Below are 72,089 nucleotides of genomic sequence, written 5' to 3' on the forward strand. Positions count from 1 at the left end.
TTAATTGTTAAATTAGATATCATCACTAATACACAGGTGATAATATTCCAGTTAATTTGTAAATTAGATATCATCACTAATACACAGGGTATAATATTCCATTTAATTGTTAAATTAGATGTCATCACTAATACACAGGTGATAATATTCCAGTTAATTGTTAAATTAGATATCATCACTCATGCACAGGGGATAATATTCCAGTTAATTGTTAAATTAGATATCATCACTACTACACAGGTGACACTATTCCAGTTAATTGTTAAATTAGATGTCATCACTAATGCACTGGGGATAATATTCCAGTTAATTGTTAAATTAGATGTCATCACTAATACACAGGGGATAATATTCCAGTTAATTGTTAAATTAGATTTCATCACTAATACACAGGGGATAATATTCCAGTTAATTGTTAAATTAGATGTCATCACTAATACACAGGTGATAATATTCCAGTTAATTGTTAAATTACATATCATCACTAATACACAGGTGATAATATTCCAGTTAATTGTTAAATTAGATATCATCACTAATACACAGGTGATAATATTCCAGTTAATTGTTAAATTAGATATCATCACTAATACACAGGTGATAATATTCCAGTTAATTGTTAAATTAGATGTCATCACTAATACATAGGTGATAATATTCCAGTTAATTGTTAAATTAGATGTCATCACTAATACACAGGTGATAATATTCCAGTTAATTGTTAAATTAGATATCATCACTAATACACAGGTGATAATATTCCAGTTAATTGTTAAATTAGATATCATCACTAATATACAGGTGATAATATTCCAGCTAATTGTTAAATTAGATATCATCACTAATACAAAGGGGATAATATTCCAGTTAATTGTTAAATTAGATATCATGACTAATACACAGGTGATAATATTCCAGTTAATTGTTAAATTAGATGTCATCACTAATACACAGGTGATAATATTCCAGTTGATTGTTAAATTAGATATCATCACTAATACAAAGGTGATAATATTACAGTTATTTGTTAAATTAGATGTCATCACTAATACACAGGTGATAATATTCCGGTTAATGGTTAAATTAGATGTCATCACTAATACACAGGTGATAATATTCCAGTTAATTGTTAAATTAGATATCATCACTAATACACAGGTGATAATATTCCAGTTAATTTGTAAATTAGATATCATCACTAATACACAGGGTATAATATTCCATTTAATTGTTAAATTAGATGTCATCACTAATACACAGGTGATAATATTCCAGTTAATTGTTAAATTAGATATCATCACTCATGCACAGGGGATAATATTCCAGTTAATTGTTAAATTAGATATCATCACTACTACACAGGTGACACTATTCCAGTTAATTGTTAAATTAGATGTCATCACTAATGCACTGGGGATAATATTCCAGTTAATTGTTAAATTAGATGTCATCACTAATACACAGGGGATAATATTCCAGTTAATTGTTAAATTAGATTTCATCACTAATACACAGGGGATAATATTCCAGTTAATTGTTAAATTAGATGTAATCACTAAGACACAGGTGATAATATTTGCTTTATTTGTTAAATTAGATGTCATCACTAATACACAGGTGATAATATTCCAGTTAATTGTTAAATTAGATGTCATCACTGATATACAGGGGATAATATTCCAGTTAATTGTTAAATTAGATGTCGTCACTGATAGACAGGGGATAATATTCCAGTTAATTGTTAAATTAGATGTCATCACTAATACACAGGTGATAATATTCCAGTTAATTGTTAAATTACATATCATCACTAGTACACAGGGGATAATATTCCAGTTAATTGTAAAATTAGATGTCGTCACTGATAGACAGGGGATAATATTCCAGTTAATTGTTAAATTAGATGTCATCACTAATACACAGGTGATAATATTCCAGTTAATTGTTAAATTACATATCATCACTAGTACACAGGTGATAATATTCCAGTTAATTGTTAAATTAGATATCATCACTAATACACAGGTGATAATATTCCAGTTAATTGTTAAATTAGATATCATCACTAATACACAGGTGATAATATTCCAGTTAATTGTTAAATTAGATGTCATCACTAATACATAGGTGATAATATTCCAGTTAATTGTTAAATTAGATGTCATCACTAATACACAGGTGATAATATTCCAGTTAATTGTTAAATTAGATATCATCACTAATACACAGGTGATAATATTCCAGTTAATTGTTAAATTAGATATCATCACTAATATACAGGTGATAATATTCCAGCTAATTGTTAAATTAGATATCATCACTAATACAAAGGGGATAATATTCCAGTTAATTGTTAAATTAGATATCATGACTAATACACAGGTGATAATATTCCAGTTAATTGTTAAATTAGATGTCATCACTAATACACAGGTGATAATATTCCAGTTGATTGTTAAATTAGATATCATCACTAATACAAAGGTGATAATATTACAGTTATTTGTTAAATTAGATGTCATCACTAATACACAGGTGATAATATTCCGGTTAATGGTTAAATTAGATGTCATCACTAATACACAGGTGATAATATTCCAGTTAATTGTTAAATTAGATATCATCACTAATACACAGGTGATAATATTCCAGTTAATTTGTAAATTAGATATCATCACTAATACACAGGGTATAATATTCCATTTAATTGTTAAATTAGATGTCATCACTAATACACAGGTGATAATATTCCAGTTAATTGTTAAATTAGATATCATCACTCATGCACAGGGGATAATATTCCAGTTAATTGTTAAATTAGATATCATCACTACTACACAGGTGACACTATTCCAGTTAATTGTTAAATTAGATGTCATCACTAATGCACTGGGGATAATATTCCAGTTAATTGTTAAATTAGATGTCATCACTAATACACAGGGGATAATATTCCAGTTAATTGTTAAATTAGATTTCATCACTAATACACAGGGGATAATATTCCAGTTAATTGTTAAATTAGATGTAATCACTAAGACACAGGTGATAATATTTGCTTTATTTGTTAAATTAGATGTCATCACTAATACACAGGTGATAATATTCCAGTTAATTGTTAAATTAGATGTCATCACTGATATACAGGGGATAATATTCCAGTTAATTGTTAAATTAGATGTCGTCACTGATAGACAGGGGATAATATTCCAGTTAATTGTTAAATTAGATGTCATCACTAATACACAGGTGATAATATTCCAGTTAATTGTTAAATTACATATCATCACTAGTACACAGGGGATAATATTCCAGTTAATTGTAAAATTAGATGTCGTCACTGATAGACAGGGGATAATATTCCAGTTAATTGTTAAATTAGATGTCATCACTAATACACAGGTGATAATATTCCAGTTAATTGTTAAATTACATATCATCACTAGTACACAGGTGATAATATTCCAGTTAATTGTTAAATTAGATATCATCACTAATACACAGGTGATAATATTCCAGTTAATTGTTAAATTAGATATCATCACTAATACACAGGTGATAATATTCCAGTTAATTGTTAAATTAGATGTCATCACTAATACATAGGTGATAATATTCCAGTTAATTGTTAAATTAGATGTCATCACTAATACACAGGTGATAATATTCCAGTTAATTGTTAAATTAGATATCATCACTAATACACAGGTGATAATATTCCAGTTAATTGTTAAATTAGATATCATCACTAATATACAGGTGATAATATTCCAGCTAATTGTTAAATTAGATATCATCACTAATACAAAGGGGATAATATTCCAGTTAATTGTTAAATTAGATATCATGACTAATACACAGGTGATAATATTCCAGTTAATTGTTAAATTAGATGTCATCACTAATACACAGGTGATAATATTCCAGTTGATTGTTAAATTAGATATCATCACTAATACAAAGGTGATAATATTACAGTTATTTGTTAAATTAGATGTCATCACTAATACACAGGTGATAATATTCCGGTTAATGGTTAAATTAGATGTCATCACTAATACACAGGTGATAATATTCCAGTTAATTGTTAAATTAGATATCATCACTAATACACAGGTGATAATATTCCAGTTAATTTGTAAATTAGATATCATCACTAATACACAGGGTATAATATTCCATTTAATTGTTAAATTAGATGTCATCACTAATACACAGGTGATAATATTCCAGTTAATTGTTAAATTAGATATCATCACTCATGCACAGGGGATAATATTCCAGTTAATTGTTAAATTAGATATCATCACTACTACACAGGTGACACTATTCCAGTTAATTGTTAAATTAGATGTCATCACTAATGCACTGGGGATAATATTCCAGTTAATTGTTAAATTAGATGTCATCACTAATACACAGGGGATAATATTCCAGTTAATTGTTAAATTAGATTTCATCACTAATACACAGGGGATAATATTCCAGTTAATTGTTAAATTAGATGTAATCACTAAGACACAGGTGATAATATTTGCTTTATTTGTTAAATTAGATGTCATCACTAATACACAGGTGATAATATTCCAGTTAATTGTTAAATTAGATGTCATCTCTAATACACAGGGGATAATATTCCAGTTAATTGTTAAATTAGATGTCATCAATGATACACAGGGAATAATATTGCAGTTAATTGTTGAATTAGATGTCATCACGAAGACACAGGTGATAATATTCCAGTTAATTGTTAAATTAGATGTCATCACTAATACACATGGGATAATATTCCAGTTAATTGTTAAATTAGATATCATCACTAATACACAGGGGATAATATTCCAGTTAATTGTTAAATTAGATGTCACCACAAATACACAGGTGATAATATTCCAGTTAATTGTTAAATTAGATGTCGTCACTGATAGACAGGGGATAATATTCCAGTTAATTGTTAAATTAGATGTCGTCACTGATAGACAGGGGATAATATTCCAGTTAATTGTTAAATTAGATGTCATCACTAATACACAGGTGATAATATTCCAGTTAATTGTTAAATTACATATCATCACTAGTACACAGGGGATAATATTCCAGTTAATTGTAAAATTAGATGTCGTCACTGATAGACAGGGGATAATATTCCAGTTAATTGTTAAATTAGATGTCATCACTAATACACAGGTGATAATATTCCAGTTAATTGTTAAATTACATATCATCACTAGTACACAGGTGATAATATTCCAGTTAATTGTTAAATTAAATATCATCACTAATACACAGGTGATAATATTCCAGTTAATTGTTAAATTAGATATCATCACTAATACACAGGTGATAATATTCCAGTTAATTGTTAAATTAGATGTCATCACTAATACATAGGTGATAATATTCCAGTTAATTGTTAAATTAGATGTCATCACTAATACACAGGTGATAATATTCCAGTTAATTGTTAAATTAGATATCATCACTAATACACAGGTGATAATATTCCAGTTAATTGTTAAATTAGATATCATCACTAATACACAGGTGATAATATTCCAGCTAATTGTTAAATTAGATATCATCACTAATACAAAGGGGTTAATATTCCAGTTAATTGTTAAATTAGATATCATGACTAATACACAGGTGATAATATTCCGGTTAATGGTTAAATTAGATGTCATCACTAATACACAGGTGATAATATTCCAGTTAATTGTTAAATTAGATATCATCACTAATACACAGGTGATAATATTCCAGTTAATTTGTAAATTAGATATCATCACTAATACACAGGGGATAATATTCCATTTAATTGTTAAATTAGATGTCATCACTAATACACAGGTGATAATATTCCAGTTAATTGTTAAATTAGATATCATCACTCATGCACAGGGGATAATATTCCAGTTAATTGTTAAATTAGATATCATCACTACTACACAGGTGACACTATTCCAGTTAATTGTTAAATTAGATGTCATCACTAATGCACTGGGGATAATATTCCAGTTAATTGTTAAATTAGATGTCATCACTAATACACAGGGGATAATATTCCAGTTAATTGTTAAATTAGATTTCATCACTAATACACAGGGGATAATATTCCAGTTAATTGTTAAATTAGATGTAATCACTAATACACAGGTGATAATATTTGCTTTAATTGTTAAATTAGATGTCATCACTAATACACAGGTGATAATATTCCAGTTAATTGTTAAATTAGATGTCATCTCTAATACACAGGGGATAATATTCCAGTTAATTGTTAAATTAGATGTCATCAATGATACACAGGGAATAATATTGCAGTTAATTGTTGAATTAGATGTCATCACGAAGACACAGGTGATAATATTCCAGTTAATTGTTAAATTAGATGTCATCACTAATACACATGGGATAATATTCCAGTTAATTGTTAAATTAGATATCATCACTAATACACAGGGGATAATATTCCAGTTAATTGTTAAATTAGATGTCACCACAAATACACAGGTGATAATATTCCAGTTAATTGTTAAATTAGATGTCGTCACTGTTAGACAGGGGATAATATTCCAGTTAATTGTTAAATTAGATGTCGTCACTGATAGACAGGGGATAATATTCCAGTTAATTGTTAAATTAGATGTCATCACTAATACACAGGTGATAATATTCCAGTTAATTGTTAAATTACATATCATCACTAGTACACTGGGGATAATATTCCAGTTAATTGTAAAATTAGATGTCGTCACTGATAGACAGGGGATAATATTCCAGTTAATTGTTAAATTAGATGTCATCACTAATACACAGGTGATAATATTCCAGTTAATTGTTAAATTACATATCATCACTAGTACACAGGTGATAATATTCCAGTTAATTGTTAAATTAGATATCATCACTAATACACAGGTGATAATATTCCAGTTAATTGTTAAATTAGATATCATCAATAATACACAGGTGATAATATTCCAGTTAATTGTTAAATTAGATGTCATCACTAATACATAGGTGATAATATTCCAGTTAATTGTTAAATTAGATGTCATCACTAGTACACAGGTGATAATATTCCAGTTAATTGTTAAATTAGATGTCATCACTAATGCACAGGGGATATTATTCCAGTTAATTGTTAAATTAGATATCATCACTAATACACAGGTGATAATATTCCAGTTAATTGTTAAATTAGATGTCATCACTAATGCACAGGGGATAATATTCCAGTTAATTGTTAAATTAGATATCATCACTAATACACAGGTGATAATATTCCAGTTAATTGTTAAATTAGATGTCATCACTAATACACAGGTGATAATATTCCAGTTAATTGTTAAATTAGATATCATCACGAATACACAGGTGATAATATTCCAGTTAATTGTTAAATTAGATATCATCACTAATACACAGGTGATAATATTCCAGTTAATTGTTAAATTAGATGTCATCACTAATGCACAGGGGATAATATTCCAGTTAATTGTTAAATTAGATATCATCACTAATACACAGGTGATAATATTCCAGTTAATTGTTAAGTTAGATGTCATCACTAATACACAGGTGATAATATTCCAGTTAATTGTTAAATTAGATGTCATCACTAATACACAGGTGATAATATTCCAGTTAATTGTTAAATTACATATCATCACTAGTACACAGGTGATAATATTCCAGTTAATTGTTAAATTAGATATCATCACTAATACACAGGTGATAATATTCCAGTTAATTGTTAAATTAGATATCATCACTAATACAAAGGTGATAATATTCCAGTTAATTGTTAAATTAGATGTCATCACTAATACACAGGTGATAATATTCCAGTTAATTGTTAAATTAGATGTCATCACTAATACACAGGTGATAATATTCCAGTTAATTGTTAAATTAGATGTCATCACTAATGCACAGGGGATATTATTCCAGTTAATTGTTAAATTAGATGTCATCACTAATACACAGGGGATAATATTCCAGTTAATTGTTAAATTAGATGTCATCACTAATACACAGGTGATAATATTCCAGTTAATTGTTAAATTAGATATCATCACTAATACACAGGGGATAATATTCCAGTTAATTGTTAAATTAGATGTCATCAATGATACACAGGGAATAATATTGCAGTTAATTGTTGAATTAGATGTCATCACGAAGACACAGGTGATAATATTCCAGTTAATTGTTAAATTAGATGTCATCACTAATACACATGGGATAATATTCCAGTTAATTGTTAAATTAGATATCATCACTAATACACAGGGGATAATATTCCAGTTAATTGTTAAATTAGATGTCACCACAAATACACAGGTGATAATATTCCAGTTAATTGTTAAATTAGATGTCGTCACTGATAGACAGGGGATAATATTCCAGTTAATTGTTAAATTAGATGTCGTCACTGATAGACAGGGGATAATATTCCAGTTAATTGTTAAATTAGATGTCATCACTAATACACAGGTGATAATATTCCAGTTAATTGTTAAATTACATATCATCACTAGTACACTGGGGATAATATTCCAGTTAATTGTAAAATTAGATGTCGTCACTGATAGACAGGTGATAATATTCCAGTTAATTGTTAAATTAGATGTCATCACTAATACACAGGTGATAATATTCCAGTTAATTGTTAAATTACATATCATCACTAGTACACAGGTGATAATATTCCAGTTAATTGTTAAATTAGATATCATCACTAATACACAGGTGATAATATTCCAGTTAATTGTTAAATTAGATATCATCAATAATACACAGGTGATAATATTCCAGTTAATTGTTAAATTAGATGTCATCACTAATACATAGGTGATAATATTCCAGTTAATTGTTAAATTAGATGTCATCACTAATACACAGGTGATAATATTCCAGTTAATTGTTAAATTAGATGTCATCACTAATGCACAGGGGATATTATTCCAGTTAATTGTTAAATTAGATATCATCACTAATACACAGGTGATAATATTCCAGTTAATTGTTAAATTAGATGTCATCACTAATGCACAGGGGATAATATTCCAGTTAATTGTTAAATTAGATATCATCACTAATACACAGGTGATAATATTCCAGTTAATTGTTAAATTAGATGTCATCACTAATACACAGGTGATAATATTCCAGTTAATTGTTAAATTAGATATCATCACGAATACACAGGTGATAATATTCCAGTTAATTGTTAAATTAGATATCATCACTAATACACAGGTGATAATATTCCAGTTAATTGTTAAATTAGATGTCATCACTAATGCACAGGGGATAATATTCCAGTTAATTGTTAAATTAGATATCATCACTAATACACAGGTGATAATATTCCAGTTAATTGTTAAATTAGATGTCATCACTAATACACAGGTGATAATATTCCAGTTAATTGTTAAATTAGATGTCATCACTAATACACAGGTGATAATATTCCAGTTAATTGTTAAATTACATATCATCACTAGTACACAGGTGATAATATTCCAGTTAATTGTTAAATTAGATATCATCACTAATACACAGGTGATAATATTCCAGTTAATTGTTAAATTAGATATCATCACTAATACAAAGGTGATAATATTCCAGTTAATTGTTAAATTAGATGTCATCACTAATACACAGGTGATAATATTCCAGTTAATTGTTAAATTAGATGTCATCACTAATACACAGGTGATAATATTCCAGTTAGTTGTTAAATTAGATGTCATCACTAATGCACAGGGGATATTATTCCAGTTAATTGTTAAATTAGATGTCATCACTAATACACAGGGGATAATATTCCAGTTAATTGTTAAATTAGATGTCATCACTAATACACAGGTGATAATATTCCAGTTAATTGATAAATTAGATATCATCACTAATACACAGGTGATAATATTCCAGTTAATTGTTAAATTAGATTTCATCACTAATACACAGGGGATAATATTCCAGTTAATTGTTAAATTAGATATCATCACTAATACACAGGTGATAATATTCCAGTTAATTGTTAAATTAGATGTCATCACTAATGCACAGGTGATAATATTCCAGTTAATTGTTAAATTAGATGTCATCACGAATACACAGGGGATAATATTCCGGTTAATTGTTAAATTAGATGTCATCACGAATGCACAGGTGATAATATTCCAGTTAATTGTTAAATTAGATATCATCACTAATACACAGGTGATAATATTCCAGTTAATTGTTAAATTAGATGTCATCACTAATACACACGTGGTAATATTCCAGTTAATTGTTAAATTAGATGTCATCACTAATACACAGGTGATAATATTCCAGTTAATTGTTAAATTAGATGTCATCACGAATGCACAGGGGATATTATTCCAGTTAATTGTTAAATTAGATGTCATCACTAAAACACAGGTGATAATATTCCAGTTAATTGTTAAATTAGATGTCATCACTAATACACAGGGGATAATATTCCGGTTAATTGATAAATTAGATGTCATCACTAATACACAGGGGATAATATTCCAGTTAATTGTTAAATTAGATGTCATCACTAATACACAGGGGATAATATTCCGGTTAATTGTTAAATTAGATGTCATCACTAAGACACAGGTGATAATATTCCGGTTAATTGTTAAATTAGATGTCATCATTAATACACAGGGGATAATATTCCGGATAATTGTTAAATTAGATATCATCACTAATACACAGGTGATAATATTCCAGTTAATTGTTAAATTAGATGTCATCACTAATACACAGGGGATAATATTCCAGTTAATTGTTAAATTAGATGTCTTCACTAATACACAGGGGATAATATTCCGGTTAATTGTTAAATTAGATGTCATCACTAATACACAGGTGATAATATTCCAGTTAATTGTTAAATTAGATGTCATCACTAATACACAGGGGATAATATTCCGGTTAATTGTTAAATTAGATGTCATCACTAATACACAGGGGATAATATTCCGGTTAATTGTTAAATTAGATATCATCACTAATACACAGTGATAATATTCCAGTTAATTGTTAAATTAGATGTCATCACTAATACACATGGGATAATATTCCGGTTAATTGTTAAATTAGATGTCATCACTAATACACAGGGGATAATATTCCGGTTAATTGTTAAATTAGATGTCATCACTAATACACAGGGGATAATATCCCGGTTAATTGTTAAATTAGATATCATCACTAATACACAGGTGATAATATTCCAGTTAATTGTTAAATTAGATGTCATCACTAATACACAGGTGATAATATTCCAGTTAATTGTTAAATTAGATATCATCACTAATACACAGGTGATAATATTCCAGTTAATTGTTAAATTAGATATCATCACTAATACACCGGGGATATTATTCCAGTTAATTGTTAAATTAGATGTCATCACTGATACACAGCGGATAATATTCCAGTTAATTGTTAAATTAGATGTCATCACTAATACACAGGTGATAATATTCCAGTTAATTGTTAAATTAGATGTCATCACAAATACACAGATGATAATATTCCAGTTAATTGTTAAATTAGATGTCATCACTGATACACAGCTTATAATATTCCTGTTAATTGTTAAATTAGATGTCATCACTAATACACAGGTGATAATATTCCCTTTAATTGTTAAATTAGTTGTCGTCACTAATACACAGGTGATAATATTCCAGTTAATTGTTAAAGTAGATGTCATCACTCATGCACAGGGGATAATATTCCAGATAATTGTTAAATTAGATGTCATCACTAATACACAGGGGATAATATTCCGGTTAATTGTTAAATTAGATATCATCACTAATACACAGGTGATAATATTCCAGTTAATTGTTAAATTAGATGTCATCACTAATACACAGGGGATAATATTCCAGTTAATTGTTAAATTAGATGTCATCACTAATACACAGGGGATAATATTCCGGTTAATTGTTAAATTAGATGTCATCACTAATACACAGGTGATAATATTCCAGTTAATTGTTAAATTAGATGTCATCACTAATACACAGGGGATAATATTCCGGTTAATTGTTAAATTAGATGTCATCACGAATACACAGGGGATAATATTCCGGTTAATTGTTAAATTAGATATCATCACTAATACACAGTGATAATATTCCAGTTAATTGTTAAATTAGATGTCATCACTAATACACATGGGATAATATTCCGGTTAATTGTTAAATTAGATGTCATCACTAATACACAGGGGATAATATTCCGGTTAATTGTTAAATTAGATGTCATCACTAATACACAGGGGATAATATTCCGGTTAATTGTTAAATTAGATATCATCACTAATACACAGGTGATAATATTCCAGTTAATTGTTAAATTAGATATCATCACTAATACACAGGTGGTAATATTCCAGTTAATTGTTAAATTAGATGTCATCACTAATACACAGGTGATAATATTCCAGTTAATTGTTAAATTAGATATCATCACTAATACACAGGTGATAATATTCCAGTTAATTGTTAAATTAGATATCATCACTAATACACAGGGGATATTATTCCAGTTAATTGTTAAATTAGATGTCATCACTGATACACTGCGGATAATATTCCAGTTAATTGTTAAATTAGATGTCATCACTAATACACAGGTGATAATATTCCAGTTAATTGTTAAATTAGATGTCATCACAAATACACAGATGATAATATTCCAGTTAATTGTTAAATTAGATGTCATCACTGATACACAGCGGATAATATTCCAGTTAATTGTTAAATTAGATGTCATCACTAATACACAGGTGATAATATTCCCTTTAATTGTTAAATTAGTTGTCGTCACTAATACACAGGTGATAATATTCCAGTTAATTGTTAAAGTAGATGTCAATACTCATGCACAGGGGATAATATTCCAGTTAATTGTTAAATTAGATGTCATCACTCATGCACAGGGGATAATATTCCAGATAATTGTTAAATTAGATATCATCACTAATACACAGGGGATAATATTCCAGTTAATTGTTAAATTAGATATCATCACTAATACACAGGTGATAAAATTCCAGTTAATTGTTAAATTAGATGTCATCACTAATACACAGGTGATAATATTCCAGTTAATTGTGAAATTAGATGTCATCACTAATACACAGGGGATAATATTGAAGTTAATTGTTAAATTAGATGTCATCACTAATACACAGGGGATAATATTCCAGTTAATTGTTAAATTAGATATCATCACTAATACACAGGGGATAATATTCCAGTTAATTGTTAAATTAGATATCATCACTAATACATCGGTGATAATATTCCAGTTAATTGTTAAATTAGTTAACATCACTAATACACAGGTGATAATATTCCAGTTAATTGTTAAATTAGATATCATCACTAATACAAAGGGGATAATATTCCAGTTAATATTTAAATTAGATATCATCACTAATACACAGGTGATAATATTCCAGTTAATTGTTAAATTAGATGTCATCACTAATACACAGGTGATAATATTCCGGTTAATTGTTAAATTAGATATCATCACTAATACACAGGTGATAATATTCCAGTTAATTTTTAAATTAGATATCATCACTAATACACAGGTGATAATATTCCAGTTAATTTTTAAATTAGATATCATCACTAATACACAGGTGACACTATTCCTGTTAATTGTTAAATTAGATGTCATCACTAATACACTGGGGATAATATTCCAGTTCATTGTTAAATTAGATGTCATCACTAATACACAGGGGATAATATTCCAGTTAATTGTTAAATTAGATTTCATCACTAATACACAGGTGATAACATTCCAGTTAATTGTTAAATTAGATATCATCACTAATACACAGGTGATAATATTCCAGTTAATTGTTAAATTAGATATCATCACTAATACACAGGTGATAATATTCCAGTTAATTGTTAAATTGGATGTCATCACTAATGCACAGGGGATATTATTCCAGTTAATTGTTAAATTAGATGTCATCACAAATACACAGGTGATAATATTCCAGTTAATTGTTAAATTAGATGTCATCACTGATACACAGGGGATAATATTCCAGTTAATTGTTAAATTAGATGTCATCACTAATGCACAGTGGATATTATTCCAGTTAATTGTTAAATTAGATGTCATCACAAATACACAGTGGATAATATTCCAGTTAATTGTTAAATTAGATGTCATCACTAATACACAGGTGATAATATTCCCTTGATTGTTAAGTTAGATGTCGTCACTAATACACAGGTGATAATATTCCAGTTAATTGTTAAATTAGATGTCATCACTCATACACAGGGGATAATATTCCAGTTAATTGTTAAATTAGATGTCATCGCTAATACACAGGTGATAATATTCCAATTAATTGTTAAATTAGATGTCATCACTAATACACTGGGGACAATATTCCAGTTAATTGTTAAATTAGATGTCATCACTGATATACAGGGGATAATATTCCAGTTAATTGTTAAATTAGATGTCATCACTAATGCACAGGGGATAATATTCCAGTTAATTGTTAAATTAGATGTCATCACTAATACACAGGGGATAATATTCCAGTTATTTGTTCAGTTAGATGTCGTCACTGATACACAGGTGATAATATTCCAGTTAATAGTTAAATTAGATATCATCACTAATACACAGGTGAAAATATTCCAGTTAATTGTTAAATTAGATATCATCAGTAATACACAGGTGATAATATTCCAGTTAATTGTTAAATTAGATATCATCACTAATACACAGCTGATAATATTCCAGTTAATAGTTAAATTAGATATCATCACTAACGCACAGGTGATAATATTCCAGTTAATTGTTAAATTAGATATCATCACTAATACGCAGGTGATAATATTCCAGTTGATTGTTAAATTAGATATCATCACTAATACACAGGTGATAATATTCCAGTTAATAGTTAAATTAGATATCATCACTAATACACAGGTGATAATATTCCAGTTAATTGTTAAATTAGATATCATCACTAATACACAGGTGATAATATTCCAGTTAATTGTTAAATTAGATATCATCACTAATACAAAGGGGATAATATTCCAGTTAATTGTTAAATTAGATGTCATGACTAATACACAGGTGATAATATTCCAGTTAATTGTTAAATTAGATGTCATCACTAATACACAGGTGATAATATTCCAGTTGATTTTTAAATTAGATATCATCACTAATACAAAGGTGATAATATTCCAATTATTTGTTAAATTAGATGTCATCACTAATACACAGGTGATAATATTCCGGTTAATGGTTAAATTAGATGTCATCACTAATACACAGGTGATAATATTCCAGTTAATTGTTAAATTAGATATCATCACTAATACACAGGTGATAATATTCCAGTTAATTTGTAAATTAGATATCATCACTAATACACAGGGGATAATATTCCATTTAATTGTTAAATTAGATGTCATCACTAATACACAGGTGATAATATTCCAGTTAATTGTTAAATTAGATATCATCACTGATACACAGGGGATAATATTCCAGTTAATTGTTAAATTAGATATCATCACTACTACACAGGTGACACTATTCCAGTTAATTGTTAAATTAGATGTCATCACTAATGCACTGGGGATAATATTCCAGTTAATTGTTAAATTAGATGTCATCACTAATACACAGGGGATAATATTCCAGTTAATTGTGAAATTAGATGTCATCACTAATACACAGGGGATAATATTCCAGTTAATTGTTAAATTAGATGTCATCACTGATACACAGGGGATAATATTCCAGTTAATTGTTAAATTAGATGTCATCACTAATGCACAGTGGATATTATTCCAGTTAATTGTTAAATTAGATGTCATCACAAATACACAGTGGATAATATTCCAGTTAATTGTTAAATTAGATGTCATCACTAATACACAGGTGATAATATTCCCTTGATTATTATATTAGATGTCGTCACTAATACACAGGTGATAATATTCCAGTTAATTGTTAAATTAGATGTCATCACTCATACACAGGGGATAATATTCCTGTTAATTGTTAAATTAGATGTCATCACTAATACACAGGTGATAATATTCCAATTAATTGTTAAATTAGATGTCATCACTAATACACTGGGGACAATATTCCAGTTAATTGTTAAATTAGATGTCATCACTGATATACAGGGGATAATATTCCAGTTAATTGTTAAGTTAGATGTCATCACTAATGCACAGGGGATAATATTCCAGTTAATTGTTAAATTAGATGTCATCACTAATACACAGGGGATAATATTCCAGTTATTTGTTCAGTTAGATGTCGTCACTGATACACAGGTGATAATATTCCAGTTAATAGTTAAATTAGATATCATCACTAATACACAGGTGAAAATATTCCAGTTAATTGTTAAATTAGATATCATCAGTAATACACAGGTGATAATATTCCAGTTAGTTGTTAAATTAGATATCATCACTAATACACAGCTGATAATATTCCAGTTAATAGTTAAATTAGATATCATCACTAACACACAGGTGATAATATTCCAGTTAATTGTTAAATTAGATATCATCACTAATACGCAGGTGATAATATTCCAGTTGATTGTTAAATTAGATATCATCACTAATACACAGGTGATAATATTCCAGTTAATAGTTAAATTAGATATCATCACTAATACACAGGTGATAATATTCCAGTTAATTGTTAAATTAGATATCATCACTAATACACAGGTGATAATATTCCATTTAATTGTTAAATTAGATATCATCACTAATACAAAGGGGATAATATTCCAGTTAATTGTTAAATTAGATGTCATGACTAATACACAGGTGATAATATTCCAGTTAATTGTTAAATTAGATGTCATCACTAATACACAGGTGATAATATTCCAGTTGATTTTTAAATTAGATATCATCACTAATACAAAGGTGATAATATTCCAATTATTTGTTAAATTAGATGTCATCACTAATACACAGGTGATAATATTCCGGTTAATGGTTAAATTAGATGTCATCACTAATACACAGGTGATAATATTCCAGTTAATTGTTAAATTAGATATCATCACTAATACACAGGTGATAATATTCCAGTTAATTTGTAAAATAGATATCATCACTAATACACAGGTGATAATATTCCAGTTAATTGTTAAATTAGATATCATCACTGATACACAGGGGATAATATTCCAGTTAATTGTTAAATTAGATATCATCACTACTACACAGGTGACACTATTCCAGTTAATTGTTAAATTAGATGTCATCACTAATGCACTGGGGATAATATTCCAGTTAATTGTTAAATTAGATGTCATCACTAATACACAGGGGATAATATTCCAGTTAATTGTTAAATTAGATGTAATCACTAATACACAGGTGATAATATTTGCTTTAATTGTTAAATTAGATGTCATCACTAATACACAGGTGATAATATTCCAGTTAATTGTTAAATTAGATGTCATCTCCAATACACAGGGGATAATATTCCAGTTGATTGTTAAATTAGATGTCATCACGAAGACACAGGTGATAATATTCCAGTTAATTGTTAAATTAGATATCATCACTAATACACAGGGGATAATATTCCAGTGAATTGTTAAATTAGATGTCACCACAAATACACAGGGGATAATATTCCAGTTAATTGTTAAATTAGATGTCGTCACTGATAGACAGGGGATAATATTCCAGTTAATTGTTAAATTAGATGTCATCACTAATACACAGGGGATAATATTCCAGTTAATTGTTAAATTAGACGTCATCACTAGTACACAGGTGATAATATTCCAGTTAATTGTTAAATTAGATATCATCACTAATACACAGGTGATAATATTCCAGTTAATTGTTATATTAGATGTCATCACTAATGCACAGGGGATATTATTCCAGTTAATTGTTAAATTAGATATCATCACTAATACACAGGTGATAATATTCCAGTTAATTGTTAAATTAGATATCATCACGAATGCACAGTGGATATTATTCCAGTTAATTGTTAAATTAGATGTCATCACATATACACAGGTGCTAATATTCCAGTTAATTGTTAAATTAGATATCATCACTGATACACAGCGGATAATATTCCAGTTAATTGTTAAATTAGATGTCATCACTAATACACAGGTGATAATATTCCCTTTAATTGTTAAATTAGATGTCGTCACTAATACACAGGTGATAATATTCCAGTTAATTGTTAAAGTAGATGTCATCACTCATGCACAGGGGATAATATTCCAGATAATTGTTAAATTAGATATCATCACTAATACACAGGGGATAATATTCCAGTTAATTGTTAAATTAGATGTCATCACTAATACACAGGGAATAATATTCCAGTTAATTGTTAAATTAGATATCATCACTAATACACAGGTGATAAAATTCCAGTTAATTGTTAAATTAGATGTCATCACTAATACACAGGTGATAATATTCCAGTTAATTGTGAAATTAGATGTCATCACTAATACACAGGGGATAATATTCCAGTTAATTGTTAAATTAGATGTCATCACTAATACACAGGGGATAATATTCCAGTTAATTGTTAAATTAGATATCATCACTAATACACAGGGGATAATATTCCAGTTAATTGTTAAATTAGATATCATCACTAATACACAGGTGATAATATTCCAGTTAATTGTTTAATTAGATAACATCACTAATACACAGGTGATAATATTCCAGTTAATTGTTAAATTAGATATCATCACTAATACAAAGGGGATAATATTCCAGTTAATATTTAAATTAGATATCATCACTAATACACAGGTGATAATATTCCAGTTAATTGTTAAATTAGATGTCATCACTAATACACAGGTGATAATATTCCGGTTAATTGTTAAAATAGATATCATCACTAATACACAGGTGATAATATTCCAGTTAATTTTTAAATTAGATATCATCACTAATACACAGGTGATAATATTACAGTTAATTTTTAAATTAGATATCATCACTAATACACAGGTGACACTATTCCTGTTAATTGTTAAATTAGATGTCATCACTAATACACTGGGGATAATATTCCAGTTAATTGTTAAATTAGATGTCATCACTAATACACAGGGGATAATATTCCAGTTAATTGTTAAATTAGATTTCATCACTAATACTCAGGTGATAACATTCCAGTTAATTGTTAAATTAGATATCATCACTAATACACAGGTGATAATATTCCAGTTAATTGTTAAATTAGATATCATCACTAATACACAGGTGATAATATTCCAGTTAATTGTTAAATTAGATGTCATCACTAATGCACAGGTGATAATATTCCAGTTAATTGTTAAATTAGATGTCATCACTAATACACAGGTGATAATATTCCAGTTAATGGTTAAATTAGATATCATCACTAATACGCAGGTGATAATATTCCAGTTAATTGTTAAATTAGATGTCATCACTAATACACAGGTGATAATATTCCAGTTAATTGTTAAATTAGATATCATCACTAATACGCAGGTGATAATATTCCAGTTAATTGTTAAATTAGATATCATCACTAATACACAGGTGATAATATTCCAGTTAATTGTTAAATTAGATATCATCACTAATACACAGGTGATAATATTCCAGTTAATTGTTAAATTAGATATCATCACTAATACGCAGGTGATAATATTCCAGTTAATTGTTAAATTAGATGTCATCACTAATACGCAGGTGATAATATTCCAGTTAATTGTTAAATTAGATATCATCACTAATACGCAGGTGATAATATTCCAGTTAATTGTTAAATTAGATATCATCACTAATACGCAGGTGATAATATTCCAGTTAATTGTTAAATTAGATATCATCACTAATACACAGGTGATAATATTCCAGTTAATTGTTAAATTAGATATCATCACTAATACACAGGTGATAATATTCCAGTTAATTGTTAAATTAGATATCATCACTAATACACAGGTGATAATATTCCAGTTAATTGTTAAATTAGATATCATCACTAATACACAGGTGATAATATTCCAGTTAATTGTTAAATTAGATGTCATCACTAATACGCAGGTGATAATATTCCAGTTAATTGTTAAATTAGATATCATCACTAATACGCAGGTGATAATATTCCAGTTAATTGTTAAATTAGATATCATCACTAATACACAGGTGATAATATTCCAGTTAATTGTTAAATTAGATATCATCACTAATACACAGGTGATAATATTCCAGTTAATTGTTAAATTAGATATCATCACTAATACACAGGTGATAATATTCCAGTTAATTGTTAAATTAGATATCATCACTAATACACAGGGGTTAATATTCCAGTTAATTGTTAAATTAGATGTCATCACTAATACACAGGGGATAATATTCCATTTAATTGTTAAATTAGATATCATCAATAATACACAGATGATAATATTCCAGTTAATTGTTAAATTAGATGTCATCACTAATACACAGGGGATAATATTCCAGTTAATTGTTAAATTAGATTTCATCACTAATACTCAGGTGATAACATTCCAGTTAATTGTTAAATTAGATATCATCACTAATACACAGGTGATAATATTCCAGTTAATTGTTAAATTAGATATCATCACTAATACACAGGGGATATTATCCAGTTAATTGTTAAATTAGATGTCATCACTAATACACAGGGGATAATATTCCAGTTAATTGTTAAATTAGACGTCATCACTAATACACAGGTGATAATATTCCAGTTAATTGTTAAATTACATATCATCACTAGTACACAGGTGATAATATTCCAGTTAATTGTTAAATTAGATATCATCACTAATACACAGGTGATAATATTCCAGTTAATTGTTATATTAGATGTCATCACTAATGCACAGGGGATATTATTCCAGTTAATTGTTAAATTAGATATCATCACTAATACACAGGTGATAATATTCCAGTTAATTGTTAAATTAGATATCATCACGAATGCACAGTGGATATTATTCCAGTTAATTGTTAAATTAGATGTCATCACATATACACAGGTGCTAATATTCCAGTTAATTGTTAAATTAGATATCATCACTGATACACAGCGGATAATATTCCAGTTAATTGTTAAATTAGATGTCATCACTAATACACAGGTGATAATATTCCCTTTAATTGTTAAATTAGATGTCGTCACTAATACACAGGTGATAATATTCCAGTTAATTGTTAAAGTAGATGTCATCACTCATGCACAGGGGATAATATTCCAGTTAATTGTTAAATTAGATGTCATCACTAATACACAGGGAATAATATTCCAGTTAATTGTTAAATTAGATATCATCACTAATACACAGGTGATAAAATTCCAGTTAATTGTTAAATTAGATGTCATCACTAATACACAGGTGATAATATTCCAGTTAATTGTGAAATTAGATGTCATCACTAATACACAGGGGATAATATTCCAGTTAATTGTTAAATTAGATGTCATCACTAATACACAGGGGATAATATTCCAGTTAATTGTTAAATTAGATATCATCACTAATACACAGGGGATAATATTCCAGTTAATTGTTAAATTAGATATCATCACTAATACACAGGTGATAATATTCCAGTTAATTGTTTAATTAGATAACATCACTAATACACAGGTGATAATATTCCAGTTAATTGTTAAATTAGATATCATCACTAATACAAAGGGGATAATATTCCAGTTAATATTTAAATTAGATATCATCACTAATACACAGGTGATAATATTCCAGTTAATTGTTAAATTAGATGTCATCACTAATACACAGGTGATAATATTCCGGTTAATTGTTAAATTAGATATCATCACTAATACACAGGTGATAATATTCCAGTTAATTTTTAAATTAGATATCATCACTAATACACAGGTGATAATATTCCAGTTAATTTTTAAATTAGATATCATCACTAATACACAGGTGACACTATTCCTGTTAATTGTTAAATTAGATGTCATCACTAATACACTGGGGATAATATTCCAGTTAATTGTTAAATTAGATGTCATCACTAATACACAGGGGATAATATTCCAGTTAATTGTTAAATTAGATTTCATCACTAATACTCAGGTGATAACATTCCAGTTAATTGTTAAATTAGATATCATCACTAATACACAGGTGATAATATTCCAGTTAATTGTTAAATTAGATATCATCTCTAATACACAGGTGATAATATTCCAGTTAATTGTTAAATTAGATGTCATCACTAATGCACAGGTGATAATATTCCAGTTAATTGTTAAATTAGATGTCATCACTAATACACAGGTGATAATATTCCAGTTAATTGTTAAATTAGATATCATCACTAATACACAGGTGATAATATTCCAGTTAATTGTTAAATTAGATGTCATCACTAATACACAGGTGATAATATTCCAGTTAATTTTTAAATTAGATATCATCACTAATACGCAGGTGATAATATTCCAGTTAATTGTTAAATTAGATATCATCACTAATACACAGGTGATAATATTCCAGTTAATTGTTAAATTAGATATCATCACTAATGCACAGGTGATAATATTCCAGTTAATTGTTAAATTAGATGTCATCACTAATACACAGGTGATAATATTCCAGTTAATTGTTAAATTAGATATCATCACTAATACACAGGTGATAATATTCCAGTTAATTGTTAAATTAGATGTCATCACTAATACACAGGTGATAATATTCCAGTTAATTGTTGAATTAGATATCATCACTAATACGCAGGTGATAATATTCCAGTTAATTGTTAAATTAGATATCATCACTAATACACAGGTGATAATATTCCAGTTAATTGTTAAATTAGATATCATCACTAATACACAGGTGATAATATTCCAGTTAATTGTTAAATTAGATATCATCACTAATACACAGGTGATAATATTCCAGTTAATTGTTAAATTAGATGTCATCACTAATACACAGGTGATAATATTCCAGTTAATTGTTAAATTAGATATCATCACTAATACGCAGGTGATAATATTCCAGTTAATTGTTAAATTAGATATCATCACTAATACACAGGTGATAATATTCCAGTTAATTGTTAAATTAGATATCATCACTAATACACAGGTGATAATATTCCAGTTAATTGTTAAATTAGATATCATCACTAATACACAGGTGATAATATTCCAGTTAATTGTTAAATTAGATATCATCACTAATACACAGGTGATAATATTCCAGTTAATTGTTAAATTAGATGTCATCACTAATACACAGGTGATAATATTCCAGTTAATTGTTAAATTAGATATCATCACTAATACGCAGGTGATAATATTCCAGTTAATTGTTAAATTAGATATCATCACTAATACACAGGTGATAATATTCCAGTTAATTGTTAAATTAGATATCATCACTAATACACAGGTGATAATATTCCAGTTAATTGTTAAATTAGATATCATCACTAATACACAGGTGATAATATTCCAGTTAATTGTTAAATTAGATATCATCACTAATACACAGGGGTTAATATTCCAGTTAATTGTTAAATTAGATGTCATCACTAATACACAGGGGATAATATTCCAGTTAATTGTTAAATTAGATATCATCAATAATACACAGATGATAATATTCCAGTTAATTGTTAAATTAGATGTCATCACTAATACACAGGGGATAATATTCCAGTTAATTGTTAAATTAGATTTCATCACTAATACTCAGGTGATAACATGCCAGTTAATTGTTAAATTAGATATCATCACTAATACACAGGTGATAATATTCCAGTTAATTGTTAAATTAGATATCATCACTAATACACAGGGGATATTATTCCAGTTAATTGTTAAATTAGATGTCATCACTAATACACAGGGGATAATATTCCAGTTAATTGTTAAATTAGACGTCATCACTAATACACAGGTGATAATATTCCAGTTAATTGTTAAATTAGATGTCATCACTAATACACAGGTGATAATATTCCAGTTAATTGTTAAATTAGATATCATCACTAATACGCAGGTGATAATATTCCAGTTAATTGTTAAATTAGATATCATCACTAATACGCAGGTGATAATATTCCAGTTAATTGTTAAATTAGATATCATCACTAATACACAGGTGATAATATTCCAGTTAATTGTTAAATTAGATATCACTAATACACAGGTGATAATATTCCAGTTAATTGTTAAATTAGATATCATCACTAATACACAGGTGATAATATTCCAGTTAATTGTTAAATTAGATATCATCACTAATACACAGGGGTTAATATTCCAGTTAATTGTTAAATTAGATGTCATCACTAATACACAGGGGATGATATTCCAGTTAATTGTTAAATTAGATATCATCAATAATACACAGGTGATAATATTCCAGTTAATTGTTAAATTAGATGTCATCACTAATACACAGGGGATAATATTCCAGTTAATTGTTAAATTAGATTTCATCACTAATACTCAGGTGATAACATTCCAGTTAATTGTTAAATTAGATATCATCACTAATACACAGGTGATAATATTCCAGTTAATTGTTAAATTAGATATCATCACTAATACACAGGGGATATTATTCCAGTTAATTGTTAAATTAGATGTCATCACTAATACACAGGGGATAATATTCCAGTTAATTGTTAAATTAGACGTCATCACTAATACACAGGTGATAATATTCCAGTTAATTGTTAAATTACATATCATCACTAGTACACAGGTGATAATATTCCAGTTAATTGTTAAATTAGATATCATCACTAATACACAGGTGATAATATTCCAGTTAATTGTTATATTAGATGTCATCACTAATGCACAGGGGATATTATTCCAGTTAATTGTTAAATTAGATATCATCACTAATACACAGGTGATAATATTCCAGTTAATTGTTAAATTAGATATCATCACGAATGCACAGTGGATATTATTCCAGTTAATTGTTAAATTAGATGTCATCACATATACACAGGTGCTAATATTCCAGTTAATCGTTAAATTAGATATCATCACTGATACACAGCGGATAATATTCCAGTTAATTGTTAAATTAGATGTCATCACTAATACACAGGTGATAATATTCCCTTTAATTGTTAAATTAGATGTCGTCACTAATACACAGGTGATAATATTCCAGTTAATTGTTAAAGTAGATGTCATCACTCATGCACAGGGGATAATATTCCAGATAATTGTTAAATTAGATATCATCACTAATACACAGGGGATAATATTCCAGTTAATTGTTAAATTAGATGTCATCACTAATACACAGGGAATAATATTCCAGTTAATTGTTAAATTAGATATCATCACTAATACACAGGTGATAAAATTCCAGTTAATTGTTAAATTAGATGTCATCACTAATACACAGGTGATAATATTCCAGTTAATTGTGAAATTAGATGTCATCACTAATACACAGGGGATAATATTCCAGTTAATTGTTAAATTAGATGTCATCACTAATACACAGGGGATAATATTCCAGTTAATTGTTAAATTAGATATCATCACTAATACACAGGGGATAATATTCCAGTTAATTGTTAAATTAGATATCATCACTAATACACAGGTGATAATATTCCAGTTAATTGTTTAATTAGATAACATCACTAATACACAGGTGATAATATTCCAGTTAATTGTTAAATTAGATATCATCACTAATACACAGGGGATAATATTCCAGTTAATATTTAAATTAGATATCATCACTAATGCACAGGTGATAATATTCCAGTTAATTGTTAAATTAGATGTCATCACTAATACACAGGTGATAATATTCCAGTTAATTGTTAAATTAGATATCATCACTAATACGCAGGTGATAATATTCCAGTTAATTGTTAAATTAGATATCATCACTAATACACAGGTGATAATATTCCAGTTAATTGTTAAATTAGATATCATCACTAATACACAGGTGATAATATTCCAGTTAATTGTTAAATTAGATATCATCACTAATACACAGGTGATAATATTCCAGTTAATTGTTAAATTAGATATCATCACTAATACGCAGGTGATAATATTCCAGTTAATTGTTAAATTAGATATCATCACTAATACGCAGGTGATAATATTCCAGTTAATTGTTAAATTAGATATCATCACTAATACACAGGTGATAATATTCCAGTTAATTGTTAAATTAGATATCATCACTAATACACAGGTGATAATATTCCAGTTAATTGTTAAATTAGATATCATCACTAATACACAGGTGATAATATTCCAGTTAATTGTTAAATTAGATATCATCACTAATACACAGGGGTTAATATTCCAGTTAATTGTTAAATTAGATGTCATCACTAATACACAGGGGATAATATTCCAGTTAATTGTTAAATTAGATATCATCAATAATACACAGATGATAATATTCCAGTTAATTGTTAAATTAGATGTCATCACTAATACACAGGGGATAATATTCCAGTTAATTGTTAAATTAGATTTCATCACTAATACTCAGGTGATAACATTCCAGTTAATTGTTCAATTAGATATCATCACTAATACACAGGTGATAATATTCCAGTTAATTGTTAAATTAGATATCATCACTAATACACAGGGGATATTATTCCAGTTAATTGTTAAATTAGATGTCATCACTAATACACAGGGGATAATATTCCAGTTAATTGTTAAATTAGACGTCATCACTAATACACAGGTGATAATATTCCAGTTAATTGTTAAATTACATATCATCACTAGTACACAGGTGATAATATTCCAGTTAATTGTTAAATTAGATATCATCACTAATACACAGGTGATAATATTCCAGTTAATTGTTATATTAGATGTCATCACTAATGCACAGGGGATATTATTCCAGTTAATTGTTAAATTAGATATCATCACTAATACACAGGTGATAATATTCCAGTTAATTGTTAAATTAGATATCATCACGAATGCACAGTGGATATTATTCCAGTTAATTGTTAAAATAGATGTCATCACATATACACAGGTGCTAATATTCCAGTTAATTGTTAAATTAGATATCATCACTGATACACAGCGGATAATATTCCAGTTAATTGTTAAATTAGATGTCATCACTAATACACAGGTGATAATATTCCCTTTAATTGTTAAATTAGATGTCGTCACTAATACACAGGTGATAATATTCCAGTTAATTGTTAAAGTAGATGTCATCACTCATGCACAGGGGATAATATTCCAGATAATTGTTAAATTAGATATCATCACTAATACACAGGGGATAATATTCCAGTTAATTGTTAAATTAGATGTCATCACTAATACACAGGGAATAATATTCCAGTTAATTGTTAAATTAGATATCATCACTAATACACAGGTGATAAAATTCCAGTTAATTGTTAAATTAGATGTCATCACTAATACACAGGTGATAATATTCCAGTTAATTGTGAAATTAGATGTCATCACTAATACGCAGGGGATAATATTCCAGTTAATTGTTAAATTAGATGTCATCACTAATACACAGGGGATAATATTCCAGTTAATTGTTAAATTAGATATCATCACTAATACACAGGGGATAATATTCCAGTTAATTGTTAAATTAGATATCATCACTAATACACAGGTGATAATATTCCAGTTAATTGTTTAATTAGATAACATCACTAACACACAGGTGATAATATTCCAGTTAATTGTTAAATTAGATATCATCACTAATACACAGGGGATAATATTCCAGTTAATATTTAAATTAGATATCATCACTAATGCACAGGTGATAATATTCCAGTTAATTGTTAAATTAGATGTCATCACTAATACACAGGTGATAATATTCCAGTTAATTGTTAAATTAGATATCATCACTAATACACAGGTGATAATATTCCAGTTAATTGTTAAATTAGATGTCATCACTAATACACAGGTGATAATATTCCAGTTAATTGTTAAATTAGATATCATCACTAATACGCAGGTGATAATATTCCAGTTAATTGTTAATTTAGATATCATCACTAATACACAGGTGATAATATTCCAGTTAATTGTTAAATTAGATATCATCACTAATACACAGGTGATAATATTCCAGTTAATTGTTAAATTAGATATCATCACTAATACACAGGTGATAATATTCCAGTTAATTGTTAAATTAGATATCATCACTAATACGCAGGTGATAATATTCCAGTTAATTGTTAAATTAGATATCATCACTAATACGCAGGTGATAATATTCCAGTTAATTGTTAAATTAGATATCATCACTAATACACAGGTGATAATATTCCAGTTAATTGTTAAATTAGATATCATCACTAATACACAGGTGATAATATTCCAGTTAATTGTTAAATTAGATATCATCACTAATGCACAGGTGATAATATTCCAGTTAATTGTTAAATTAGATATCATCACTAATACACAGGGGTTAATATTCCAGTTAATTGTTAAATTAGATGTCATCACTCATACACAGGGGATAATATTCCAGTTAATTGTTAAATTAGATATCATCAATAATACACAGATGATAATATTCCAGTTAATTGTTAAATTAGATGTCATCACTAATACACAGGGGATAATATTCCAGTTAATTGTTAAATTAGATTTCATCACTAATACTCAGGTGATAACATTCCAGTTAATTGTTAAATTAGATATCATCACTAATACACAGGTGATAATATTCCAGTTAATTGTTAAATTAGATATCATCACTAATACACAGGGGATATTATTCCAGTTAATTGTTAAATTAGATGTCATCACTAATACACAGGGGATAATATTCCAGTTAATTGTTAAATTAGACGTCATCACTAATACACAGGTGATAATATTCCAGTTAATTGTTAAATTACATATCATCACTAGTACACAGGTGATAATATTCCAGTTAATTGTTAAATTAGATATCATCACTAATACACAGGTGATAATATTCCAGTTAATTGTTATATTAGATGTCATCACTAATGCACAGGGGATATTATTCCAGTTAATTGTTAAATTAGATATCATCACGAATACACAGGTGATAATATTCCAGTTAATTGTTAAATTAGATATCATCACGAATGCACAGTGGATATTATTCCAGTTAATTGTTAAATTAGATGTCATCACATATACACAGGTGCTAATATTCCAGTTAATTGTTAAATTAGATATCATCACTGATACACAGCGGATAATATTCCAGTTAATTGTTAAATTAGATGTCATCACTAATACACAGGTGATAATATTCCCTTTAATTGTTAAATTAGATGTCGTCACTAATACACAGGTGATAATATTCCAGTTAATTGTTAAAGTAGATGTCATCACTCATGCACAGGGGATAATATTCCAGATAATTGTTAAATTAGATATCATCACTAATACACAGGGGATAATATTCCAGTTAATTGTTAAATTAGATGTCATCACTAATACACAGGGAATAATATTCCAGTTAATTGTTAAATTAGATATCATCACTAATACACAGGTGATAAAATTCCAGTTAATTGTTAAATTAGATGTCATCACTAATACACAGGTGATAATATTCCAGTTAATTGTGAAATTAGATGTCATCACTAATACACAGGGGATAATATTCCAGTTAATTGATAAATTAGATGTCATCACTAATACACAGGGGATAATATTCCAGTTAATTGTTAAATTAGATATCATCACTAATACACAGGGGATAATATTCCAGTTAATTGTTAAATTAGATATCATCACTAATACACAGGTGATAATATTCCAGTTAATTGTTTAATTAGATAACATCACTAATACACAGGTGATAATATTCCAGTTAATTGTTAAATTAGATATCATCACTAATACAAAGGGGATAATATTCCAGTTAATATTTAAATTAGATATCATCACTAATACACAGGTGATAATATTCCAGTTAATTGTTAAATTAGATGTCATCACTAATACACAGGTGATAATATTCCGGTTAATTGTTAAATTAGATATCATCACTAATACACAGGTGATAATATTCCAGTTAATTTTTAAATTAGATATCATCACTAATACACAGGTGATAATATTCCAGTTAATTTTTAAATTAGATATCATCACTAATACACAGGTGACACTATTCCTGTTAATTGTTAAATTAGATGTCATCACTAATACACTGGGGGTAATATTCCAGTTAATTGTTAAATTAGATGTCATCACTAATACACAGGGGATAATATTCCAGTTAATTGTTAAATTAGATTTCATCACTAATACTCAGGTGATAACATTCCAGTTAATTGTTAAATTAGATATCATCACTAATACACAGGTGATAATATTCTAGTTAATTGTTAAATTAGATATCATCACTAATACACAGGTGATAATATTCCAGTTAATTGTTAAATTAGATGTCATCACATATACACAGGTGCTAATATTCCAGTTAATTGTGAAATTAGATGTCATCACTAATACACAGGTGATAATATTCCAGTTAATTGTTAAATTAGATGTCATCACTAATACACAGGGGATAATATTCCAGTTAATTGTTAAATTAGATGTCATCACTAATACACAGGGGATAATATTCCAGTTAATTGTTAAATTAGATATCATCACTAATACACAGGGGATAATATTCCAGTTAATTGTTAAATTAGATATCATCACTAATACACAGGTGATAATATTCCAGTTAATTGTTTAATTAGATAACATCACTAATACACAGGGGATAATATTCCAGTTAATATTTAAATTAGATATCATCACTAATACACAGGTGATAATATTCCAGTTAATTGTTAAATTAGATGTCATCACTAATACACAGGTGATAATATTCCGGTTAATTGTTAAATTAGATATCATCACTAATACACAGGTGATAATATTCCAGTTAATTTTTAAATTAGATATCATCACTAATACACAGGTGATAATATTCCAGTTAATTTTTAAATTAGATATCATCACTAATACATAGGTGACACTATTCCTGTTAATTGTTAAATTAGATGTCATCACTAATACACTGGGGATAATATTCCAGTTAATTGTTAAATTAGATGTCATCACTAATACACAGGGGATAATATTTCAGTTAATTGTTCAATTAGATTTCATCACTAATACTCAGGTGATAACATTCCAGTTAATTGTTTAATTAGATATCATCACTAATACACAGGTGATAATATTCCAGTTAATTGTTAAATTAGATATCATCACTAATACACAGGTGATAATATTCCAGTTAATTGTTAAATTAGATGTCATCACTAATGCACAGGTGATAATATTCCAGTTAATTGTTAAATTAGATGTCATCACTAATACACAGGTGATAATATTCCAGTTATTTGTTAAATTAGATATCATCACTAATACACAGGTGATAATATTCCAGTTAATTGTTAAATTAGATGTCATCACTAATACACAGGTGATAATATTCCAGTTAATTGTTAAATTAGATATCATCACTAATACGCAGGTGATAATATTCCAGTTAATTGTTAAATTAGATATCATCACTAATACACAGGTGATAATATTCCAGTTAATTGTTAAATTAGATATCATCACTAATACACAGGTGATAATATTCCAGTTAATTGTTAAATTAGATATCATCACTAATACACAGGTGATAATATTCCAGTTAATTGTTAAATTAGATGTCATCACTAATACACAGGTGATAATATTCCAGTTAATTGTTAAATTAGATATCATCACTAATACGCAGGTGATAATATTCCAGTTAATTGTTAAATTAGATATCATCACTAATACACAGGTGATAATATTCCAGTTAATTGTTAAATTAGATATCATCACTAATACACAGGTGATAATATTCCAGTTAATTGTTAAATTAGATATCATCACTAATACACAGGTGATAATATTCCAGTTAATTGTTAAATTAGATATCATCACTAATACACAGGGGTTAATATTCCAGTTAATTGTTAAATTAGATATCATCACTAATACACAGGGGATAATATTCCAGTTAATTGTTAAATTAGATATCATCAATAATACACAGATGATAATATTCCAGTTAATTGTTAAATTAGATGTCATCACTAAGACACAGGGGATAATATTCCAGTTAATTGTTAAATTAGATATCATCACTAATACACAGGTGATAATATTCCAGTTAATTGTTAAATTAGATATCATCACTAATACACAGGTGATAATATTCCAGTTAATTGTTAAATTAGATATCATCACTAATACACAGGTGATAATATTCCAGTTAATTGTTAAATTAGATATCATCACTAATACACAGGTGATAATATTCCAGTTAATTGTTAAATTAGATATCATCACTAATACACAGGTGATAATATTCCAGTTAATTGTTAAATTAGATGTCATCACTAATACACAGGTGATAATATTCCAGTTAATTGTTAAATTAGATATCATCACTAATACGCAGGTGATAATATTCCAGTTAATTGTTAAATTAGATATCATCACTAATACACAGGGGATAATATTCCAGTTAATTGTTAAATTAGATGTCATCACTAATACACAGGTGATAATATTCCAGTTAATTGTTAAATTAGATATCATCACTAATACACAGGTGATAATATTCCAGTTAATTGTTAAATTAGATGTCATCACTAATACACAGGTGATAATATTCCAGTTAATTGTTAAATTAGATATCATCACTAATACGCAGGTGATAATATTCCAGTTAATTGTTAAATTAGATATCATCACTAATACACAGGTGATAATATTCCAGTTAATTGTTAAATTAGATATCATCACTAATACACAGGTGATAATATTCCAGTTAATTGTTAAATTAGATATCATCACTAATACACAGGTGATAATATTCCAGTTAATTGTTAAATTAGATGTCATCACTAATACACAGGTGATAATATTCCAATTAATTGTTAAATTAGATATCATCACTAATACGCAGGTGATAATATTCCAGTTAATTGTTAAATTAGATATCATCACTAATACACAGGTGATAATATTCCAGTTAATTGTTAAATTAGATATCATCACTAATACACAGGTGATAATATTCCAGTTAATTGTTAAATTAGATATCATCACTAATACACAGGTGATAATATTGCAGTTAATTGTTAAATTAGATATCATCACTAATACACAGGTGATAATATTCCAGTTAATTGTTAAATTAGATATCATCACTAATACACAGGTGATAATATTCCAGTTAATTGTTAGATATCATCACTAATACGCAGGTGATAATATTCCAGTTAATTGTTAAATTAGATATCATCACTAATACACAGGTGATAATATTTCAGTTAATTGTTAAATTAGATATCATCACTAATACACAGGTGATAATATTCCAGTTAATTGTTAAATTAGATATCATCACTAATACACAGGTGATAATATTCCAGTTAATTGTTAAATTAGATATCATCACTAATACACAGGGGTTAATATTCCAGTTAATTGTTAAATTAGATGTCATCACTAATACACAGGGGATAATATTCCAGTTAATTGTTAAATTAGATATCATCAATAATACACAGATGATAATATTCCAGTTAATTGTTAAATTAGATGTCATCACTAATACACAGGGGATAATATTCCAGTTAATTGTTAAATTAGATTTCATCACTAATACTCAGGTGATAACATTCCAGTTAATTGTTAAATTAGATATCATCACTAATACACAGGTGATAATATTCCAGTTAATTGTTAAATTAGATATCATCACTAATACACAGGGGATAATATTCCAGTTAATTGTTAAATTAGACGTCATCACTAATACACAGGTGATAATATTCCAGTTAATTGTTAAATTACATATCATCACTAGTACACAGGTGATAATATTCCAGTTAATTGTTAAATTAGATATCATCACTAATACACAGGTGATAATATTCCAGTTAATTGTTATATTAGATGTCATCACTAATGCACAGGGGATATTATTCCAGCTAATTGTTAAATTAGATATCATCACTAATACACAGGTGATAATATTCCAGTTAATTGTTAAATTAGATATCATCACGAATGCACAGTGGATATTATTCCAGTTAATTGTTAAATTAGATGTCATCACATATACACAGGTGCTAATATTCCAGTTAATTGTTAAATTAGATATCATCACTGATACACAGCGGATAATATTCCAGTTAATTGTTAAATTAGATGTCATCACTAATACACAGGTGATAATATTCCCTTTAATTGTTAAATTAGATGTCGTCACTAATACACAGGTGATAATATTCCAGTTAATTGTTAAAGTAGATGTCATCACTCATGCACAGGGGATAATATTCCAGATAATTGTTAAATTAGATATCATCACTAATACACAGGGGATAATATTCCAGTTAATTGTTAAATTAGATGTCATCACTAATACACAGGGAATAATATTCCAGTTAATTGTTAAATTAGATATCATCACTAATACACAGGTGATAAAATTCCAGTTAATTGTTAAATTAGATGTCATCACTAATACACAGGTGATAATATTCCAGTTAATTGTGAAATTAGATGTCATCACTAATACACAGGTGATAATATTCCAGTTAATTGTTAAATTAAATATAATCACTAATACACAGGGGATAATATTCCAGTTAATTGTTAAATTAGATGTCATCACTAATACACAGGGGATAATATTCCAGTTAATTGTTAAATTAGATATCATCACTAATACACAGGTGATAATATTCCAGTTAATTGTTAAATTAGATGTCATCACTAATACACAGGTGATAATATTCCGGTTAATTGTTAAATTAGATATCATCACTAATACACAGGTGATAATATTCCAGTTAATTTTTAAATTAGATATCATCACTAATACACAGGTGATAATATTCCAGTTAATTTTTAAATTAGATATCATCACTAATACATAGGTGACGCTATTCCTGTTAATTGTTTAATTAGATGTCATCACTAATACACTGGGGATAATATTCCAGTTAATTGTTAAATTAGATGTCATCACTAATACACAGGGGATAATATTCCAGTTAATTGTTAAATTAGATTTCATCACTAATACTCAGGTGATAACATTCCAGTTAATTGTTAAATTAGATATCATCACTAATACACAGGTGATAATATTCCAGTTAATTGTTAAATTAGATATCATCACTAATACACAGGTGATAATATTCCAGTTAATTGTTAAATTAGATATCATCACTAATACACAGGTGATAATATTCCAGTTAATTGTTAAATTAGATATCATCACTAATACACAGGTGATAATATTCCAGTTAATTGTTAAATTAGATATCATCACTAATACACAGGTGATAATATTCCAGTTAATTGTTAAATTAGATGTCATCACTAATACACAGGTGATAATATTCCAGTTAATTGTTAAATTAGATATCATCACTAATACGCAGGTGATAATATTCCAGTTAATTGTTAAATTAGATATCATCACTAATACACAGGGGATAATATTCCAGTTAATTGTTAAATTAGATGTCATCACTAATACACAGGTGATAATATTCCAGTTAATTGTTAAATTAGATATCATCACTAATACACAGGTGATAATATTCCAGTTAATTGTTAAATTAGATGTCATCACTAATACACAGGTGATAATATTCCAGTTAATTGTTAAATTAGATATCATCACTAATACGCAGGTGATAATATTCCAGTTAATTGTTAAATTAGATATCATCACTAATACACAGGTGATAATATTCCAGTTAATTGTTAAATTAGATATCATCACTAATACACAGGTGATAATATTCCAGTTAATTGTTAAATTAGATATCATCACTAATACACAGGTGATAATATTCCAGTTAATTGTTAAATTAGATGTCATCACTAATACACAGGTGATAATATTCCAATTAATTGTTAAATTAGATATCATCACTAATACGCAGGTGATAATATTCCAGTTAATTGTTAAATTAGATATCATCACTAATACACAGGTGATAATATTCCAGTTAATTGTTAAATTAGATATCATCACTAATACACAGGTGATAATATTCCAGTTAATTGTTAAATTAGATATCATCACTAATACACAGGTGATAATATTGCAGTTAATTGTTAAATTAGATATCATCACTAATACACAGGTGATAATATTCCAGTTAATTGTTAAATTAGATATCATCACTAATACACAGGTGATAATATTCCAGTTAATTGTTAGATATCATCACTAATACGCAGGTGATAATATTCCAGTTAATTGTTAAATTAGATATCATCACTAATACACAGGTGATAATATTTCAGTTAATTGTTAAATTAGATATCATCACTAATACACAGGTGATAATATTCCAGTTAATTGTTAAATTAGATATCATCACTAATACACAGGTGATAATATTCCAGTTAATTGTTAAATTAGATATCATCACTAATACACAGGGGTTAATATTCCAGTTAATTGTTAAATTAGATGTCATCACTAATACACAGGGGATAATATTCCAGTTAATTGTTAAATTAGATATCATCAATAATACACAGATGATAATATTCCAGTTAATTGTTAAATTAGATGTCATCACTAATACACAGGGGATAATATTCCAGTTAATTGTTAAATTAGATTTCATCACTAATACTCAGGTGATAACATTCCAGTTAATTGTTAAATTAGATATCATCACTAATACACAGGTGATAATATTCCAGTTAATTGTTAAATTAGATATCATCACTAATACACAGGGGATAATATTCCAGTTAATTGTTAAATTAGACGTCATCACTAATACACAGGTGATAATATTCCAGTTAATTGTTAAATTACATATCATCACTAGTACACAGGTGATAATATTCCAGTTAATTGTTAAATTAGATATCATCACTAATACACAGGTGATAATATTCCAGTTAATTGTTATATTAGATGTCATCACTAATGCACAGGGGATATTATTCCAGCTAATTGTTAAATTAGATATCATCACTAATACACAGGTGATAATATTCCAGTTAATTGTTAAATTAGATATCATCACGAATGCACAGTGGATATTATTCCAGTTAATTGTTAAATTAGATGTCATCACATATACACAGGTGCTAATATTCCAGTTAATTGTTAAATTAGATATCATCACTGATACACAGCGGATAATATTCCAGTTAATTGTTAAATTAGATGTCATCACTAATACACAGGTGATAATATTCCCTTTAATTGTTAAATTAGATGTCGTCACTAATACACAGGTGATAATATTCCAGTTAATTGTTAAAGTAGATGTCATCACTCATGCACAGGGGATAATATTCCAGATAATTGTTAAATTAGATATCATCACTAATACACAGGGGATAATATTCCAGTTAATTGTTAAATTAGATGTCATCACTAATACACAGGGAATAATATTCCAGTTAATTGTTAAATTAGATATCATCACTAATACACAGGTGATAAAATTCCAGTTAATTGTTAAATTAGATGTCATCACTAATACACAGGTGATAATATTCCAGTTAATTGTGAAATTAGATGTCATCACTAATACACAGGTGATAATATTCCAGTTAATTGTTAAATTAAATATAATCACTAATACACAGGGGATAATATTCCAGTTAATTGTTAAATTAGATGTCATCACTAATACACAGGGGATAATATTCCAGTTAATTGTTAAATTAGATATCATCACTAATACACAGGTGATAATATTCCAGTTAATTGTTAAATTAGATGTCATCACTAATACACAGGTGATAATATTCCGGTTAATTGTTAAATTAGATATCATCACTAATACACAGGTGATAATATTCCAGTTAATTTTTAAATTAGATATCATCACTAATACACAGGTGATAATATTCCAGTTAATTTTTAAATTAGATATCATCACTAATACATAGGTGACGCTATTCCTGTTAATTGTTTAATTAGATGTCATCACTAATACACTGGGGATAATATTCCAGTTAATTGTTAAATTAGATGTCATCACTAATACACAGGGGATAATATTCCAGTTAATTGTTAAATTAGATTTCATCACTAATACTCAGGTGATAACATTCCAGTTAATTGTTAAATTAGATATCATCACTAATACACAGGTGATAATATTCCAGTTAATTGTTAAATTAGATATCATCACTAATACACAGGTGATAATATTCCAGTTAATTGTTAAATTAGATGTCATCACTAATGCACAGGTGATAATATTCCAGTTAATTGTTAAATTAGATGTCATCACTAATACACAGGTGATAATATTCCAGTTATTTGTTAAATTAGATATCATCACTAATACACAGGTGATAATATTCCAGTTAATTGTTAAATTAGATGTCATCACTAATACACAGGTGATTATATTCCAGTTAATTGTTAAATTAGATATCATCACTAATACGCAGGTGATAATATTCCAGTTAATTGTTAAATTAGATATCATCACTAATACACAGGTGATAATATTCCAGTTAATTGTTAAATTAGATATCATCACTAATACACAGGTGATAATATTCCAGTTAATTGTTAAATTAGATATCATCACTAATACACAGGGGATAATATTCCAGTTAATTGTTAAATTAGATTTCATCACTAATACTCAGGTGATAATATTCCAGTTAATTGTTAAATTAGATATCACCACTAATACACAGGGGATAATATTCCAGTTAATTGTTAAATTAGATTTCATCACTAATACTCAGGTGATAACATTCCAGTTAATTGTTAAATTAGATATCATCACTAATACACAGGTGATAATATTCCAGTTAATTGTTAAATTAGATATCATCACTAATACACAGGTGATAATATTCCAGTTAATTGTTAAATTAGATGTCATCACTAATACACCGGTGATAATATTCCAGTTATTTGTTAAATTAGATATCATCACTAATACACAGGTGATAATATTCCAGTTAATTGTTAAATTAGATGTCATCACTAATACACAGGTGATAATATTCCAGTTAATTGTTAAATTAGATATCATCACTAATACGCAGGTGATAATATTCCAGTTAATTGTTAAATTAGATATCATCACTAATACACAGGTGATAATATTCCAGTTAATTGTTAAATTAGATATCATCACTAATACACAGGTGATAATATTCCAGTTAATTGTTAAATTAGATATCATCACTAATACACAGGTGATAATATTCCAGTTAATTGTTAAATTAGATGTCATCACTAATACACAGGTGATAATATTCCAGTTAATTGTTAAATTAGATATCATCACTAATACGCAGGTGATAATATTCCAGTTAATTGTTAAATTAGATATCATCACTAATACACAGGTGATAATATTCCAGTTAATTGTTAAATTAGATATCATCACTAATACACAGGTGATAATATTCCAGTTAATTGTTAAATTCGATATCATCACTAATACACAGGTGATAATATTCCAGTTAATTGTTAAATTAGATATCATCACTAATACACAGGGGTTAATATTCCAGTTAATTGTTAAATTAGATATCATCACTAATACACAGGGCATAATATTCCAGTTAATTGTTAAATTAGATATCATCAATAATACACAGGTGATAATATTCCAGTTAATTGTTAAATTAGATATCATCACTAATACACAGGGGATATTATTCCAGTTAATTGTTAAATTAGATGTCATCACTAATACACAGGGGATAATATTCCAGTTAATTGTTAAATTAGATGTCATCACTAATACACAGTGGATAATAATCCAGTTAATTGTTAAATTAGATATCATCACTAATACACAGGTGATAATATTCCAGTTAATTGTTAAATTAGATATCATCACTAATACACAGGGGATATTATTCCAGTTAATTGTTAAATTAGATGTCATCACTAATACACAGGGGATAATATTCCAGTTAATTGTTAAATTAGATTTCATCACTAATACTCAGGTGATAACATTCCAGTTAATTGTTAAATTAGATATCATCACTAATACACAGGTGATAATATTCCAGTTAATTGTTAAATTAGATATCATCACTAATACACAGGGGATATTATTCCAGTTAATTGTTAAATTCGATGTCATCACAAATACACAGGTGATAATATTCCAGTTAATTGTTAAATTAGATGTCATCACTAATGCACAGGGGATAATATTCCAGTTAATTGTTAAATTAGATGTCATCACTAATACACAGGGGATAATATTCCAGTTAATTGTTAAAATAGATGTCATCACTAATACACAGGGTATAATATTCCAGTTAATTGTGAAATTAGATGTCATCACTAATACACAGGGGATAATATTCCAGTTAATTGTTAAATTAGATGTCATCACTAATACACAGGGGATAATATTCCAGTTAATTGTTAAAGTAGATGTCATGACTAATACACAGGTGATAATATTCCAGTTAATTGTTAAATTAGATATCATCACTAATACACAGGTGATAATATTCCAGTTAATTGTTAAATTAGATATCATCACTAATACACAGGGGATAATATTGAAGTTAATTGTTAAATTAGATGTCATCACTAATGCACAGTGGATATTATTCCAGTTAATTGTTAAATTAGATGTCATCACAAATACACAGTGGATAATATTCCAGTTAATTGTTAAATTAGATGTCATCACTAATACACAGGTGATAATATTCCAGTTAATTGTTAAATTAGATGTCATCACTAATACACAGGGGATAATATTCCAGTTAATTGTTAAATTAGATGTCATCACTAATACACAGGTGATAATATTCCAATTAATTGTTAAATTAGATGTCAGCACTAATACACTGGGGATAATATTCCAGTTAATTGTTAAATTAGATGTCATCACTGATATACAGGGGATAATATTCCAGTTAATTGTTAAATTAGATGTCATCACTAATGCACAGGGAATAATATTCCAGTTAATTGTTAAATTAGATATCATCACTAATACACAGGTGATAATATTCCAGTTAATAGTTAAATTAGATATCATCACTAATACACAGGTGATAATATTCCAGTTAATTGTTAAATTAGATATCATCAGTAATACACAGGTGATAATATTCCAGTTAATTGTTAAATTAGATATCATCACTAATACACAGCTGATAATATTCCAGTTAATAGTTAAATTAGATATCATCACTAATACACAGGTGATAATATTCCAGTTAATTGTTAAATTAGATATAATCACTAATACACAGGTGATAATATTCCAGTTAATTGTTAAATTAGATATCATCACTAATACACAGGTGATAATTTTCCAGTTAATGGTTAAAATAGATATCATCACTAATACACAGGTGATAATATTCCAGTTAATTTTTAAATTAGATATCATCACTAATACACAGGTGATAATATTCCAGTTAATTGTTACATTAGATATCATCACTAATACACAGGTGATAATATTCCAGTTAATTGTTAAATTAGATATCATCACTAATACACAGGGGATAATATTACAGTTAATTGTTAAATTAGATATCATCACTAATACACAGGTGATAATATTCCAGTTAATTGTTAAATTAGATGGCATCACTAATACACAGGTGATAATATTCCAGTTAATTGTTAAATTAGATGTCATCACTAATACACAGGTGATAATATCCCAGTTAATTGTTAAGTTAGATGGCATCACTAATACACAGGTGATAATATTCCAGTTAATTGTTAAATTAGATGTCATCACTAATACACAGGAGATAATATTCCAGTTAATTGTTAAATTAGATATCATCACTAATACACAGGGGATAATATTCCAGTTAATTGTTAAATTAGATATCATCACTAATACACAGGGGATAATATTCCAGTTAATAGTTAAATTAGATGTCATCACTAATACACAGGTGATAATATTCCAGTTAATTGTTAAATTAGATATCATCACTAATACACAGGGGATAATATTCCAGTTAATTGTTAAATTAGATGTCATCACTAATACACAGGTGATAATATTCCAGTTATTTGTTAAATTAGATGTCGTCACTGATACACAGGTGATAATATTCCAGTTAATTGTTAAATTAGATGTCGTCACTGATAGACAGGGGATAATATTCCAGTTAATTGTTAAATTAGATATCATCACTAATACACAAGTGATAATATTCCAGTTAATTGTTAAATTAGATGTCATCACTGATACACAGGGGATAATATTCCAGTTAATTGTTAAATTAGATGTAATCACTAATACACAGGTGATAATATTCCAGTTAATTGTTAAATTAGATATCATCACTAATGCACAGGGGATAATATTCCAGTTAATTGTTAAATTAGATATCATCACTAATACACAGGTGATAATATTCCAGTTAATAGTTAAATTAGATATCATCACTAATACACAGGTGATAATATTCCAATTAATTGTTAAATTAGATATCATCAGTAATACACAGGTGATAATATTCCAGTTAATTGTTAAATTAGATATCATCACTAATACACAGCTGATAATATTCCAGTTAATAGTTAAATTAGATATCATCACTAATACACAGGCGATAATATTCCAGTTAATTGTTAAATTAGATATAATCACTAATACACAGGTGATAATATTCCAGTTAATTGTTAAATTAGATATCATCACTAATACACAGGTGATAATTTTCCAGTTAATGGTTAAATTAGATATCATCACTAATACACAGGTGATAATATTCCAGTTAATTTTTAAATTAGATATCATCACTAATACACAGGTGATAATATTCCAGTTAATTGTTACATTAGATATCATCACTAATACACAGGTGATAATATTCCAGTTAATTGTTAAATTAGATATCATCACTAATACACAGGGGATAATATTACAGTTAATTGTTAAATTAGATATCATCACTAATACACAGGGGATAATATCCCAGTTAATTGTTAAATTAGATATCATCACAAATACACAGGGGATAATATTCCAGTTAATTGTTAAATTAGATGTCATCACTAATACACAGGTGATAATATTCCAGTTAATTGTTAAGTTAGATGGCATCACTAATACACAGGTGATAATATTCCAGTTAATTGTTAAATTAGATGTCATCACTAATACACAGGAGATAATATTCCAGTTAATTGTTAAATTAGATATCATCACTAATACACAGGGGATAATATTCCAGTTAATTGTTAAATTAGATATCATCACTAATACACAGGGGATAATATTCCAGTTAATAGTTAAATTAGATGTCATCACTAATACACAGGTGATAATGTTCCAGTTAATTGTTAAATTAGATATCATCACTAATACACAGGGGATAATATTTCAGTTAATTGTTAAATTAGATGTCATCACTAATACACAGGTGATAATATTCCAGTTAATTGTTAAATTAGATATCATCACTAATGCACAGGTGATAATATTCCAGTTAATTGTTAAATTAGATGTCATCACTGATACACAGGGGATAATATTCCAGTTAATTGTTAAATTAGATGTCATCACTAATACACAGGGGATAATATTCCAGTTAATTGTTAAATTAGATGTCATCACTAATACACAGGTGACATTATTCCAGTTAATTGTTAAATTAGATGTCATCACTAATACACAGGGGATAATATCCCAGTTAATTGTTAAATTAGATGTCATCACTAATACACAGGTGATAATATTCCAGTTAATTGTTACATTAGATGCCATCACTAAGACACAGGTGATAATATTCCAGTTAATTGTTAAATTAGATGTCATCACTAATACACAAGTGATAATATTCCAATTAATTGTTAAATTAGATGTCATCACTGATACACAGGTGATAATATTCCAGTTAATTGTTATATTAGATGTCATCACTAATACACAGATGATAATATTCCAGTTAATTGTTAAATTAGATGTCATCACTAATACACAGGGGATAATATTCCAGTGAATTGTTAAATTAGATATCATCACTAATACACAGGTGATAATATTCCAGTTAATTGTTAAATTAGATATCATCACTAATGCACAGTTGATAATATTCCAGTTAATTGTTAAATCAGATGTCATCACTAATACACAGGGGATAATATTCCAGTTCATTGTTAAATTAGATGTCATCACTAATGCACAGGTGATAATATTCTAGTTAATTGTTAAATTAGATGTCATCACTAATATACAGGTGATAATATTCCAGTTAATTGTTAAATTAGATGTCATCACTAATACACAGGTGATAATATTCCGGTTAACTGTTAAATTAGATATCATCACGAATACACAGGTGGTAATATTCCAGTTAATTGTTAAATTAAGTGTCATCACTAATACACAGGGGATAATATTCCAGTTAATTGTTAAATTAAATGTCATCACTAATACACAGGGGATAATATTCCAGTTAATTGTTAAATTAGATATCATCACTAATACACAGGAGATAATATTCCAGTTAATTGTTAAATTAGATGTCATCACTAATACACCGTTGGTAATATTCCAGTTAATTGTTAAATTAGATGTCATCACAAATACACAGGGGATAATATTCCAGTTAATTGTTAAATTAGATGTCATCACTAATACACAGGGAATAATATTCCAGTTAATTGTTAAATTAGATGTCATCACTAATACACAGGGGATAATATTCCAGTGAATTGTTAAATTAGATGTCATCAGTAATACACAGATGATAATATTCCAGTTAATTGTTAAATTAGATATCATCACTAATACACAGGTGATAATATTCCAGTTAATTGTTAAATTAGATGTCATCACTAATACACAGGTGATAATATTCCAGTAAATTGTTAAATTAGATGTCATCACTAATACACAGTGATAATATTCCATTTAATTGTTAAATTAGATGTCATCACTAATACACAGGGGATAATATTCCAGTTAATTGTTAAATTAGATGTCATCACGAATACGCAGGTGATAATATTCTGGTTAATTATTAAATTAGATATCATCACTAATACACAGGTGATAATATTCCAGTTAATTGTTAAATTAGATGTCATCACTAATACACAGGTGATAATATTCCAGTTAATTGTTAAATTAGATGTCATCACTAATACACAGGGGATAATATTCCAGTTAATTGTTAAATTAGATGTCATCACTAATACACAGGTGTTAATATTCCAGTTAATTGTTCAATTAGATGTCATCACTGATACACAGGGGATACTATTCCAGTTAATTGTTAAATTAGATGTCATCACTGATACACAGGTGATAATATTCCAGTTAATTGTTAAATTAGATGTCATCACTAATACACAGGGGATAATATTCCAGTTAATTGTTAAATTAGATGTCATCACTAATACACAGGGGATAATATTCCAGTGAATTGTTAAATTAGATGTCATCAGTAATACACAGATGATAATATTCCAGTGAATTGTTAAATTAGATGTCATCAGTAATACACAGATGATAATATTCCAGTTAATTGTTAAATTAGATATCATCACTAATACACAGGTGATAATATTCCAGTTAATTGTTAAATTAGATGTCATCACTAATACACAGGTGATAATATTCCAGTAAATTGTTAAATTAGATGTCATCACTAATACACAGTGATAATATTCCATTTAATTGTTAAATTAGATGTCATCACTAATACACAGGGGATAATATTCCAGTTAATTGTTAAATTAGATGTCATCACGAATACGCAGGTGATAATATTCTGGTTAATTATTAAATTAGATATCATCACTAATACACAGGTGATAATATTCCAGTTAATTGTTAAATTAGATGTCATCACTAATACACAGGTGATAATATTCCAGTTAATTGCTAAATTAGATGTCATCACTAATACACAGGGGATAATATTCCAGTTAATTGTTAAATTTGATGTCATCACTAATACACAGGGGATAATATTCCAGTTAATTGTTAAATTCGATGTCATCACTGTTACACAGGTGATAATATTCCAGTTAATTGTTAAATTAGATGTCATCACTAATACACAGGTGATAATATTCCAGTTAATTGTTAAGTTAGATGTCATCACTAATACACAGGGGATAATATTCCAGTTAATTGTTAAATTAGATGTCATCACGAATACGCAGGTGATAATATTCCGGTTAATTGTTAAATTGGATATCATCACTAATACACAGGTGATAATATTCCAGTTAATTGTTAAATTAGATGTCATCACTAATACACAGGTGATAATATTCCAGTTAATTGTTAAATTAGATGTCATCACTAATACACAGGGGATAATATTCCAGTTAATTGTTAAATTAGATGTCATCACTAATACACAGGTGATAATATTCCAGTTAATTGTTAAATTAGATGTCATCACTGATACACAGGTGATAATATTCCAGTTAATTGTTCAATTAGATGTCATCACTGATACACAGGGGATACTATTCCAGTTAATTGTTAAATTAGATGTCATCACTGATACACAGGTGATAATATTCCAGTTAATTGTTAAATTAGATGTCATCACTAATACACAGGGGATAATATTCCAGTTAATTGTTAAATTAGATGTCATCACTAATACACAGGGGATAATATTCCAGTTAATTGTTAAATTAGATATCATCACTAATACACAGGGGATAATATTCCAGTGAATTGTTAAATTAGATGTCATCAGTAATACACAGATGATAATATTCCAGTTAATTGTTAAATTAGATATCATCACTAATACACAGGTGATAATATTCCAGTTAATTGTTAAATTAGATGTCATCACTAATACACAAGTGATAATATTCCAATTAATTGTTAAATTAGATGTCATCACTGATACACAGGTGATAATATTCCAGTTAATTGTTATATTAGATGTCATCACTAATACACAGATGATAATATTCCAGTTAATTGTTAAATTAGATGTCATCACTAATACACAGGGGATAATATTCCAGTGAATTGTTAAATTAGATATCATCACTAATACACAAGTGATAATATTCCAGTTAATTGTTAAATTAGATATCATCACTAATGCACAGTTGATAATATTCCAGTTAATTGTTAAATCAGATGTCATCACTAATACACAGGGGATAATATTCCAGTTCATTGTTAAATTAGATGTCATCACTAATGCACAGGTGATAATATTCTAGTTAATTGTTAAATTAGATGTCATCACTAATATACAGGTGATAATATTCCAGTTAATTGTTAAATTAGATGTCATCACTAATACACAGGTGATAATATTCCGGTTAACTGTTAAATTAGATATCATCACGAATACACAGGTGGTAATATTCCAGTTAATTGTTAAATTAAGTGTCATCACTAATACACAGGGGATAATATTCCAGTTAATTGTTAAATTAAATGTCATCACTAATACACAGGGGATAATATTCCAGTTAATTGTTAAATTAGATATCATCACTAATACACAGGAGATAATATTCCAGTTAATTGTTAAATTTGATGTCATCACTAATACACCGTTGGTAATATTCCAGTTAATTGTTAAATTAGATGTCATCACAAATACACAGGGGATAATATTCCAGTTAATTGTTAAATTAGATGTCATCACTAATACACAGGGAATAATATTCCAGTTAATTGTTAAATTAGATGTCATCACTAATACACAGGGGATAATATTCCAGTGAATTGTTAAATTAGATGTCATCAGTAATACACAGATGATAATATTCCAGTTAATTGTTAAATTAGATATCATCACTAATACACAGGTGATAATATTCCAGTTAATTGTTAAATTAGATGTCATCACTAATACACAGGTGATAATATTCCAGTAAATTGTTAAATTAGATGTCATCACTAATACACAGTGATAATATTCCATTTAATTGTTAAATTAGATGTCATCACTAATACACAGGGGATAATATTCCAGTTAATTGTTAAATTAGATGTCATCACGAATACGCAGGTGATAATATTCTGGTTAATTATTAAATTAGATATCATCACTAATACACAGGTGATAATATTCCAGTTAATTGTTAAATTAGATGTCATCACTAATACACAGGTGATAATATTCCAGTTAATTGCTAAATTAGATGTCATCACTAATACACAGGGGATAATATTCCAGTTAATTGTTAAATTTGATGTCATCACTAATACACAGGGGATAATATTCTAATTAATTGTTAAATTCGATGTCATCACTGTTACACAGGTGATAATATTCCAGTTAATTGTTAAATTAGATGTCATCACTAATACACAGGTGATAATATTCCAGTTAATTGTTAAGTTAGATGTCATCACTAATACACAGGGGATAATATTCCAGTTAATTGTTAAATTAGATGTCATCACGAATACGCAGGTGATAATATTCCGGTTAATTGTTAAATTGGATATCATCACTAATACACAGGTGATAATATTCCAGTTAATTGTTAAATTAGATGTCATCACTAATACACAGGTGATAATATTCCAGTTAATTGTTAAATTAGATGTCATCACTAATACACAGGGGATAATATTCCAGTTAATTGTTATATTAGATGTCATCACTAATACACAGATGATAATATTCCAGTTAATTGTTAAATTAGATGTCATCACTAATACACAGGGGATAATATTCCAGTGAATTGTTAAATTAGATATCATCACTAATACACAAGTGATAATATTCCAGTTAATTGTTAAATTAGATATCATCACTAATGCACAGTTGATAATATTCCAGTTAATTGTTAAATCAGATGTCATCACTAATACACAGGGGATAATATTCCAGTTCATTGTTAAATTAGATGTCATCACTAATGCACAGGTGATAATATTCTAGTTAATTGTTAAATTAGATGTCATCACTAATATACAGGTGATAATATTCCAGTTAATTGTTAAATTAGATGTCATCACTAATACACAGGTGATAATATTCCGGTTAACTGTTAAATTAGATATCATCACGAATACACAGGTGGTAATATTCCAGTTAATTGTTAAATTAAGTGTCATCACTAATACACAGGGGATAATATTCCAGTTAATTGTTAAATTAAATGTCATCACTAATACACAGGGGATAATATTCCAGTTAATTGTTAAATTAGATATCATCACTAATACACAGGAGATAATATTCCAGTTAATTGTTAAATTTGATGTCATCACTAATACACCGTTGGTAATATTCCAGTTAATTGTTAAATTAGATGTCATCACAAATACACAGGGGATAATATTCCAGTTAATTGTTAAATTAGATGTCATCACTAATACACAGGGAATAATATTCCAGTTAATTGTTAAATTAGATGTCATCACTAATACACAGGGGATAATATTCCAGTGAATTGTTAAATTAGATGTCATCAGTAATACACAGATGATAATATTCCAGTTAATTGTTAAATTAGATATCATCACTAATACACAGGTGATAATATTCCAGTTAATTGTTAAATTAGATGTCATCACTAATACACAGGTGATAATATTCCAGTAAATTGTTAAATTAGATGTCATCACTAATACACAGTGATAATATTCCATTTAATTGTTAAATTAGATGTCATCACTAATACACAGGGGATAATATTCCAGTTAATTGTTAAATTAGATGTCATCACGAATACGCAGGTGATAATATTCTGGTTAATTATTAAATTAGATATCATCACTAATACACAGGTGATAATATTCCAGTTAATTGTTAAATTAGATGTCATCACTAATACACAGGTGATAATATTCCAGTTAATTGCTAAATTAGATGTCATCACTAATACACAGGGGATAATATTCCAGTTAATTGTTAAATTTGATGTCATCACTAATACACAGGGGATAATATTCTAATTAATTGTTAAATTCGATGTCATCACTGTTACACAGGTGATAATATTCCAGTTAATTGTTAAATTAGATGTCATCACTAATACACAGGTGATAATATTCCAGTTAATTGTTAAGTTAGATGTCATCACTAATACACAGGGGATAATATTCCAGTTAATTGTTAAATTAGATGTCATCACGAATACGCAGGTGATAATATTCCGGTTAATTGTTAAATTGGATATCATCACTAATACACAGGTGATAATATTCCAGTTAATTGTTAAATTAGATGTCATCACTAATACACAGGTGATAATATTCCAGTTAATTGTTAAATTAGATGTCATCACTAATACACAGGGGATAATATTCCAGTTAATTGTTAAATTAGATGTCATCACTAATACACAGGTGATAATATTCCAGTTAATTGTTAAATTAGATGTCATCACTGATACACAGGTGATAATATTCCAGTTAATTGTTCAATTAGATGTCATCACTGATACACAGGGGATACTATTCCAGTTAATTGTTAAATTAGATGTCATCACTGATACACAGGTGATAATATTCCAGTTAATTGTTAAATTAGATGTCATCACTAATACACAGGGGATAATATTCCAGTTAATTGTTAAATTAGATGTCATCACTAATACACAGGGGATAATATTCCAGTTAATTGTTAAATTAGATATCATCACTAATACACAGGGGATAATATTCCAGTGAATTGTTAAATTAGATGTCATCAGTAATACACAGATGATAATATTCCAGTTAATTGTTAAATTAGATATCATCACTAATACACAGGTGATAATATTCCAGTTAATTGTTAAATTAGATGTCATCACTAATACACAGGTGATAATATTCCAGTAAATTGTTAAATTAGATGTCATCACTAATAAACAGTGATAATATTCCAGTTAATTGTTAAATTAGATGTCATCACTAATACACAGGGGATAATATTCCAGTTAATTGTTAAATTAGATGTCATCACGAATACGCATGTGATAATATTCTGGTTATTTGTTAAATTAGATATCATCACTAATACACAGGTGATAATATTCCAGTTAATTGTTAAATTAGATGTCATCACTAATACACAGGTGATAATATTCCAGTTAATTGTTAAATTAGATGTCATCACTAATACACAGGGGATAATATTCCAGTTAATTGTTAAATAGATGTCATCACTAATACACAGGGGATAATATTCCAGTTAATTGTTAAATTAGATGTCATCACTAATACACAGGTGTTAATATTCCAGTTATTTGTTCAATTAGATGTCATCACTGATACACAGGTGATAATATTCCAGTTAATTGTTCAATTAGATGTCATCACTGATACACAGGGGATAATATTCCAGTTAATTGTTAAATTAGATGTCATCACTGATACACAGGTGATAATATTCCAGTTAATTGTTAAATTAGATGTCATCACTAATACACAGGGGATAATATTCCAGTTAATTGTTAAATTAGATGTCATCACTAATACACAGGGGATAATACTCCAGTTAATTGTTAAATTAGATATCATCACTAATACACAGGGGATAATATTCCAGTGAATTGTTAAATTAGATGTCATCAGCAATACACAGATGATAATATTCCAGTTAATTGTTAAATTAGATATCATCACTAATACACAGGTGATAATATTCCAGTTAATTGTTAAATTAGATGTCATCACTAATACACAGGTGATAATATTCCAGTAAATTGTTAAATTAGATGTCATCACTAATAAACAGTGATAATATTCCAGTTAATTGTTAAATTAGATGTCATCACTAATACACAGGGGATAATATTCCAGTTAATTGTTAAATTAGATGTCATCACGAATACGCATGTGATAATATTCTGGTTATTTGTTAAATTAGATATCATCACTAATACACAGGTGATAATATTCCAGTTAATTGTTAAATTAGATGTCATCACTAATACACAGGTGATAATATTCCAGTTAATTGTTAAATTAGATGTCATCACTAATACACAGGGGATAATATTCCAGTTAATTGTTAAATTAGATGTCATCACTAATGCACAGGGGATAATATTCCAGTTAATTGTTAAATTAGATGTCATCACTAATACACAGGTGTTAATATTCCAGTTAATTGTTCAATTAGATGTCATCACTAATACACAGGTGATAATATTCCAGTTAATAGTTCAATTAGAAGTCATCACTGATACACAGGGGATAATATTCCAGTTAATTGTTAAATTAGATGTCATCACTGATACACAGGTAATAATATTCCAGTTAATTGTTAAATTAGATGTCATCACTAATACACAGGTGATAATATTCCAGTTAATTGTTAAATTTGATGTCATCACTAATACACAGGGGATAATATTCCAGTTAATTGTTAAATTAGATGTCATCACTAATACACAGGTGATAATATTCCAGTTAATTGTTAAATTAGATGTCATCACTAATACACAGGTGATAATATTCCAGTTAATTGTTAAATTAGATGTCATCACTAATACACAGGGGATAATATTCCAGTTAATTGTTAAATTAGATGTCATCACGAATACGCAGGTGATAATATTCCGGTTAATTGTTAAATTGGATATCATCACTAATACACAGGTGATAATATTCCAGTTAACTGTTAAATTAGATTTCATCACTAATACACAGGTGATAATATTCCAGTTAATTGTTAAATTAGATGTCATCACTAATACACAGGGGATAATATTCCAGTTAATTGTTGAATTAGATGTCATCACTAATACACAGGTGATAATATTCCAGTTAATTGTTAAATTAGATGTCATCACTAATACACAGGTGATAATATTCCAGTTAATTGTTAAATTAGATGTCATCACTGATACACAGGTGATAATATTCCAGTTAATTGTTCAATTAGATGTCATCACTGATACACAGGAGATAATATTCCAGTTAATTGTTAAATTAGATGTCATCACTGATACACAGGTGATAATATTCCAGTTAATTGTTAAATTAGATGTCATCACTAATACACAGGTGATAATATTCCAGTTAATTGTTAAATTAGATGTCATCACTAATACACAGGTGATAATGTTCCAGTTAATTGTTGAATTAGATATCATCACTAATACACAGGGGATAATATTCCACTTAATTGTTAAATTAGATGTCATCACGAATACACAGGGGATAATATTCCAGTTAATTGTTAAATTAGATATCATCACTAATACACAGGTGATAATATTCCGGTTAATTGTTAAATTAGATGTCATCACTAATACACAGGGGATAATATTCCAGTTAATTGTTAAATTAGATATCATCACTAATACACAGGGGATAATATTCCAGTGAATTGTTAAATTAGATGTCATCAGTAATACACAGATGATAATATTCCAGTTAATTGTTAAATTAGATATCATCACTAATACACAGGTGATAATATTCCAGTTAATTGTTAAATTAGATGTCATCACTAATACACAGGTGATAATATTCCAGTAAATTGTTAAATTAGATGTCATCACTAATAAACAGTGATAATATTCCAGTTAATTGTTAAATTAGATGTCATCACTAATACACAGGGGATAATATTCCAGTTAATTGTTAAATTAGATGTCATCACGAATACGCATGTGATAATATTCTGGTTCTTTGTTAAATTAGATATCATCACTAATACACAGGTGATAATATTCCAGTTAACTGTTAAATTAGATGTCATCACTAATACACAGGTGATAATATTCCAGTTAATTGTTAAATTAGATGTCATCACTAATACACAGGGGATAATATTCCAGTTAATTGTTAAATTAGATGTCATCACTAATACACAGGGGATAATATTCCAGTTAATTGTTAAATTAGATGTCATCACTAATACACAGGTGTTAATATTCCAGTTAATTGTTCAATTAGATGTCATCACTAATACACAGGTGATAATATTCCAGTTAATAGTTCAATTAGAAGTCATCACTGATACACAGTGGATAATATTCCAGTTAATTGTTAAATTAGATGTCATCACTGATACACAGGTAATAATATTCCAGTTAATTGTTAAATTAGATGTCATCACTAATACACAGGTGATAATATTCCAGTTAATTGCTAAATTAGATGTCATCACTAATACACAGGGGATAATATTCCAGTTAATTGTTAAATTAGATGTCATCATTAATACACAGGTGATAATATTCCAGTTAATTGTTAAATTTGATGTCATCACTAATACACAGGGGATAATATTCCAGTTAATTGTTAAATTGGATGTCATCACTAATACACAGGTGATAATATTCCAGTTAATTGTTAAATTAGATGTCATCACTAATACACAGGTGATAATATTCCAGTTAATTGTTAAATTAGATGTCATCACTAATACACAGGGGATAATATTCCAGTTAATTGTTAAATTAGATGTCATCACGAATACGCAGGTGATAATATTCCGGTTAATTGTTAAATTGGATATCATCACTAATACACAGGTGATAATATTCCAGTTAATTGTTAAATTAGATGTCATCACTAATACACAGGTGATAATATTCCAGTTAATTGTTAAATTAGATGTCATCACTAATACACAGGGGATAATATTCCAGTTAATTGTTGAATTAGATGTCATCACTAATACACAGGTGATAATATTCCAGTTAATTGTTAAATTAGATGTCATCACTAATACACAGGTGATAATATTCCAGTTAATTGTTAAATTAGATGTCATCACTGATACACAGGTGATAATATTCCAGTTAATTGTTCAATTAGATGTCATCACTGATCCACAGGGGATAATATTCCAGTTAATTGTTAAATTAGATGTCATCACTGATACACAGGTGATAATATTCCAGTTAATTGTTAAATTAGATGTCATCACTAATACACAGGTGATAATATTCCAGTTAATTGTTAAATTAGATGTCATCACTAATACACAGGTGATAATGTTCCAGTTAATTGTTGAATTAGATATCATCACTAATACACAGGGGATAATATTCCACTTAATTGTTAAATTAGATGTCATCACGAATACACAGGGGATAATATTCCGGTTAATTTTTAAATTAGATATCATCACTTATTCACAGGTGATAATATTCCAGTTAATTGTTAAATTATATATCATCACTAATGCACAGGTGATAATATTCCAGTTAATTGTTAAATTAGATGTCATCAATGATACACAGGGGATAATATTCCAGTTAATTGTTAAATTAGATGTCATCGCTAATACACAGGGGATAATATTCCGGTTAATTGTTAAATTAGATGTCATCACTAATACACAGGGGATAATATCCCAGTTAATTGTTAAATTAGATATCATCACGAATACACAGGTGATCATATTCCACTTAATTGTTAAATTAGATGTCATCACTAATACACAGGGGATAATATTCCAGTTAATTGTTAAATTCGATGTCATCACTAATACACAGGGGATAATATTCCAGTTAATTGTTAAATTCGATGTCATCACGAATACACAGGGGATAATACTCCAGTTAATTGTTAAATTAGATATCATCACTAATACACAGGGGATAATATTCCAGTTAATTGTTAAATTAGATGTCATCACTAATACACCGTTGATAATATTCCAGTTAATTGTTAAATTAGATGTCATCACTAATACACAGGGGATAATATTCCAGTTAATTGTTAAATTAGATGTCATCTCTAATACACAGGGGATAATATTCCAGTTAATTGTTAAATTAGATGTCATCACTAATACACCGTTGATAATATTCCAGTTAATTGTTAAATTAGATGTCATCACGAACACACAGGGGATAATATTCCAGTTAATTGTTAAATTAGATGTCATCACTAATACACAGGAGATAATATTCCAATTAATTGTTAAATTAAATGTCCTCACTAATACACAGGGGATAATATTCCAGTTAATTGTTAAATTAGATGTCATCACTAATACACAGGGGATAATATTCCAGTTAATTGTTAAATTAGATGTCATCAGTAATACACACATGATACTATTCCAGTTAATTGTTAAATTAGATATCATCACTAATACACAGGTGATAATATTCCAGTTAATTGTTAAATTAGATATCATCACTAATACACAGGTGATAATATTCCAGTTAATTGTTAAATTAGATGTCATCACTAATACACAGGGGATAATATTCCAGTTAATTGTTAAATTAGATGTCATCACTAATACACAGGGGATAATATTCCAGTTAATTGTTAAATTAGATGTCATCACTAATACACAGGGGATAATATTCCAGTTAATTGTTAAATTAGATGTCATCACGAATACACAGGTGATAATATTCCAGTTAATTGTTAAATTAGATGTCATCACTAATACACAGGGGATAATATTCCAGTTAATTGTTAAATTAGATGTCATCACGAATACGCAGGTGATAATATTCCGGTTAATTGTTAAATTAGATATCATCACTAATACACAGGTGATTATATTCCACTTAATTGTTAAATTAGATGTCATCACTAATACACAGGTGATAATATTCCAGTTAATTGTTAAATTAGATGTCATCACTAATACACAGGGGATAATATTCCAGTTAATTGTTAAATTCGATGTCATCACTAATACACAGGGGATAATATTCCAGTTAATTGTTAAATTAGATATCATCACTAATACACAGGGGATAATATTCCAGTTAATTGTTAAATTAGATGTCATCACTAATACACCGTTGATAATATTCCAGTTAATTGTTAAATTAGATGTCATCACGAACACACAGGGGATAATATTCCAGTTAATTGTTAAATTAGATGTCATCACTAATACACAGGGGATAATATTCCAATTAATTGTTAAATTAGATGTCCTCAATAATACACAGGGGATAATATTCCAGTTAATTGTTAAATTAGATGTCATCACTAATACACAGGGGATAATATTCCAGTTAATTGTTAAATTAGATGTCATCAGTAATACACAGATGATACTATTCCAGTTAATTGTTAAATTAGATGTCATCACCAATACACAGGGGATAATATTCCAGTGAATTGTTAAATTAGATATCATCACTAATACACAGGTGATAATATTCCAGTTAATTGTTAAATTAGATATCATCACTAATACACAGGTGATAATATTGCAGTTAATTGTTAAATTAGATGTCATCACTAATACACAGGGGATAATATTCCAGTTAATTGTTAAATTAGATGTCATCACTAATACACAGCGGATAATATTCCAGTTAATTGTTAAATTAGATGTCATCACTAATACACAGGGGATAATATTCCAGTTAATTGTTAAATTAGATGTCATCACGAATACACAGGTGATAATATTCCAGTTAATTGTTCAATTAGATGTCATCACTAATACACAGGGGATAATATTCCAGTTAATTGTTAAATTAGATGTCATCACTAATACACAGGGGATAATATTCCAATTAATTGTTTAATTAGATGTCCTCACTAATACCCAGGGGATAATATTCCAGTTAATTGTTAAATTCGATGTCATCACTAATACACAGGGGATAATATTCCAGTTAATTGTTAAATTAGATATCATCACTAATACACAGGGGATAATATTCCAGTTAATTGTTAAATTAGATGTCATCACTAATACACCGTTGATAATATTCCAGTTAATTGTTAAATTAGATGTCATCACTAATACACTGTTGATAATATTCCAGTTAATTGTTAAATTAGATGTCATCACGAACACACAGGGGATAATATTCCAGTTAATTGTTAAATCAGATGTCATCACTAATACAAAGGGGATAATATTCCAATTAATTGTTTAATTAGATGTCCTCACTAATATGCAGGGGACAATATTCCAGTTAATTGTTAAATTAGATGTCATCAGTAATACACAGATGATACTATTCCAGTTAATTGTTAAATTAGATGTCATCACCAATACACAGGTGATAATATTCCAGTGAATTGTTAAATTAGACATCATCACTAATACACAGGTGATAATATTCCAGTTAATTGTTAAATTAGATATCATCACTAATACACAGGTGATAATATTCCAGTTAATTGTTAAATTAGATGTCATCACTAATACACAGGGGATAATATTCCAGTTAATTGTTAAATTAGATGTCATCACTAATACACAGGGGATAATATTCCAGTTAATTGTTAAATTAGATGTCATCACTAATACACAGGTGTTAATATTCCAGTTAACTGTTAAATTAGATGTCATCACTAATACACAGGTGATAATATTCCAGTTAATTGTTAAATTAGATGTCATCACTAATACACAGGTGATAATATTCCAGTTAATTGCTAAGTTAGATGTCATCACTAATACACAGGTGATAATATTCCAGTTAATTGTTAAATTAGATGTCATCACTAGTACACAGGGGAATATATTCCAGTTAATTGTTAAATTAGATGTCATCACTAATACACAGGGGATAATATTCCAGTTAATTGTTAAATTAGATGTCATCACTAATACACAGGGGATAATATTCCAGTTAATTGTTAAATTCGATGTCATCACTAATACACAGGGGATAATATTCCAGTTAATTGTTAAATTAGATATCATCACTAATACACAGGGGATAATATTCCAGTTAATTGTTAAATTAGATGTCATCACTAATACACCGTTGATAATATTCCAGTTAATTGTTAAATTAGATGTCATCACGAACACACAGGGGATAATATTCCAGTTAATTGTTAAATTAGATGTCATCACTAATACACAGGGGATAATATTCCAATTAATTGTTAAATTAGATGTCCTCACTAATACACAGGGGATAATATTCCAGTTAATTGTTAAATTAGATGTCATCACTAATACACAGGGGATAATATTCCAGTTAATTGTTAAATTAGATGTCATCAGTAATACACAGATGATACTATTCCAGTTAATTGTTAAATTAGATGTCATCACCAATACACAGGGGATAATATTCCAGTGAATTGTTAAATTAGATATCATCACTAATACACAGGTGATAATATTCCAGTTAATTGTTAAATTAGATATCATCACTAATACACAGGTGATAATATTCCAGTTAATTGTTAAATTAGATGTCATCACTAATACACAGGGGATAATATTCCAGTTAATTGTAAAATTAGATGTCATCACTAATACACAGGGGATAATATTCCAGTTAATTGTTAAATTAGATGTCATCACGAATACACAGGGGATAATATTCCAGTTAATTGTTAAATTAGATGTCATCACTAATACACAGGGGATAATATTCCAGTTAATTGTTAAATTAGATGTCATCACTAATACACAGGGGATAATATTCCAATTAATTGTTTAATTAGATGTCCTCACTAATACCCAGGGGATAATATTCCAGTTAATTGTTAAATTAGATGTCATCACTAATACACAGGGGATAATATTCCAGTTAATTGTTAAATTAGATGTCATCAGTAATACACAGATGATACTATTCCAGTTAATTGTTAAATTAGATGTCATCAGTAATACACAGATGATACTATTCCAGTTAATTGTTAAATTAGATGTCATCACCAATACACAGGTGATAATATTCCAGTGAATTGTTAAATTAGACATCATCACTAATACACAGGTGATAACATTCCAGTTAATTGTTAAATTAGATATCATCACTAATACACAGGTGATAATATTCCAGTTAATTGTTAAATTAGATGTCATCACTAATACACAGGGGATAATATTCCAGTTAATTGTTAAATTAGATGTCATCACTAATACACAGGGGATAATATTCCAGTTAATTGTTAAATTAGATGTCATCACTAATACACAGGTGTTAATATTCCAGTTAATTGTTAAATTAGATGTCATCACTAATACACAGGTGATAATATTCCAGTTAATTGTTAAATTAGATGTCATCACTAATACACAGGTGATAATATTCCAGTTAATTGCTAAATTAGATGTCATCACTAATACACAGGTGATAATATTCCAGTTAATTGTTAAATTAGATGTCATCACTAATACACAGGTGATAATATTCCAGTTAATTGTTAAATTAGATATCATCACTAATACACAGGGGAATATATTCCAGTTAATTGTTAAATTAGATGTCATCACTAATACACAGGTGATAATATTCCAGTTAATTGTTAAATTAGATATCATCACTAATACACAGGGGAATATATTCCAGTTAATTGTTAAATTAGATGTCATCACTAATACACAGGTGATAATATTCCAGTTAATTGTTAAATTAGATATCATCACTAATACACAGGGGATAATATTCCAGTTAATTGTTAAATTAGATGTCATCACTAATACACAGGGGGTAATATTCCAGTTAATTGTTAAATTCGATGTCATCACTAATACACAGGGGATAATATTCCAGTTAATTGTTAAATTAGATATCATCACTAATACACAGGGGATAATATTCCAGTTAATTGTTAAATTAGATGTCATCACTGATACACCGTTGATAATATTCCAGTTAATTGTTAAATTAGATGTCATCACGAACACACAGGGGATAATATTCCAGTTAATTGTTAAATTAGATGTCATCACTAATACACAGGGGATAATATTCCAATTAATTGTTAAATTAGATATCATCACTAATACACAGGGGATAATATTCCAGTTAATTGTTAAATTAGATGTCATCACTGATACACCGTTGATAATATTCCAGTTAATTGTTAAATTAGATGTCATCACGAACACACAGGGGATAATATTCCAGTTAATTGTTAAATTAGATGTCATCACTAATACACAGGGGATAATATTCCAGTTAATTGTTAAATTAGATGTCATCAGTAATACACAGATGATACTATTCCAGTTAATTGTTAAATTAGATGTCATCACCAATACACAGGGGATAATATTCCAGTGAATTGTTAAATTAGATATCATCACTAATACACAGGTGATAATATTCCAGTTAATTGTTAAATTAGATATAATCACTAATGCACAGGTGATAATATTCCAGTTAATTGTTAAATTAGATATCATCACTAATACACAGGTGATAATATTCCAGTTAATTGTTAAATTAGATGTCATCACTAATACACAGGGGATAATATTCCAGTTAATTGTTAAATTAGATGTCATCACTAATACACAGGGGATAATATTCCAGTTAATTGTTAAATTAGATGTCATCACTAATACACAGGTGTTAATATTCCAGTTAATTGTTAAATTAGATGTCATCACTAATACACAGGTGATAATATTCCAGTTAATTGTTAAATTAGATGTCATCACTAATACACAGGTGATAATATTCCAGTTAATTGCTAAATTAGATGTCATCACTAATACACAGGTGATAATATTCCAGTTAATTGTTAAATTAGATGTCATCACTAATACACAGGTGATAATATTCCAGTTAATTGTTAAATTAGATATCATCACTTATACACAGGGGAATATATTCCAGTTAATTGTTAAATTAGATGTCATCACTAATACACAGGTGATAATATTCCAGTTAATTGTTAAATTAGATATCATCACTAATACACAGGGGATAATATTCCAGTTAATTGTTAAATTAGATGTCATCACTAATACACAGGGGATAATATTCCAGTTAATTGTTAAATTCGATGTCATCACTAATACACAGGGGATAATATTCCAGTTAATTGTTAAATTAGATATCATCACTAATACACAGGGGATAATATTCCAGTTAATTGTTAAATTAGATGTCATCACTAATACACCGTTGATAATATTCCAGTTAATTGTTAAATTAGATGTCATCACGAACACACAGGGGATAATATTCCAGTTAATTGTTAAATTAGATGTCATCACTAATACACAGGGGATAATATTCCAATTAATTGTTAAATTAGATGTCCTCACTAATACACAGGGGATAATATTCCAGTTAATTGTTAAATTAGATGTCATCACTAATACACAAGTGATAATATTCCAGTTAATTGTTAAATTAGATGTCATCACTAATACACAGGTGATAATATTCCAGTTAATTGTTCAATTAGATGTCATCACTGATACACAAGGGATAATATTCCAGTTAATTGTTAAATTAGATGTCATCACTGATACACAGGGGATAATATTCCAGTTAATTGTTAAATTAGATGTCATCACTAATACACAGGTGATAATATTCCAGTAAATTGTTAAATTAGATGTCATCACTAATACACAGGTGATAATATTCCAGTTAATTGTTAAATTAGATGTAATCACTAATACACAGGGGATAATATTCCAGTTAATTGTTAAATTAGATGTCATCACGAATACGCAGGTGATAATATTCCGGTTAATTGTTAAATTAGATATCATCACTAATACACAGGTGATAATATTCCAGTTAATTGTTAAATTAGATGTCATCACTAATACACAGGTGATAATATTCCAGTTAATTGTTAAATTAGATGTCATCACTAATACACAGGGGATAATATTCCAGTTAATTGTTAAATTAGATGTCATCACGAATACGCAGGTGATAATATTCCGGTTAATTGTTAAATTAGATATCATCACTAATACACAGGTGATAATATTCCAGTTAATTGTTAAATTAGATGTCATCACTAATACACAGGTGATAATATTCCAGTTAATTGTTAAATTAGATGTCATCACTAATACAGAGGTGATAATATTCCAGTTAATTGCTAAATTAGATGTCATCACTAATACACAGGTGATAATATTCCAGTTAATTGTTAAATTAGATGTCATCACTAATGCTCAGGTGATAATATTCCAGTTAATTGTTCAATTAGATGTCATCACTGATACACAGGGGATAATATTCCAGTTAATTGTTAAATTAGATGTCATCACTGATACACAGGTGATAATATTCCAGTTAATTGTTAAATTAGATGTCATCACTTATACACAGGTGATAATATTCCAGTAAATTGTTAAATTAGATGTCATCACTAATACACAGGTGATAATATTCCAGTTAATTGTTAAATTAGATGTAATCACTAATACACAGGGGATAATATTCCAGTTAATTGTTAAATTAGATGTCATCACGAATACGCAGGTGATAATATTCCGGTTAATTGTTAAATTAGATATCATCACTAATACACAGGTGATAATATTCCAGTTAATTGTTAAATTAGATGTCATCACGAATACACAGGTGATAATATTCCAGTTAATTGTTAAATTAGATGTCATCACTAATACACAGGGGATAATATTCCAGTTAATTGTTAAATTAGATGTCATCACTAATACACAGGTGATAATATTCCAGTTAATTGTTAAATTAGATGTCATCACTAATACACAGGTGATAATATTCCAGTTAATTGTTAAATTAGATGTCATCACTAATACACAGGGGATAATATTCCAGTTAATTGTTAAATTAGATGTCATCACGAATACGCATGTGATAATATTCCGGTTAATTGTTAAATTAGATATCATCACTAATACACAGGTGATAATATTCCAGTTAATTGTTCAATTAGATGTCATCACTAATACACAGGGGATAATATTCCAGTTAATTGTTAAATTAGATGTCATCACTAATACACAGGGGATAATATTCCAGTTAATTGTTAAATTAGATATCATCACTAATACACAGGTGATAATATTCCAGTTAATTGTTAAATTAGATATCATCACTAATACACAGGTGATAATATTCCAGTTAATTGTTAAATTAGATGTCATCACGAATACGCATGTGATAATATTCCGGTTAATTGTTAAATTAGATATCATCACTAATACACAGGTGATAATATTCCAGTTAATTGTTAAATTAGATATCATCACTAATACACAGGTGATAATATTCCAGTTAATTGTTCAATTAGATGTCATCACTAATACACAGGGGATAATATTCCAGTTAATTGTTAAATTAGATGTCATCACTAATACACAGGGGATAATATTCCAGTTAATTGTTAAATTAGATATCATCACTAATACACAGGGGATAATATTCCAGTTAATTGTTAAATTAGATGTCATCACTAATACACAGGGGATAATATTCCAGTTAATTGTTAAATTAGATGTCATCACTAATACACAGGTGATAATATTCCAGTTAATTGTTAAATTAGATGTCATCACTAATACACAGGGTAATGTATTCCAGTTAATTGTTAAATTAGATGTCATCACTAATACACAGGTGATAATATTCCACTTAATTGTTAAATTAGATATCATCACTAATACACAGGTGATAATATTCCAGTTAATTGTTAAATTAGATGTCATCACTAATACACAGGTGATAATATTCCAGTTAATTGCTAAATTAGATGTCATCACTAATACACAGGTGATAATATTCCAGTTAATTGTTCAATTAGATGTCATCACTGATACACAGGGGATAATATTCCAGTTAATTGTTAAATTAGATGTCATCACTGATACACAGGTGATAATATTCCAGTTAATTGTTAAATTAGATGTCATCACTTATACACAGGTGATAATATTCCAGTAAATTGTTAAATTAGATGTCATCACTAATACACAGGTGATAATATTCCAGTTAATTGTTAAATTAGATGTAATCACTAATACACAGGGGATAATATTCCAGTTAATTGTTAAATTAGATGTCATCACGAATACGCAGGTGATAATATTCCGGTTAATTGTTAAATTAGATATCATCACTAATACACAGGTGATAATATTCCAGTTAATTGTTAAATTAGATGTCATCACGAATACACAGGTGATAATATTCCAGTTAATTGTTAAATTAGATGTCATCACTAATACACAGGGGATAATATTCCAGTTAATTGTTAAATTAGATGTCATCACTAATACACAGGTGATAATATTCCAGTTAATTGTTAAATTAGATGTCATCACTAATACACAGGTGATAATATTCCAGTTAATTGTTAAATTAGATGTCATCACTAATACACAGGGGATAATATTCCAGTTAATTGTTAAATTAGATGTCATCACGAATACGCATGTGATAATATTCCGGTTAATTGTTAAATTAGATATCATCACTAATACACAGGTGATAATATTCCAGTTAATTGTTCAATTAGATGTCATCACTAATACACAGGGGATAATATTCCAGTTAATTGTTAAATTAGATGTCATCACTAATACACAGGGGATAATATTCCAGTTAATTGTTAAATTAGATATCATCACTAATACACAGGTGATAATATTCCAGTTAATTGTTAAATTAGATATCATCACTAATACACAGGTGATAATATTCCAGTTAATTGTTAAATTAGATGTCATCACGAATACGCATGTGATAATATTCCGGTTAATTGTTAAATTAGATATCATCACTAATACACAGGTGATAATATTCCAGTTAATTGTTAAATTAGATATCATCACTAATACACAGGTGATAATATTCCAGTTAATTGTTCAATTAGATGTCATCACTAATACACAGGGGATAATATTCCAGTTAATTGTTAAATTAGATGTCATCACTAATACACAGGGGATAATATTCCAGTTAATTGTTAAATTAGATATCATCACTAATACACAGGGGATAATATTCCAGTTAATTGTTAAATTAGATGTCATCACTAATACACAGGGGATAATATTCCAGTTAATTGTTAAATTAGATGTCATCACTAATACACAGGTGATAATATTCCAGTTAATTGTTAAATTAGATGTCATCACTAATACACAGGGTAATGTATTCCAGTTAATTGTTAAATTAGATGTCATCACTAATACACAGGTGATAATATTCCACTTAATTGTTAAATTAGATATCATCACTAATACACAGGTGATAATATTCCAGTTAATTGTTAAATTAGATGTCATCACTAATACACAGGTGATAATATTCCAGTTAATTGCTAAATTAGATGTCATCACTAATACACAGGTGATAATATTCCAGTTAATTGTTAAATTAGATGTCATCACTAATACACAGGTGATAATATTCCAATTAATTGTTCAATTAGATGTCATCACTGATACACAGGGGATAATATTCCAGTTAATTGTTAAATTATATGTCATCACTGATACACAGGTGATAATATTCCAGTTAATTGTTAAATTAGATGTCATCACTAATACACAGGTGATAATATTCCAGTTAATTGTTAAATTAGATGTCATCACTAATACACAGGTGATAATATTCCAGTAAATTGTTAAATTAGATGTCATCACTAATACACAGGTGATAATATTCCAGTTAATTGTTAAATTAGATGTCATCACTAATACACAGGGGATAATATTCCAGTTAATTGTTAAATTAGATGTCATCACTAATACACAGGTGATAATATTCCAGTAAATTGTTAAATTAGATGTCATCACTAATACACAGGGGATAATATTCCAGTTAATTGTTAAATTAGATGTCATCAGTAATAGACAGATGATACTATTCCAGTTAATTGTTAAATTAGATGTCATCACCAATACACAGGTGATAATATTCCAGTTAATTGCTAAATTAGATGTCATCACTAATACACAGGTGATAATATTCCAGTTAATTGTTAAATTAGATGTCATCACTAATACACAGGGGAATGTATTCCAGTTAATTGTTAAATTAGATGTCATCACTAATACACAGGTGATAATATTCCACGTAATTGTTAAATTAGATATCATCACTAATACACAGGGGATAATATTCCAGTTAATTGTTAAATTAGATGTCGTCACTAATACACAGGGGATAATATTCCAGTTAATTGTTAAATTAGATATCATGACTAATACACAGGGGATAATATTCCAGTTAATTGTTAAATTAGATGGCATCACGAACACACAGGGGATAATATTCCAGTTAATTGTTAAATTAGATGTCATCACTAATACACAGGGATAATATTCCAGTTAATTGTTAAATTAGATATCATCACTAATACACAGGGGATAATATTCCAGTTAATTGTTAAATTAGATGTCATCACGAATACGCAAGTGATTATATTCCGGTTAATTGTTAAATTAGATATCATCACGAATACACAGGTGATAATATTCCAGTTAATTGTTAAATTAGATATCATCACTAATACACAGGTGATAATATTCCAGTTAATTGTTCAATTAGATGTCATCACTAATACACAGGGGATAATATTCCAGTTAATTGTTAAATTAGATGTCATCACTAATACACAGGGGATAATATTCCAGTTAATTGTTAAATTAGATATCATCACTAATACACAGGGGATAATATTCCAGTTAATTGTTAAATTAGATGTCATCACTAATACACAGGGGATAATATTCCAGTTAATTGTTAAATTAGATGTCATCACTAATACACAGGTGATAATATTCCAGTTAATTGTTAAATTAGATGTCATCACTAATACACAGGTGGTAATATTCCAGTTAATTGTTAAATTAGATGTAATCACTAATACACAGGGGATAATATTCCAGTTAATTGTTAAATTAGATGTCATCACTAATACACAGGTGATAATATTCCAGTAAATTGTTAAATTAGATGTCATCACTAATACACAGGGGATAATATTCCAGTTAATTGTTAAATTAGATGTCATCAGTAATAGACAGATGATACTATTCCAGTTAATTGTTAAATTAGATGTCATCACCAATACACAGGTGATAATATTCCAGTTAATTGCTAAATTAGATGTCATCACTAATACACAGGTGATAATATTCCAGTTAATTGTTAAATTAGATGTCATCACTAATACACAGGGGAATGTATTCCAGTTAATTGTTAAATTAGATGTCATCACTAATACACAGGTGATAATATTCCACGTAATTGTTAAATTAGATATCATCACTAATACACAGGGGATAATATTCCAGTTAATTGTTAAATTAGATGTCGTCACTAATACACAGGGGATAATATTCCAGTTAATTGTTAAATTAGATATCATGACTAATACACAGGGGATAATATTCCAGTTAATTGTTAAATTAGATGTCATCACTAATACACCGTTGATAATATTCCAGTTAATTGTTAAATTAGATGTCATCACGAACACACAGGGGATAATATTCCAGTTAATTGTTAAATTAGATGTCATCACAAATACACAGGGGATAATATTCCAATTAATTGTTAAATTAGATGTCCTCACTAATACGCAGGGGATAATATTCCAGTTAATTGTTAAATTAGATGTCATCACTAATACACAGGGGATAATATTCCAGTTAATTGTTAAATTAGATGTCATCAGTCATACACAGATGATACTATTCCAGTGAATTGTTAAATTAGATATCATCACTAATACACAGGTGATATTATTCCAGTTAATTGTTAAATTAGATATCATCACTAATACACAGGTGATTATATTCCAGTTAATTGTTAAATTAGATGTCATCACTAATACACAGGGGATAATATTCCAGTTAATTGTTAAATTAGATGTCATCACTAATACACAGGGGATAATATTCCAGTTAATTGTTAAATTAGATGTCATCACTAATACACAGGTGATAATATTCCAGTAAATTGTTAAATTAGATGTCATCACTAATACACAGGGGATAATATTCCAGTTAATTGTTAAATTAGATGTCATCAGTAATAGACAGATGATACTATTCCAGTTAATTGTTAAATTAGATGTCATCACCAATACACAGGTGATAATATTCCACTTAATTGTTAAATTAGATGTCATCACTAATACACAGGGGATAATATTCCTGTTAATTGCTAAATTAGATGTCATCACTAATACACAGGTGATAATATTCCAGTTAATTGTTAAATTAGATGTCATCACTAATACACAGGTGATAATATTCCACTTAATTGTTAAATTAGATATCATCACTAATACACAGGGGATAATATTCCCGTTAATTGTTAAATTAGATGTCATCACTAATACACAGGGTATAATATTCCAGTTAATTGTTACATTCGATGTCATCACTAATACACAGGGGATAATATTCCAGTTAATTGTTAAATTAGATATCATCACTAATACACAGGGGATAATATTCCAGTTAATTGTTAAATTAGATGTCATCACTAATACACCTTTGATAATATTCCAGTTAATTGTTAAATTAGATGGCATCACGAACACACAGGGGATAATATTCCAGTTAATTGTTAAATTAGATGTCATCACTAATACACAGGGATAATATTCCAATTAATTGTTAAATTAGATGTCCTCACTAATACACAGGGGATAATATTCCAGTTAATTGTTAAATTAGATGTCATCACTAATACACAGGGGATAATATTCCAGTTAATTGTTAAATTAGATATCATCACTAATACACAGGTGATAATATTCCAGTTAATTGTTAAATTAGATATCATCACTAATACACAGGGGATAATATTCCAGTTAATTGTTAAATTAGATGTCATCACGAATACGCAAGTGATTATATTCCGGTTAATTGTTAAATTAGATATCATCACGAATACACAGGTGATAATATTCCAGTTAATTGTTAAATTAGATATCATCACTAATACACAGGTGATAATATTCCAGTTAATTGTTCAATTAGATGTCATCACTAATACACAGGGGATAATATTCCAGTTAATTGTTAAATTAGATGTCATCACTAATACACAGGGGATAATATTCCAGTTAATTGTTAAATTAGATATCATCACTAATACACAGGGGATAATATTCCAGTTAATTGTTAAATTAGATGTCATCACTAATACACAGGGGATAATATTCCAGTTAATTGTTAAATTAGATGTCATCACTAATACACAGGTGATAATATTCCAGTTAATTGTTAAATTAGATGTCATCACTAATACACAGGTGGTAATATTCCAGTTAATTGTTAAATTAGATGTCATCACTTATACACAGGGGATAATATTCCAGTTAATTGTTAAATTAGATGTCATCACGAATACGCAGGTGATAATATTCCGGTTAATTGTTAAATTAGATATCATCACTAATACACAGGTGATAATATTCCAGTTAATTGTTAAATTAGATGTCATCACTAATACACAGGTGATAATATTCCAGTTAATTGTTAAATTAGATGTCATCACTAATACACAGGTGATAATATTCCAGTTAATTGTTAAATTAGATGTCATCACTAATACACAGGTGATAATATTCCAGTTAATTGCTAAATTAGATGTCATCACTAATACACAGGTGATAATATTCCAGTTAATTGTTAAATTAGATGTCATCACTAATACACAGGTGATAATATTCCAATTAATTGTTCAATTAGACGTCATTACTGATACACAGGGGATAATATTCCAGTTAATTGTTAAATTATATGTCATCACTGATACACAGGTGATAATATTCCAGTTAATTGTTAAATTAGATGTCATCACTAATACACAGGTGATAATATTCCAGTTAATTGTTAAATTAGATGTCATCACTAATACACAGGTGATAATATTCCAGTAAATTGTTAAATTAGATGTCATCACTGATACACAGGTGATAATATTCCAGTTAATTGTTAAATTAGATGTAATCACTAATACACAGTGGATAATATTCCAGTTAATTGTTAAATTAGATGTCATCACTAATACACAGGTGATAATATTCCAGTAAATTGTTAAATTAGATGTCATCACTAATACACAGGGGATAATATTCCAGTTAATTGTTAAATTAGATGTCATCAGTAATAGACAGATGATACTATTCCAGTTAATTGTTAAATTAGATGTCATCACCAATACACAGGTGATAATATTCCAGTTAATTGCTAAATTAGATGTCATCACTAATACACAGGTGATAATATTCCAGTTAATTGTTAAATTAGATGTCATCACTAATACACAGGGGATAATATTCCAGTTAATTGTTAAATTAGATGTCATCACTAATACACAGGGGATAATATTCCAGTTAATTGTTAAATTCGATGTCATCACTAATACACAGGGGATAATATTCCAGTTAATTGTTAAATTAGATATCATCACTAATACACAGGGGATAATATTCCAGTTAATTGTTAAATTGGATGTCATCACTAATACACCGTTGATAATATTCCAGTTAATTGTTAAATTAGATGTCATCACGAACACACAGGGGATAATATTCCAGTTAATTGTTAAATTAGATGTCATCACTAATACACAGGGGATAATATTCCAATTAATTGTTAAATTAGATGTCCTCACTAATACACAGGGGATAATATTCCAGTTAATTGTTAAATTAGATGTCATCACTAATACACAGGGGATAATATTCCAGTTAATTGTTAAATTAGATGTCATCAGTAATACAAAGATGATACTATTCCAGTGAATTGTTAAATTAGATATCATCACTAATACACAGGTGATAATATTCCAGTTAATTGTTAAATTAGATATCATCACTAATACACAGGTGATAATATTCCAGTTAATTGTTAAATTAGATGTCATCACTAATACACAGGGGATAATATTCCAGTTAGTTGTTAAATTAGATGTCATCACTAATACACAGGGGAGAATATTCCAGTTAATTGTTAAATTAGATGTCATCACTAATACACAGGTGATAATATTCCAGTAAATTGTTAAATTAGATGTCATCACTAATACACAGGGGATAATATTCCAGTTAATTGTTAAATTAGATGTCATCAGTAATAGACAGATTATACTATTCCAGTTAATTGTTAAATTAGATGTCATCACCAATACACAGGTGATAATATTCCAGTTAATTGCTAAATTAGATGTCATCACTAATACACAGGTGATAATATTCCACTTAATTGTTAAATTAGATATCATCACTAATACACAGGGGATAATATTCCAGTTAATTGTTAAATTAAATGTCATCACTAATACACAGTGGATAATATTCCAGTTAATTGTTAAATTCGATGTCATCACTAATACACAGGGGATAATATTCCAGTTA

The sequence above is a fragment of the Heterodontus francisci genome, unplaced genomic scaffold (genome assembly GCF_036365525.1).
Source record: "Heterodontus francisci isolate sHetFra1 unplaced genomic scaffold, sHetFra1.hap1 HAP1_SCAFFOLD_148, whole genome shotgun sequence".
NCBI classification, from domain to species: Eukaryota; Metazoa; Chordata; class Chondrichthyes; order Heterodontiformes; family Heterodontidae; genus Heterodontus; species Heterodontus francisci.